The sequence below is a fragment of the Coloeus monedula genome, assembly GCF_965178545.1.
Source record: "Coloeus monedula genome assembly, chromosome: 3".
Lineage (NCBI taxonomy): Eukaryota > Metazoa > Chordata > Aves > Passeriformes > Corvidae > Coloeus > Coloeus monedula.
The window spans coordinates 41597962-41670050 of NC_138783.1; the positions used below are offsets into that span (position 1 = coordinate 41597962).

A 72089-nucleotide genomic window follows, 5' to 3' on the forward strand; every position below is an offset into this window, starting at 1 on the left:
GCACTGAAAAGAGAACCGACACACAGTCCTGAGGGGATAGACTAGAAACAACTGAATCATCTTTACAGTATTAGTAAACTCAGTTAAGGAAGGGCTAAATGACCATAGCACCAGCTCCCTTTATACATGAGTAACAGAGCTGGGGTTTCACTTACTGCTGGAAAGATAAAAATAAAATTTATCAACTGCACTGCCCTTTCCTTTATCTAGATTCCAAACACCTGAAAGGAGGTCAGGTTTTATGTTTGCACTGACATGTCTGAAGTCTTAAACACATACTTTTGCTTTACTGTAGTAATGAGATTACAAAATAAATTAGAAAATATTAGAAATTAAACTGAGCAAAAATGACCTAGGTCTGGTATTCTAGCATTTGAAAGTATACATAGTGAACACTTCTTATCCAATGCTTATGACTGTAGGAATTACAGTCACAGCTAATATATTAAAAATTCAACTGAAATTGATGTAGTAACTCCAAAGATTTATTTGTCTGTACAGTAGAGGTAAGGCAATCCCAGTAACTGAGTTGCATTTAATTATCTTAATTTCTACAAAGTAAGGAATTACAGTTCTATGAAAGAATTGTCTCCATAACTCTTCAAGTCAAATCCAGTAATATTCCACCAAACAATACAATTAAAAAAAAAAAAAAACAAAGTTACTTCAAATCACTCTCTCCCCCCCGACCCTCAAATGCACTAAAAAAATGAAACAGCCCCATTACCCCCTTCTCAGGTGAGCAGCTGGTCCTAGCAAGATGACTCATTAGCTATGGTTTGCTCAAGTTGGCTGTGCATTGCAAACAACGGTTTTACTACTCCATGTGAAAAAGGAAAAAACCCCATATGGCAACTTCTAACATTGCATGTCAGAATAAACTATTGCTTAACAAAATAGTCTGTTCCAGAGTAGTTACATTTTCCCTGATGAGTTGTTCCCCAGCCCCCAACAGACCTATGTGCAGTTCCCACTGTGACCTTCCTCACTGGTCACCATTTCCTCTGTGCCCACCATGAGGGCCTGGTGCCAGCAGTAACCAGGACAGTCAAACCCCACCACACCAACCCTCTTGGGGGATGGGTCTACAGGTGAAGCCTGAGCAAGACTGAACAATCATTCAGTGACTTACAGAGATGCAGGCCTGTGTTTCCTGATCCTTGTTCTAGTTTTCCTTACAGCAGTGTAAGTCAGGAACCCATCTACTGAAGTCAGCAGATTTACCTGAGTGTGCCTGCAGCAGTGACATGGGAGCAGCACCAGCCATCCTGCACAGGACCCCCAGGGCGTTTGGGCCTTCAGCTGAAGGTCTGCTCAGAGTGCCTTCAGCTGGGTTTTTGACCAGACCTCTGTACATCTGTGCAGCAGGACCAAGTTCTGAAAACAGCTGTAAAAATGCAGTTTATAGTCTTCTAAAATGCTGTCTTATATGTTTACCCTTCTCTATATAGCTTTGAATGATTATCAAATGCTGCTAAAACACTGCAGACAGCTTTGTAATAATAAAAACCAAGAGCCAAGTGATTGCTACCTTCAACTTAAAAGCCAATTTTAGAATTTTCTTGTATTTATGATGGCAAAATTCCTTTTTTCCATTTTTATTAAAGCTTGAATTGCACAAGCTTCATTAGGACGTGCTAGAAAAAAAGAAGCTTTTAGAGAAAAGGGATAGATATTTCCATTCTGTCCATGTTTCCTGCAGCTGCCCTCCTTATACAGCCTATTAAGGAAAGTATCTGCAGGTCACTGGTGAGCTAATGACTGACATTTAAAGTACTCATTATCACCTTCTATACAGTTACCTAACCACACCTCCTTCATAGCCTATCAAAAATTAACTGAGTTGTTCAAAATCCGAAATTTCTAAACTAAAGTTCACATCAAACTTCAAAATAAATACAATTTAATACAAAACTTTAGAAAAAACCGCACAAACTTACTTAGAATTGCACTGCTGCAATTGTCTGTGCTAGTAATTAGCTATTTCAGAGAGCTTTGTGCTTGTGTGCACCTTAAAATGACTCAATATGTGATTTTCTTTAAATCTGGTTACTAGTACTGGAAAAAGAAAATACTGTCTCTACAAAGTGCTGAGCTCCTCTTATGAAAGCAAATATAAAAAATTAGGATGTTTAAAAAGCTTCTCAACATTTTGCAGGATAACACTCAAGACAGGTTCAGAGACTGTGATCATCTTTATGAAAGAAACTCTCTCAGAAGTTACAACAGCTGTGACAGGGTGGGTCTCCAACACTGTCTTCACTGAAGTCTCTTTAAATGATGGCATCGTGTTCATCACTGTAAAAGAAACACAGTAATTAACGTTCTGCACTACAAGCAACAGTCAACGTGAGAAAGAGCCACCCAACTGCTGCTGAGAAGGTTATTTTGTAAGCAGAGGCCACCTTGCTAGGAAGGGGTAAGGGCATATTGATCTGGGAGTTACACTCCTCTCTGAGCCAAGCCTGAAGCTAGCTCAACAGCTCCGTTTTGTCAACTCCTCCAGCTTTTCACTGGCCTCATTCACATCTTGTCTTTCACACTCCATTCATGTGTTCTTACATCAGCTGTTGCTCAGGCCTGTTCATCCTACCTGTCTTACCTACAACCAGCAGTAACAGTTCATCAAAGCCACTGCACAAGCTCAGCAGCAGGTTCCCTTTTTTGAAGCTACTGTTGATGTGAATTTTACAATACCCATTTACAGATGCCACTGTGGGTAAATGTGCAGTAGGGACTGGTTTAATTCCATGACCAGTAAGCAGGAATCAAGATGGAGAGAAAACAAGGCCTGAACACCAGTATCCCAAGAGGTCTCATGATATCACCTCACTTAAAACAAGCTTCTTGACTGAGACGGATGATACTGAAGAGGAAAAGAAAAGCAACCTGGTTCCTAAACTAAATGTGGGTGAGCTCTGAAGCCTGGTAGAAAACTGAGTAGAGCTGAGTATGAACAGCAAGTGAGATAGTACAATTTTGATTAGAATTCACTATAAATTAATGGCAAGGGGGAAGAAAACACCAAAGAATGAACAAACAGAATCTAGGAGAAAGCAGAAATCTTGCAAAAAAAAGGAGAAATCGGCAGAAAAAGTTTCAGTGCAATGTTAACTATTCATGGACTAGCTAAAAGATGAGGATCCTTTTAAAAAAAACCAGAGTTATTTTATATAATAGATCAGAGAAAAAAAAACACACAGAAGAAAGGCACAATACTAATGAGGAATGGCAGAAGTGGTGAAAGACAAAACATCAAGATTAAATCTCTTAATGATATTAATATAACATACATTAAACCAATGTATCAGAGTTCATTCTGACCATTTGTTTCTCCTTGTTCCCCTCAAGAAAGTAATAAATGGATAAGGGACAATCCCTTGGGAACTTACATGGTTCTGTACTGAATGCCTCTTCTAGAGTGGTAAGTTTTGCATCCAATGTAGAGAATTACTAGGACTCCAAGAGTCAGCACAATGCCACCTACAAAACTGCCCACATCAAATCTGGAGGTATTGGCTACAACAGCGTCCGATTTTGATGTAGCTGAAAAGAAAACAAAAGGCACATTTTACAGAACCTGCAAAATTGTGTTTTGAGGGACTACTCTACATCCTGCCCCCTCCCCCCCCACTGATGTATCACCTAAAGACCCAATGAGACAAATTTAACACAGATCAACTGACAAGATACAAGTCAAGCACGCTGAAACCCAGGGCTCTAAGTGCCATATTCTGGTGACATGGGCACAGCTGATCCAATTGCTTGCTGTCTCTGAAAGACTGCTCCTTCTCCTCTCCACCTCCCTTTTTCCCCTGCCTTTTCTCTCCCCTGCTCTCCCCTCCTTCTACACAGGGAGTTCCTGCCCTTCATAGGCCAGTTCTAGTGTTTTTCATACCCTCCATGAGCCAATTTAACCCAAGCATAAAAGGAAGTTGCTTTTAGTCAGATGAGCCTACTGAGTCACCCTGCAAAAGGGGTCCAACAGCCACCAAGTCAGTCAGTGTAGTTACATGGTGGGAGCAGAACACTTGGTGGCAATGAGCTGTTGGGATTGCTTTACCTTGTCTCATGCAATTGTACCATCACTGTCCCAAGTGAGATCAGCTCCACAGCCCAACACAGACACTGACACAGACAACATGACCTCAGATAAGCCAAAGCTGTTCTGCTGCTAGAACTGGTAATATCTGCTACAAACTCCCACCTAAAGACCCAGTCTGTGCCCAGTTCTATATGTACTTGCTACATACAGAGTGTTAGATGGTCAACAACAAGTTCTGCTGGTGACAGCTTCACCTACCCAATTATGCTTCACTGACACATGAGCACTCCTGATGTGTTTAGAAGTACAAGCATGAAGTGATGGGAACACAGCCAGGTGCAAGGAAATACTGAATTCTGCACTCACTGTTTCTGTATTAACGGGCACGGTTAAACTGTATTTGACAACTTTCATATAAGGGGGGACTCATGCACACTCATGCTCAATTCTCCATTAGGGTAACATTCATTACATTGGTAACAGAACTCAAGTCTTTTTACCAAGCCAGTGACATATTTTGAGATACAGGTCAGTTGTAAAAAAGAAAGTATTAGGCATGAGTTCAAATAAACTACAAAAAGGAGAGCTGAACAAACACAGAAGTTGTATTCAAAATAGTCAAAATCAAGCCCTTCTCCTTTATCTTGCTGATCTCCTTGCTGGTAGCTGCTGGACCAGACCACTTGCACTTTTTTTTCTCTCCCTAAATCTGTAGGTGTCACAGGTTAAGTACATCCTTATTTAAGTAAGCAGAGTGCTCAGATCAACATTCTTGTAGCCAGCTTAGTAATGACACCCCACTTTAGTCTGTTTTTTCAGCATGCAAATACCTTCTTTCTTCTTTTTGTTACACTGCTGCAAAATTCACTGTTCTACAATCCATGTGAATGTGCATCCAAGCCTTTATGAGCTTCCTGAACTGTGAACTCACCTGTTACAGAAGTGGAAGAAGTCTTAGAAGTGGTCACCACTGTAATACTGGCTTGTGGCGATGTGACTGGTGAAGCTGTGGTGGCTGTTACTGTCTGGTTGCTTTTGGTGGGCTGAGTCGTCCAGATCACAGATGTGGTGGTGGTGTTGGGCTGACTGGTACTGGTCAGATGAGTAGTGGTGGTGGACATACCTGGGAAATTTTTATTGGTGATACCACACAGAAAAATACATAATCAACTGCACACTCATTGAGTAAGACAGCATTTATCATGACCAAATAAAACAAGAGAGTGCCACTGAAAATGCCACTGCACGGTATCCAGGCTTGCATACAGACTTTCCTTTGGGAAGACCTAACTTCTGATTTCTGGGCCTCAAGGTCAAGAATTTTTTAAAGGAAAGACTGTAAAGAAAACCTGGATAATATATCATAACTTTTAGAAGAGTCAGCTTTTTATTTTTTGGCTAACACTACCCAATTCCATAGAATCATCCCTAACTTACAGTATGTTAAAATGCAATAAAGTTCTGGATCAAGAGTTACTTTCTATGTGAAGCACCTGCTTTTTCCAACAACAAAGCTCTTCTGATAAGAACAGATTTTGCATGAAAATGCCCCTGCCTGCCCCCCCTGCCAATTTTAGTAATGATTTAATCTTTCATTTGCTTTTGAATGAAACACTAGCATTACTAGGGTTCCATATACATTAAAACTTGCAACAGAGAATTCTGTATTTATATGAAGCTTAAGGATAGAACATAATAGAAGTTTGACTGAAGTAAATGTACTGGCTTAAGTAATTTATTTAGCAGTGAGCCATCTTACCAAGATTGAAACAAATACTGGAACGCTGTTTCACAAGTTTCATTGACATGCAGTGTTTTTTACTTTACTCTTACCTAACACTTCCCCTTCCCTCCTCAGAAAACATTAATGAACTGTTCAGAACAAAAATACCACAATACAAAACTCAAGAATAATAGAGATTGATATATACAGCAAAATCCTCAGAACCTTCAGGGAAGGTAGCCAGATAGAAAAATAAGTAATTGTTTTAAAATTGTTCTAAGAAGGAACTAACAAGAAACATGAGTCTGTTATGCAACTAACATTTCTCTAAGCAGATAGTAGGATGCAAATAGCTTTTATGTATGAAAGAATTCTGGAAATAAACAGCTCCTTTGCAGCAGTCTACTTCTGTATTATTTCTATAGTCTCATACAAGCTGGGCTCATTTTAAATACCTCAAAAGCTTTTCAATACGGAAATTAAAATATCTAATTATATCCATGTTTACTTGAAACTGTCTAAAATAAGAATATTTGAAGAACAGATAGTTTCATCTCAACTACAGAGTAACCTTGATATTCAATCTCTGCCTTTTATACAGCATCTAAAATACTTCTGTAGAATAATATTTTTGTATTGTATAAAACATGAGAAACTACATACAAAACTGTGTCTATGATTTATCATAGCTGCCAGTACTGATATAAGCATCAAAAACTTCAAGAAATGCAACAATATACCAATGTAAACATGCAGAAAGGAACTAGCCTACACAACACTTCTGAGACATGCAGTATTAAAACTATTGAAACAGCAAAATACAGTCTCCTTTGAAAATGCTATCTGTTTTCCTGTTCTTTAATGTTATAATTGTACTGTGTCATAAACCCAGGAAACCCTTTGAAATGAGCATTCATTGAGGTGGAACAATTGGAACACTACATTCGTTTGCTTACCTTGTTACAATTACGAAAATTCAGTTCCTCTACGAAGCATGCGTAAAATACATCAGATAAAATTCAGGGCACATTTTAATACTGACAGGTAAAACTCCCTAAAGGCACAATGATCCATAAATATCAAATTTTATTTGACTGTAGGAAGTAAGCAAGGAAATGTCTACATGGAAACCACTTACAGTTACATGATGTGAAATCACACCTCATAGCCACATTCCTAATGTAAGTGATACCAAAGAAAGACAAATCTGGATGCAAGTGTCAAGCAGTTTTCTGTGGGCTGTTTTTGAGCCGGGATTTCTGAGTGTCAAAGAGCCTTCTGTTTCTGAGCAATACAATGGCTAATTGTTAGATGTGTAACATTATAAAATGATGTCACACAAAGCTGGTACTTACTCCATGGGTATTAAATTGCCCTACAGAAAACCTGAGTCATGATGGAAAAAAACCCAAACATCTATGAGGAATTTCAGCACATTTGCACATGACTTTTCTCCCATCTCTTTTCTAATAGCAATCCTTCTTTTTTTACTTAATCAAGATTATAGCCCTTGGTGATGTAACTCTAACAGTAAAATCTGTCTAATCTCTAGACCTATCTCTCATGATGTATTTAGCATCAGTCATTTCAAAGCATCAGCAGGAGGCTATCTGAAGCAGCTGGACATTTTGGGAAGCTGACATGAAAAAGGCACAAATCTGTTCTTCTCCATCTTTGAAAAATCTGACCCATACTATTTTACAAACAGAGTGAAGATGAAAGAATATTTGCTAGCAACATCTGTCCTTTTATCTTTTATTTCCCTAATTACTTTGCCCTCAAAAGACCAGCTGGGCTTCATCGAACACACTTAACAAACCCTGACTGCCTGAGTTAATTTTCATTACTTAAAAAGGATGCATGCCAGTAATAGAGTTCAGGTTTATGATGCTTTGTTTTTAAAAGACACAAGTATTTTACATGGTTTGCTACCTGTGTTTGAGCACTAAATATCTATGCTGTATCCATCAATTAAAAAAAAAAATATATATACAGCATACAGATAAGAATTCTTAGCAGCATGTGCTACTACTCCCTTCATGTTCTAACTCAACAAGAATGAGCACAAAACTCAAATTGCATAAGCACTGTGCTAACATGCAAAATTATTATGGAATGCTTTTCCTAAAATAAATACTTTCCTCTGCATGGAAAATGATTGAATGAAACAGCCTTTTGCTTTCTTCACCAAGAGCTTCCTTCCTCTCCCCCCAAAAAATAATGGCAGAGACTTTAGGCACAATTAAGTACATATACCCAATAGTCTTTATTCTGAAGAAGTTGAGACAGATAATCAAAATCCATGAACACTGTATTAAAATCTATGTTTCTAAGGGGAACAAAAAAGACAGAAGGATGGGAATCGCCAAACCTTATGAAGCAAGGCACAGCTATCTGTTAGGTTTATACTGTGCCTAACAGTAAAGGGCTCAGGCTTCTTTTTACTGTTAATATCCAAAACTAGTAAAATTCAGACCTTTCCAAGAAACCTGCAAGGGCTGGAGCAGAAGACAGAAGGAGCACAGGGTGGGTGAAACACTGTGGTTAACAATGGCTTTACAGGCTTAGGGGAACAAGGCAACAAGGAGATTACAGAAACCTCTGGACTTTCCAAGTTAGACATGCTTGAACTGCTACACTGTAGGCAATAGAATGAGACACTGCATCACTTGCTTGCTATCAAAAGGAAGGTTTTTGCAAAGGTGAGGGTTTTTTTTTCCTCCTAGTGAGCATTTTACACTTAAATGAAAATAACAAGCAACTTCTGAATGTGGTAGCTCAGAGCTTATCTGGAAATTAGAGAGACAGAATATAGGAGTTGTACTGGAAATGAAATGACGTAGCTGGAACTTTACGATCAGCAAAAAACTCCACAAATACACAAGGCATCTTAAGTAGACACAACATTCCTGCCCTGCTTTCCCATGGCTCTTAGCACAAAGGCATCCCAGTTTCTAGAACTAGCTTCTCTCAGATGCAATACTCTATCTGTGCATCACAGCCTGATCAACTGCATGACATTAGCTCTTATCCAGTCCCTAGTAATGCAGTGAAATCTGCCTGTACAAGTTCTTCTAGAAGATGAAATTTTTAACTCCCTTATTTAATAATCTCATATTGACATAGCCAACAGCTGGAACACTGCAAGTATAAGTGGATGAACTGTTTGTGTCCCAGGTTAAATAACTGTTTTCAAACTCTAGTAGTTGATCCAATACAGCTATTTATTCTTTCTACAAAGATGTGTTTTATTAACATGCTACTTATGATGGAGCATCATGAATGCAACACTGCTGCCTTGGGAAATAATTCTCACTTACAGTTCTTCTGCCAGGTTGTGAAGGAAATACAGTAGTGCTAGAACAATGCAAATGTACCCGTGACAAACTGTTCCACTTGATTGACACTGGCTTAAATGGCACTATTTTGTGCTATGAGCTCTCAAAGGATTATTTTCTATGGTATTAAGTGCCATGAGGTTCATGTGAAGTGGGGGCCAGTCTCTTCTGCCATGGGTCAAATGAAAGGACAATAGGAAATGGCCTCAAGTTGTGCCAGGGGATATTAGAAAAAAAAGTTCACTGAAAGAGTGGCCAGGCATTGGAATAAGTTGCCCAGGGAGGTGGTGGAGTCACCATCTCTGGCAGTGTCCAAGAGAAGCCTGGATGTGGCACATGGGGATATGGTTTAGGGGTGATTATGGTGGTTGACAATTGGAGAGATAATCTTGAAGGTCTCCTCCAACCTTCAGGATCCTGTGATTCTATGAGTCTTATGTAAAAGGAAATGGAGTCCTATTCTTGAAACTCAAGCTCCCAGGATTTTGTTATACCCTAAATCTGTTTTTTGTGAAGTAACAATAAACAGATACACACTGTTTGCACAACAACCTATTCATCTTTACTTCATGAAAATGGAAGAAGTTTGCTTAAAGACAAAGAGTGAACATTAAAAAAACTTCTTGCAATTCTTCCTTGAAGTTTTATTTTGATTCCTGTGTTTAAATGGCATCACAAATATAATTACTGATGAAATATGATACCTAAATTTGAAAAACAATATAGCTTCTTTACAGAGTTGTTTTACATGTTGCTTCCCAGCCCTACAATGATAACACCTGTCTCAAATACCCACTTTTGATGGCCTGTTCTTTAAAATTTGGTATTATCAGGGTTAGGTTTGGAGCTAACTTCTAGGTTCATAGTAATGAACAGACACATACCTCCTGTAGATGTTGCTGTAGATTGTGTGGATGATGCAGTGACAATGGATGAACTGCTATTGTCTTCAAGGAAAAAAAAAAACAAAACAAGAAAATCAATATTATTCATTTTAACTTTATCATACTATAATGAAAGTATACCCACAACACAATACTTTCCTCAGGGTATGTGTGTCTGGAGAATACAGTTGGGAATACAGCAGAGAGTAGCCCACACCAAGGCAGATGGTTTTTATCCCTCTGCAAAATGTTTCCAGATCTCAGTGCAGCAAGAACATGGTTAACACTGTATGCACAGCAGTGCCCAAGTGGTCTGCATGTGATTCCTTCAATGTCCTCTGTTTGTTCTCTTCCCCGTCTATGTCATGTTTCATTCCATTTGCTGTAAATAGCCATACTGTCACTAACTTTCTTAACCTACTTATGCACGATGGGGGGGTGGTTTTGTAGTATTTATTCTTCTACTCCAGTTACATTTTCTGTCCCTCGATCTCTTCTTTCATTTTGTTGCCTCTCTGTTGCAAACTGGGATGATGCTAGAAATATACTGTAGTCAAGCAGGGGAGACAGATACTCTGTGAAACATTTTACTGCATACTGTTCTCTACACAAAAAGGGTCCTAAGAATGTACCTGTTTCCAGACATAAAATGTAAACCAGTCTTAGTGGTTTTGTCTTTCTCTCCTTTGTTTCACTTCTACTTTTCCAGATCTCTTTTTCTTGGCCCTCCTTCCTCCTCATGTTACTCCTAGGTTTCTCAGGTACTCTCCCACTCTCACTTCTGTCCTCATTGCTGCATCCCTCTTCTATATTTCTCCATATAGATTAAGTGTCTCTTCCTCCTGGCAAAGATCTACTGGGCTGTTCCTGGGAGTGTCACTGCCCATGTTTTTCTCCCTTCATTCTGCACTGTTGCGAATGCCCATTCTATGATCATTCTTTTCTCTAAGTAAGTGATCTTTTACAGCACACTCCCACGCTGGCAGGGTTACGTGCCTTGCAGAAGCTCTGCTGCTTTTCAGCATGGCTGAAAAACAAAGCACATAACCTCAGAGATTTAAGAGGAGAGCAACACAGCTACTGCAGTCAAGAAACAGACCTACACCTACTTCCTTTGAATGGATCTGCTGTTCTTACCACTGGAAGAGTTTAGTCTGTAACTCTTTGCAATTGCATACACGTTATGAGCAAGCTCAGGTTAAGAACAAATGCACCAAATTTACATCTTCATACCACCTACCAAAAAATGGGAGGGCGGGGGGGAAATCAGAGAGGGAATTACTTTGCTCTTTCTTTGGTATAATCACAGCCAAGCAGCCCCCCACACTGTGTACTGCACTCTCAGCCCTTATACTGACATAACTGGGACATTAAGTTGCAGATTTAAGTGCCTTTGAGAAAGGGTCTCTGATTGTACAATTACAAACACATTCTTTCTTGGATATGCTGACTTTTATCCCAGCATAAGCCATGGATATGCCTGGGGTTAAATCTTTTCCACACAGGCCCAATACTGTAACCAGAACGTATCTTTGTGCTTTCCCCAGGTTCTAAGTGCTTACTTCTACAACCCTGGGACAGCTCTGGATGTGGACTGCATGTTCATACAGGTAAAAAGAAGCCATATCTACTGCCTGGAATTTGGGTGAGTCAGTATTGCAATTAACACAAGACAGAGTGAGTCAAAGAGCAGAGTATTGTCAGCCAACAGCCAATGAGATGACTGAAGTAGTACAGGGCAAAAATGACTCAAACGAAAAAATGCCTTGCCTTTATCTGAAGATCACTGAATTCTAATCCAGCAGACTTCTTGGTTCTCCTTTTAACTGTTAATTGATTTTGCCAGGTGTTTCTATTTCTATACACAATATTTTCCCATTTTATTTCTCCTCTCAGTGTTGCTCTGGGGTACCCAAGGACATGAGAACTGATTTGTGTTCTACTGTTCCCCTTAAAAATCTTTAGTTGTCCCAGAATAGATGGGACAATCAGAGTACCTCCCTCCTGCCCTACAGCTGCTCACAATTCAATAAAATAAAATAGAGCGCAAATTATTACAGGATGGTTTAAGACATACAATAATACGTGCTTTTCTCAATGCTACTGAGAACAGCAACAGAAATGCCAAAAAGTATTACCTGGCAACCTACTGCCTGGAATCGTAGTAAAGGGCGCAGTGCTGTTTGTGCCTTCATTTCCTAAATTAAAAGAAAAAAACCAAGAATAATAAGATAGTTTTAGGTGGAAGAAGGAAAAAAGAAAGTACGGCATCTGCCACTCGCTTTGGGCATATAAATGACTAATTTATCATGGACAGGGGATAGTTATGATGATGATATAAAAGCATGTTAGCACAACAGCCCGCTCTGAGCGCATTAAAACTGACACCTATTTATACTATCCAACCACCAAATGAACCAAAACTCCTCCCATCCTCTGTTTTATCTTCCCTATCATCCCCATCCCAAGTTTTCACCTTCTTTGAGATGAAAACTAAAAGAGGCAAATGAGATGAGGGGAAAAAAAAAAGATGAGTCTTAAAGAGGCAAAAAATCAGGCACTTTCCTTCAGTAGAAACACCTGACCTGTGTCACCTGCAACAGAAGAGCAAGAATTTCTCACTTAAGTCTTTAGCTTTGTTTGCCAAGCCTTTGCAGGCAGATAGGTGCTTGCTCTGGCACTACATGGACAACATGAAAACACAATTAGCTCCACTAAGAAGTTGCATTATTCAGTTTGCGACTAAGGGCATGTTAATGCATCCACTGAGCATTTGGCAGATGGGGAATGGGACCGAAAAGTATCACACTTTGAACAAAGTGGTAAAATTTAAAGATAAACCACAGAGAATCAACAGCCTGGCATTCACATGAATAGAAGAGGATCAGTTGCGGATTCTGCCTTTGCCAAGCACAATTTAGTTTTGATCACCTAATATTGTGCGAAAGACAAGCAAATAACTGGAACTGAGTATCACAGAAATAGGGCATTTTCTTAGTGGTTACAAAACCTTAGCCAAGGCCTCAAAATGATAAAGTTTGCAAATACGAATGGCAAAATAACTCATTGTACCTCACCCCTGCAATATCAAGACTGAGGGCAGCACTGCAAGGTATATTATGCTGTTTAATTAGGAAACTTAGGGAAAACACAAACAAAGGATGGGACACTGCTAAACTAAGCTTCCCCAGAGAGGACCCAATCCTGCAAAAACTGTTCTACATCACAGCAAGTTCCCCCACATTATATAATGATCTGATTGGAAAAGCTAGGCCAACACAAAACTGACATTACCTCCCTCTTCAACAACACACAATGGTTTTTTCTGCACAGAAATCTTTTAACTAGCAGGAAGGGCTCCCTATATAACTAGATGAAAGGGGCAGGAAACAGAGGTGGAAGTGAAAGCAGGACTGTATTAGTTTAGTTCAGATCAGCTTGGACTGCACACCTTGAAACATGCTGAGGACCTTATCCAGCTTAAAAGATACAACCTTTAATTCTTCCTTCTTAAAAATGCCCAAACGTTGGTAAGTTTCTTAATCTGAATAACACACATTGGCTTCAGAATACAAATACTCCTTAAGTGGGGTTTTGCAGAAGCATGTGCCACATGGGAACATGTGGCAGTGAATGGGACAGGGAGATAGATATAAGGAAATCTTAAAATATTCCCAGTGTTCTCTATCCTGAGACTGTTCCTTTAAATTCGAAGCTGCATGTACCACTGCAGAGACAAGCAGGAGACTTCGAACAGAGAGGCAGAAAGGACTCCTGGGTTAAGCAAAGGGAAAAGCACCACAGGTTTTATGCAGTGATGGCTCTGACAAGTAGAAGAACCTCTTATTCCAGACCACAGGCTTCACAGTTCAATTGTCCCAAAGCAAAATAGGGAGGGGTCCTGGCCTTCTCCAGGAAGCAGAAGTGCAAAGGTTAGAAAGTGGCACTGAGGCAGGTGTAGACACGCATGTGTTGGTACAGGAAGGAAGGGGGGAGAGAGGCGGCAGCCAGCTGCAGCATCCTGTGCACAAGCAGAAGCACAGCTCTTGGAGCCACAGCATCAGCTGCAACACTGGGCCTATGAATCTTGAGCAGAGAAACTGTGCTGAGGCTTACTCTCCCTGTGACCCAGAAGAGAGGGGAAGGAAAGAAAGGATCTCTTGTTTTCATTTTTCACAATGAAACGGAACCAGCACAAGGATATACCCAACTTAAAACTGGATCAGAGCACCACACACTGGAAAAGGACAGGGAAGGGGGATCAACATGGTTTTTGTCTGACAGCCCTGTTTTGCTCTGTTTGAGGTCAGGCATAGATGCAGCTAAAAAACCACAGAACTGTGGCTGGCTGGATGTATCTGAAGGCAAGCATGCTTCCTGTGAAAGCCCCTGTCAGAGTCTGGCATGTCAAGTGCTTTCAGGGCCTCTTGCGTTTTTGTTGCTCTAGTGATCAAACTTCATGAGTTGGAGACAATTTGGATAAGCAAACTTTCGAAAGGGCAGTATCAGTCCAGTGTTCTTCCAGCTTTATAGCTGGAATTGGGCTTTCCCAAGTGGCAGAGACTGAAGATTTGTGCTTGTGTTATATACAAATACATCCAGGGTGAGTGATAGGGATAGCTCTGATACTTTCTAAAAATCAACAGGACAGGACGTTAACTGGACGTGATTTTGCCAAATCCTGCAAAAATCAACACAGTAGATAACATTCATGTTTGGAATCTGTAGTCTCCAGCTCAGACACATACCTAATTACTAGTCTCCACAGCTGAACCCTGGAAGAAGAACCCTACACAAACGAATGGCAATACTCATTCAACTACCTGCATGCAACAAAGGTCAATTTGCTCACTCCAACCTTCACATAAAAGATAAACACATTTTGAAGGACTCACACACTTTATGTCTAGTGTAGCTAAACCTTACACTACAGGAAGATGTTGGTATATAAACCTTCATTTTTACTAAGCACAGCTTTACACATTCATTTTGGGGACAGGACAAAAGTCATATATAAAATTTTCTCAGGGCATTTTCTCTTTTCAAGCTTGATGCATAGCAGGCACAGAGGGGAATTTTATGCCCAAATCATTCTGCTTTTGTTGGTTTAAAAGCACAAAAGTACAGAAGCACTGACAATGTGCAGTCCATCAGAAAGATCACCCACTTGCTCAGTAATCTCTAAGCAATCCAGATGAGTTGCTGGAGGTGCATGGTTAAAGCAGAGATGTTAGAGCAGCAACATGAATATAACCATCCCCTAGGTAGTCTCCACCATCAGCATACTCACTCCTTTCAGTTGAAATGGATAAAATTAGAATTCTAGAGATTGAAATAAAAGCAAGCCCCTGACCTCAAATCTATTGTAACACCTGCCAGGCAATTTTGACAAACTATAATTTCAAGTCCTTGCTTTCTGGAAACTTTATTTTTCTTTTGATTCAACAAGGTCTTTAGGTGCCTGTTTTTGAACTGATGTTCTTGACCCACCAAGAAGTTAGGTCATCCTGAGAGAGAGGTCAGGCAGGATTATTTCAACAACATTTCAGAGGAGTCCTCATGCCTTAACACTGTGAAACTACACCACAGTCTTGCAAAGGAAAGCATAAGCACCACTGCATGGATGGAAACAACACACACCATGTAACCAATTCTCAATCCCCAACAATTTAAGACTGAAGAACTACACCACCTTTTGCTGCCTCCCAGGAATCTAAGAGAAGATGATACACAAATCAAAATATTATGCCTGTTTTCAGGCCTGGAGGCTGCTGCTGCTCCTGATTTTTTTAGTGTGAGTAAGTTTTGTATACAAGTAAGCTCTTGAAGATGTTGCTAGCTATCTTTTCTCAACACAGCAGGAAGGGGGTGGAAGCCACTTCCTGACAGGGAGAGGGATTCCCATTACTCAGGTACAAGGAAGCCAGATGGATTTTACATAATAGTGAGAAGGATTTTTTTCTAAACCATATTATTTTGGTGATGCTTCTTCCACTGAGTTGACTGACACATAGAAATAAACTGACCAGCAGAGTAAAAGAGCAGCATTATAATGAAATAACCAGTCTCCACAAAAATCTTAACCACACTGAGACACATGTACTGACACTTTCACTTTCTGCATATCAGAGATGGGCTTCACACTTCCTCCTGTAGTGTTGATTAGACAATGACAAACTTCTGCTGAAATCAACACAAATCCCAGCAGTACTTTCTGGAAGTTTCTAAGTGGACAGAGGGGGGAAAAAAAAAGCTATTTCAACAGATACATTAAACTGAGCCTTAAAAGGGCACAACTTCTTTCAACATATCATAACTGAGCTCTAGACAACCAATTCACATACAGAGGAAGGACTACATTTGTGTGTCAGGAGCTACACGAAATCACCCCTGCCCCAGGAGACAGCACTGACTGTACTCTGAGTTAAATCCGCACATGCACTCAGGAAGCAGCATGACAGAAGACAGATCAGTGCAATCTTTTATCACATTAAATGACAGGCCATTGTTGCTAAACAGAGGCCATAAGATCTTAGCAAAGCAAGATTTGGTTACCTGTTAACTCCTTTAAAAAAAAAACTTGCCCTTCTGTTTGGAAGGGCAATTACAAAGCTGTTTGCATTCCTCATTCTATTTTTTTTTGGTATGAATTTATATTACAACTTCACCAGATTAAACAACCGCATATAAACACTGCTGGACTGAGATTCCTCAACAGTATTTACAGCAGGTTAGTTCTGGTACCCGTGATCTTTTGGCTTCTTTACTTTGGAAAATTGTGTGGCACTGAATAGGGCACTTCAGTCTTTTGAAAATGCAACTCCCGCAGCTCAGACCTGTATGCTTCTCGCTTTATTTCAGTGCCTGTCAACGCTGATCCCCTGACTGTGGTGTTCTGAGCCCGGGCACGAGGCTGTGCATTTGCTAGAACCGGCAGCTACAAAGGGGCACCGCTGCGAGGGCCTGACAGAAGCGCGACAAAGCACAGCGTGTCCCATCCGCACCGCCACCAGGAGCCCGAAGCCCCCATTAGAAGCCCCTCAGCCCACGGAGAGCCCCAGAGCGCAGCACCCAGCAGGGGCAGGGAGCGGCCCTTCCCAGCCCGGCCCTGCCGGGGGCAGCGGGCGCCCCGGGCTCCCCCGCGCCGCTCGGGCCGGACGCCTGCCGGGGGCGGGGCCGCGCATCCCTCCGGGCGTGCGCACCCCCAACCCAAACGCTCCTCGGGGGTCCTTCTGTAATTGTTGTTTCTACTTAAAAAACATCCCGAATATTAACCCCTCCTCCCCGTTTCTGTCACAGCACTCCAGACATGCCGGTCGTGCGACCGCGGCTCCCGCTCCGGAGCGGAGCGTCAGCGACCGCCGTCCCGTCCCGTCCCATCCCGGTGCCGCTTCCCGGGGCGCTCGGGGGCAGTCAGGGCGCAGCCCCGGCCCCGCTCCGGCCACCAGCGGCGGGACGAGGCCTGGCTCGGCCCGGCGGAGTTGTGGCGGCAGCCGCCAGGCAGGGCGGCTGCGAGGGGCGCAGGGCCAGCGCCTCCGCCCGGCCCGGCCCCCGGCGGGCGCTACTCACGGGAGCCGCGGGCCAGCAGCAGCAGCAGCAGCGCCCACGGAGCGCCGGACGCAGCGCCGAGGAACCGCATGGCCGCGGAGGGGCCGCCGGAGCTCGCCGCGCGGTCTGCGCGCTGCCGAGCGAGGGGCGGGCCGGGGCGGGCCCGCGGGGCGGGGGCCGGGCCGGGGGTGGGCGCGGAGAGGTGGGCTCCTCTTTCTCTCTCCCTTGTCCCGCCGTTTTTGGTCAGGCTGGGCCGCAAAGGGTTGCGGTACCCGTAAGGGGAGACTAGTAAACAGAGAGCTGTCCGTGCTTCACCAGGTGCCACAGACGTGACACCCGAGTGGCGCTCCGTCTGTCTGTGAGCGCCTGTGGAAACGGGGCCGAGCTCCAGGAGTGCCGCCTGCGAGCAGCGCTCATGGCTGGTGATGTCTGGCGATCTGTTTTCCAAATACCGTTCAACATCTGCCAGCAGAGCCTCAACTGCGTGGATTTATCCTCCTTGTTAATAACATCCACCTAACCAACACTGGGGTTCACTGCGCGCGTCTTCCCGAGGTGCCACTGCCCAGTCCGTGTGCGTGCTGCTGATTGTCACACAGCCTGTGGTTGTTGTAGGCTCTTAGGTCACCAGCGCTAATGCCGTGGAGGCATCCTGAAGTTTCCCGATGAACTTAGAAAATTGTGAAACTGACTACGAAGGTGATAGGGAAAAGTGAAAGGGAACAAACATACTCAGTTCTTTGAGATTTCCCATGGGTACTTCGAACATTAAACTGGTGTTGGTTATTTATTTTTCAAGTGAAAAATAAATGTTAATAACGTAAGTGTTAATATGTTCTTAAGAGTGAAGACAACTTGATAAATATGAAAGGGAAGAAAACTACACATTGATGCAAATTACTTTCCAATAAGTTAGAGAAAACTCTTTTAGTGTGGATAATTAAGGATCAGCAGCAAAGCTGCAGTAGAATATTTCACATGTACTACTACATTTATATTCACTGCAGCACAATGGTGTTCCCATGTTAAGCCACGTATCCGAGCCAGAGAGGGTGAAGTGCCTCACCTGAGAGCTCACAGGCAGGTTGTGAAACTGTGCTCGGGTACTGTGTGAAACCTAGCTCACTTCCATACTGGCAGACTCACATTTATTCTGTAAGTCTCAGCAAGCGAGTGGTGAACTAAAATGGTGAATAAATATTTTATTCTTTTTAAATTCTAATTAGGTCCCACAGTCTGCAATCAGTGAAAATAGATGCATGCATTATATTTCCAGCATTTTCTTATGCCTTTGTTCTGCACAGCTTCCTGTGTGGTTTCCATGACTAAGGTACCCGGGGATCAGTATGCACCTTTTTACTGTGAATTTTCTGAGATGATGCTCCAAAGCTTTTCTTTATGCTGTAGGAGTAATATCTTCAGCTAGCCTAATTCCAGAAAAGCTTAGAAATACTAGTAATCTGTATTTTACTGAGTATAAGGGCCTCTGTTTGATTACAGAGGCAAAGCTTACAGTGAGAAAAAAAAGGTATTTTTAAAACTTTATATTTATTTAGAGGATCTCTCTCTATATATATCTGTATCTTTAACACATCTAAGTCGTTCAGCTCTTGCACAACTCCAGTGAACATCAGGCTTAACCAGGCGGGAAACAACTTATTTGGGAACATCCTAATTAACATTGCTCAACTTGCATATCTGCAGGAAAAGAGTAATTAAGATACATGGAACAAAGAGCAGTCATGGGGCTGTGGGAGATAGGTATGTAGCTAACCTAGAAGTGATGAGTTAGCAGGCACTGAGGCACGTTGCACAATTGCACAGGCTCTTCGCTGTGTAAAGGCAAAGGTGTTGGAAGTTCTTGTGTTGATTACTTTGGTGTGGTCTTGTTTCATTTGGTGTTTGTTATTCTCTGGGAGGCAAATTTCTGGCAAAATATTGGGGTGGCTGGAAGTTGTTCCTACACTGAGAAGGAAACATTCTGGGAAAATTTAGTAGGACTAATCATGCACTTTTGGTACATGGTGTAAATTATGATTTCCCATATAGATTCCCACATAAAGATTGGTGAGAGGATTTTTTCCCCCCCAATTTTGTATGACATCCAGTGTCAGGGAGCAGCAAGAATGGGTGCTGAGGGTAACCACAGGAGCTCACCTGGTGCAGTTCCACAGGACCTGAGCAGGGCAGGGTGGTGCTAGAGACTGGGTCCACCAGCAGCCTCGGACAAGGTGATGAGCCTGATCCAGGGAGTCCAGTTGGGAAAGAACAGCAGGAGAGGGCTTAGAAACAAGGCTGTTGTAAGTCTAATATCATTCCAGGGGACTTGCTACCACCTTTGTCAGTCTGGAGTCCCTTTAGCAAAACCAGTCTCTAAATCAGGGCAGCTGGGGACAGGCACAGCTATGCTGCAGCTCAGGTGGGGACTGAAGGCTCAGGCAAGAGCTGAAATTGAGCTGCTGGATGAATGGGCATAGACATATGGATGGAGGTCACAGGTGAAGTTGGTCAAAGCTTGTTATTGCCAGTTAAGGCTTGCCAGAGCACTCTGACAGGAATTGCCTGAAGGCAGTTCTTTCAAAGGTACAATCTGACCTCCTAGAGGAATGTCCTTGAGCTGCAAGAGTTGTTCTTATGTTGTTGAGGTAGATGTGTAACTGCTAGAACATTCACACAAGGACTGCAAATTAAAGCCTCACAACAGAATTGTCAAAATTCATGGATCCTAAGCATAAACATCTCAGATCCTTTTTATCCATGAGAAGTTAAAATGGCTTTGGGGAGATGGTGAAGGTGAAACAAAACAGGTCCAGCATAGGGTTAACACACAAGAACGATCAATGAAAAACCAGAAACATTGAGTTGGAAGAAGGAAAGATGTTTTTATTCATGTGAAACCTGATCCTCAGGAAAGACCTACAAAGGCAAACCTGGGAACCCGAAGTACCAATTCCAGTCAGTGTTCAAAACTGTGGACTCGGTATTTGCTCATTAAAAGTTTTATGAGCCCTGTCATTTTCTATACATCTTGTCAGTTAGTAACCCATTGTTGTGCCATGGAAGTTCACTTCTGTAATCCATCATCTCTCCTAACTGACATACTTGATGAGCTGTCTTACTCTCTTAAGGAACATTAATTTAGGTTACAACCAGAGCAGTCGCTCCCAGCCTTACAGATCCCACTTTTAAATTAGTTTTTATTCTCCACCCCAAAATGCCTTATTCCAAACATAATAGATGACACCTTGCTTCACATCTCATGTAATTTTTATAATCTTACTCATCAGAGTTAGAGCAACAGTGCTATCTTACAGCAAAGTGTTTCAGTCAGGGAAAGACAGGAACATGCAACACGTTTTGCTGAAATACTAGCAAGGGCAGCTTTAATCCTTGCTTCTTCGAAATGCAAAGTTAACACTTGAGCTTTGTAAAAGGAGAGATAAGAACACAGGTTGACCAAAGTGTTAATCTCCTTAATCCAGGCCATTAGCAAACCTGGGTTTCTTCATGCAATTTGTTTTTTTTAAAGTAAGGAATTAAGTTCTCAATTGTATTGACACAACCGGGATGAGCCATATTTTGTTAAGAATCAGTGCCCACATGAAGCCTCAGCACCTTACGGTGTCCATTGCTACAACTATCCTGACTTTCTTACCAATCTGTTGGTTTGGCCTTGCATTATTTGAGTTTCATCAGCTCAAAGAAGCCTGAGCCCTAATTCTGGCCTTTGCAGGTCATGCATGACTGCTGCTGTTGCAAGGAGTATTTAGCTCTCTTGTATTGTACTGGGGCTGGGGCTGGCTTGTGCTCACTGACTTTTAAAAATTTTTTGGTTTCTTCTTCTCTTGTGTTTGGGAAGGAGGAGGATCCTAGTGCCCTCCTTGTTTCCATTACGCATTCATCCGTGCCTGTTACGAAGATATTGCTGTGTTAATTTTTGTGAAAAAAAAAGTTCCAGAGTTCAGTAAGATTCCAAATAAAACTTCCATTTGAAGAGATGCTGGTTCCAGAGAAACTAATCTGGCCTCACTGTAAACCTACTAGAGAATTAATGACATCAAGGCCATTTACTGAGTTAAAAAAAAAGAAAAAAAAGCTTTCAAATAGGGACTAGAAGAGTCTGCAGAAGACAATTCGACAATTCAATAAAAAATATTCTTTCTTTATATTTCTGTTTCTAGTATATTCTGGAAAACAATAATTGTCCTTTTTCCCCCAGCTGACTATTGTGTTGATATTGGGTTGGGGAGGATTTCTACTTTTCATTTCTTGAGCAAACACATAGGTTGAGGAAACAGTAGATATACTAAGAATACTTATTACTATAATAACTACTAAAAAAGTAATATTAAATGATGATGTTATTTAAAAAGAAGTGGGGCAAGCAGCTTTGGCTGATGTTGTCAGAGTCCAGAGGAACTGGATAATGCAAATGGGTGCACTGCACTGACAGAGTGGCCAGATAAACTCTTTGCTTTGGGATAGATGCTCTTAGTTGAATATGACAAAGTCTCCCTGCTACTGCTTCTGGCCTCTATTTGCATTGATCCTAATAACAAAAATCCCGAAGCCAGTCTGATTAGGTGTGGTGCATTTGTTAGCTTAAGCTTACTAGGAGCTGTAGTATGTGTCATCTCACAAGTTGGCATGGCCTTGCAACTAAACAAGTAAAAAACTATTTCAGAGTGTGGTTTGGAAACATGACTAATATTTATCTGACAGATCTTTTTACAACAGTCCGTGTTTCATCTCTTTTCTCAACACTTTGAGTAACATGAAGATGTCACACTAGGCTTTGAGAAACATGACTTTTATGCACTTCTTTTCTATGCATTGACATTTCTGGGAGAAGTGTGCCTTCAAAAATCATAGCAGAGGGCAAGGAAAGAATACCATAGATGTTTAAATTCCCAGTGTAAGTCTATGAGTCTCCTCTAGACAGTATTCTCTTCCTGTGCATTAGTTGCATTGTATTATCTGATTAGCAGCCTCTCTTATTCAAATATTGATGTTATTCTTTTTATTCAAATAAAAATTAAAATAATCAAAGAAAGATGCCAAATAAGATTCAACTAAGAAGGAATTAAAAGAGTGCTTTGCCAGCTCTCAGGACATAATCTACTGCAGAGACACCTGAATCATAAAAAATTATCTTACATGCTTTGTCAAAATTTAGGTTGTACGATGACTTTGGGAAGTTACCAAGATATTTTTATAAGGCACCAGTATTGTCTTGTTGTCATTGACTTAGATTTATGAGTTTCTGAGAATTGGAGGAGGATTAAAATCTATATAATGAAATATTGGAGGAAAGCTATTTAACTATTTAATAAAGTCTGCCCTGGATTTCATGCACTATGTGGTAATACTGCTATTAATAAATCCAGAATAGCAGCCATATTCATCTTCAGATGAATCTATAGGGAATTCCATGCCCAGTGAGTGTTTTCTAGGAGAAAAAAATGTAAGATGGTGAAATGTTTTCCTTTAACAGCCTTCGGTGAAAATTTACAGAAACAGAGAAGAGAGCATCCCAGCTGTGGACTTGAAATGAAATGACCCCATCCTGAGGTCTGCATGGAGTCCATGTGCCACAGGCTGAACTCGGTCTCCTGCCTCATCCCACTGACTCAAGGATGTTGGCCCTTGTCACAGCCACTACCAACATTCTGCCCACTGTGACATGGCCACCTCAGCACTGGGGGAGCCAGGGCTGATGGAAGGCCCAGAAACATACAAAATTTCTTTTAAAAAACAGCTACATTAAAACTCCACAGTTAAAGCACTCAAAAATTCCCAAGATGAGGTTTTGTCTGCCAAGCCTGGCTTTTTCTGATCTTCATTACCATCCCTGTCTCTACTGTTCAAACTTCTCTTTTTCTGTTTGAAAACAATCCCTATATAATTTTTTTGTACGACCAATACATTGTTCAGAGTCCTATCTAATAAGCTTGCTTTGCAATCTTTTTGCTTCTTTTAAAAGTGTTTGTTGATTAGTATAAGATGTAATTGTTTTTATTTTTAAATAGCCAAGCTTTCTAGATCAGCTGCAAAGAATTCTTAACATTAGACTGTGTTCATTCAGAACTTAGTACTCTGTGACAGTGCATTGCAAGGAAGGCAGCATTGAGCAGTCTACTTCAGTGACAGGGCTGCCAAGTTTTATTCCTTTTTTTCCTAATTTTTAAAATTTTAATGTTATTGAGTATCCTGAAATAAGATGGATTTTCTAGTAGGTTGCATATATGTTGTTTTTTGTTCTTATTTCTGTTGAGGAAAAACAGTTGAGACAGGTGAATCAGTCCTGATGTATAAAACACAAACCAAACTCTTTCTGAAGGCCGGAAATACTGTTTGCGGCTTAGCAGCTGAAAAATCGGTAAATTATGTCTGTCATAGAGTTCCATGCTCTCACTATTGATGGTCTTAAAACGCTTTCATCCACTTTAACTGATCCTATTTCCAGATAGTAATTATGACTGATGACTTTTAAGCAAAGACTGCAGATATGTCTGTTGCTGCTATGAAAAGGCATGCAAACTAGGTCACTGCTGCAGTATGCTGGAATGTGAGTCTTCGTTTTGTGAATGTTTTAGATTCCAGAGGATTCTGCTTCTGTTTCTGCTCAAATCTGCCCTAATAGTAAGATGAAATATTTATACTGGAATTAGTTTGGCCATGCCATCATTTTGTTTGGTGCACTGGGTCACCTTTAGGGGAATTAACAGTTTGTGAGCTGCAAACTCATTTGGGGTTTTGATGCACTGCTTGTTGTGAGCACAACAATATTGGCACACATGGACCAATACTGGAACAATGACACAAAGTAGCTGGACAACACATTCTCCTGAACCAACGAAGGTGAAATATCAGACTTTGGTCCTGAACTGAAAAAATGTGCTGCAGAACTCAAGAAGGCAAAAACCAGTATCACAAGAGACTGTTTTCCATCAGTAATTCTTGGTACTTTGAGATAGCTTTTCCCAATATCTGAACTTCTCACTGTGATTGCCTGTACATCCATCTTCTCTTAATCTCATTTTTTAATTTAAGTCATTTGCTGACACAAATTCCTGGGAATCCTGAGGTTAAATGACAACAATCCTTTTTGGCACCTATTGGGGAGTTTGAAGGGTTTGAGATAATGACAGATTTCATTGGAAATGAAATGAAATTCAGTGGCTTGAATTCATAGCTCTTCTTGCTATTTAGCTGTTGATTGACAGGCCCCTGTGCTTGCTTGCCTGACTGTGTATTGGAGCCCAGTGCTCATTAATGGCTACTTTTTACTTTTGCTGCTTGCTGTAATGTTGTGCTGCTTATCATCTGACTCTGCTGAGCCTGGGAACAGTTTGATAACAGCAAGGGAAATGTGTCTGGGCTGGCAGATGGCTGGGGCATCGCTGCTGTCTGTATTGCAGTGCTGGACAGGCTGGAACTCTGGTGGGAACTCGAATTGAAGGGGCTGTGACCTGTGGATGAATTCATTCAAGAGCAGGACACCCTGAAGCACCTGTGGCCATGGCCAAGTCCCCACCACAACATATCTCAAAGCGTCTATGGCTGTGATTATGGAAGAGATTGTGGCCCATGCTAAAGAAGGTACACTTTGAAGCATCTGTGACTGTGAATGATGCACATCAGCTTTTGAATGCACAATTTACATCATCTGATACCTGAAATTAAATTTGAAGTAATTACAAAAATGGTACTTTTTTCTGTGCTTTATAGACATAGCCTAGAAATAAAGTGCCAACAGGGAACAAGGTAACTTTCACTGTTTGTACCTCTCTCTTAGCACAAATTACCAGATGATGTGTCTGCTTCAACTCTTTAAATTACTGCTTGAAATAAAAAATGCATTGAGGCTTTTAAGCCTTGATTTATAGAACTTCTGTTTACTTTTATGCAGGTTCTTTGCATCGTTTGCTGGGTAAAAGAAAACTTTGATCTCCTGAGTGATAAATGGGATTGAAGATGTGAAAAAACTGATATTCTCAGAATGGATAAGTAGATTGCACTGTAATATATTTTATTCAAATAGAAATAGTGGCAACATTTTACATGTGAAGTTCAGAAGCTGCAGGTGTCTGGAGGAATGTCAGTCAGGTTGACAAAAATACTCTAGACACAGGATCCTTTTAAAAACAGTGGGTTTGGTCTGGTCAAGTTCTTCCAGGGTATTCACAGTAAAGTTCTTTCTAGGTGATTTTTTAGGTTGCTAAATAAACTAGTGCCAAGATACTACTTCTAGCGTGTAATTAATTTGTGGGAGATGGGTGAATATTATTTTTTACTGCTTCCTCTTCCGTAATAACAAGGAGGCCAAACGAACAGAACTGAGGGCCAATAATTTTAGATACCATGTAAACATAATGAAAACACAGCTAACAACTGAAAGGTTTACAACAGAAATTAGAGCTAAGAGATAACAGGGCAATAAAAATTTCAGGATGGCAGTGTGCAAAGGTTAGGATTAGTGCTTTAAGTGATAGATATGCTGGATTCCTAAGCACATTTTTGTTGAAACCCAGTGTTAAACCAGAATATGAAGACGGGCAATATAATGGGGGGGTGGAATTTGCATGGGCTTTTCTAAAGGTTGTATGAGAGAACATGGAAAAATGATTGAACTGACCTGGCAAGCAGCTTAGATCTGCATAGTTGGCAGACACTTCCAAACAGGTGGTCCCATTCCTCACTTTACATATATGGAGTGTGTACAAAGAGTCCCATACCCACATTTCTGTGCTGTACACATCATATAGTGGGAGCAAATAGCTCATTGGAAAGCACTGACTGTTATTTGTCCATCATCTTGATGGTGATTTGCAATGTGTATGAACCCTGAGATGTTGGAACTATGGAAGCAGCCTGATAAAGATATGATACAAACATTCTGCTTCATAGCCACAGCGAATGTGAGCAAGAGAAGTGATTTCTTCTTTGATCATATTTCTCATTATCATAAAGTATTCTACTCACTGCTAAATTAAAATTGTGTCTTTTTGCATCAGGACTGGATAATCACCTAATGGTTTGGAAAATTATCTCAAGGAGAACTCTAAGTGGTTGAGTTTTATTTGCAAAGCTAAGGCACACTTAAAAGAATATTGTGCCAATATTAGAGTAGTGCCAGCATTTTGACTTCTGTTCAAGTTATTACCTGACTTTTCATTCCCAGGAGGTAAAAGCTTAAATCTTTTTATGCAAAGAATCAATCCTCATTCCTATTTCTTGCACTGGAGGTAGGAATGAAGAAAATAATATAAGCAGAGAGAAAAAGTTAAAACAATTCTTCAGCACATTATTATTATTTCCCACCTCTTTTACTGCTCCTTCCATCCATATTTGGAACCCCTAGAAAATATTAAAAGAATTTTGAGGCAAAAATGTTTCTGATAAGCCCAATCAGCAGCAAAAGCACCATTACTATATATTTCTCTACTTTGAAGCAATGTCAGTTCTTACTGCATATTCCCCCAAATATTTAAAAATAGAGCATCATTGGGAGCATTGAAGTAACACTAGGCAGTCTCTTAATGTATTTTGCAATATTTTTCAATTTCATCCTTAACTGCTAGGAGTTGTTGTTGTTGTTGTAATCATCACGAGAGAGAAAGGCTCTGCTAGTCATAAATACTATGATTATAATGAGAATGACTGCCTTCAAGTAAAGATGAGACAGTACAGGTTCAGGCTGTTCCTGATCCTATGTCCAATCACAAATGACAAAAACATTGGTTTTCATCTTTTCCAAATCTCATTTTTGTAATGAACAAATTGCTTTTATGTTGGGGGACCATTGATCTCAGAGTACTGGTTGAACTCAGAGTGAATCACTTGTCAAAAGTTGTCTGCAGTCAGGAACACTACCATGGCACTCTCCTGTAATTGAAAAGAAAAGATATTTAACATTAGAGATTTAATTTTATCTTCTGAATTTTTGCACAAACAGCAGTTAAGGGAATGGAAAAATGCTTTTGGCATTCCCATGCTTTTGGCGTTCCTGTGGGTATTCCTACTCACACTGTATTCTGTAGCTCATGCCTGAACTTTGTAGATTGGTGTTGAATGCAAACTGGTTTTCTGGCACCACCTTACATTGCTCCTAGATATCTCTGCTTTGAGGCAAGACTTCATCTAGAGAAAGTCTGCAGTAGTACCACAGATCCCTTTCAGCCTCATTATGGCCTTTAGAATAGGGCGGTGTGCCTTGGTGGTGGGACAGTGATTCTGACAAGACCTTAAATTCTTGGTAGATAAGTAGATCCACGTGATCTTCTAGTTGAGGCAGTCACTAAAATGTTAGATGCAATCCTTATCCTGACTTTGTAGACAACGTGCTTCCTTTTCCCTACAGCAAGTCCTGCAATGTTAGCACAACTGGATAAATTTAGATGGATTCTTCCTTTGGTGTTCAGCATTTGCCACCATGCCCTCATGTTTAGTAGCTGTTAGGCTACATAAATGTATCTAAACTCCAAACTCCATTTATGAATTTAGGTCACCACTGTCATTGAATACCCTGTGTTAATGAATTCCACAACTGAATTGTTTGCTATGTAAAAATGTACATCCTTCTTCATTTAAAACCTTCCACAACATTTAATTGGGAGCGTGTTGCTTTTTGTGATGCCAGAAATATTGACTCTCTCACTACACTCAGTATAGCAGCTCTGTCAGCTCTACGTGGCCAAGTAGAAGACCACTAATGTTTTCTGTTTTCCTGATGTGGATAGACTTCCATACTTTTCTATATACCTGAGCAGCCTGCTGCTTTTCTCTATGATTCTTGTTTTATTGTCTGCAAACTTTATTTTTAGGGCTGACAGAAAATGAACAATTTTCACCCCCTAATACTTTTCCTCAACAAACAGTGATTATCTGTAGTTCTCTGTCTTGTGGTGATTCCTGCTGTAAAAATAGTTAAAACAGAGAATATTTTCTCTAGCCCTTTGCTAACATTTTTACTCTAATAGATAAACCCAAAATAATTCCATTGACGTCAATGGAACTACTTCATATTGGCGTTGCTGAAACTGAAAACACCGTACTCATGCCATTAAGAGCATCCTGTTTGAGGCAGGTTTTGTTGAAGATATAATTTTATAAAAACAAGAAAGAAAAAGGCATCTTTAAATGCTTTAAATTTGAAGATTAAAGATTTGGAACTAAATTTGCAGTTAACACTGTGAAGAAAAAGTCAAGAGGACATTACTGGGACAGGGCATACTTACACTTTTGCAGCTCATCAGGTCTTTCCCATATCTGTGAACTTTTTATGTGTGACAGCTTTAATATGCATTGCTAAGGCTGCTGATATAATTAATTTTATTCTTCTGGAATCTTATTCCCCTGTTAATACCAGATATTGCAGGTATTGACTTTGCCCTCTCAGAATATCACTCTGTGTTGATGCAGTGGGCTCAGGGTACCTAAATGACTGGGTAAGTTCCCATAATAGCTTTTCTAGATAGTAACTCTGACTTTCTTAAAACAGGAGTAGAGCTTATCCTTTATATGTGCATGGTTAAAAGAAATGTTAACACATTGGAGAATTCATTTTCTGCTCGTTGTACTATCTGGAACAGCAAAGATGCATTTAAGTATACCTTTATTTAAAAAAACAGTAGTAAAAGCAAATAAAAATTCAAATCCCCAACAAAACAATGTTGTTATTACCCATTTCTTCTTGTGTATGGAAAAGGAGGGACAAGATGCTATGTGAGTAACGTAAGGTGCTTAGAGGCACTATGTAAAAACTGACACAGGATGCAGTGAGATAAAGTGGAGAAGGAAGAGGTAGCAGCACCCTTGCTGAATCTTGTCCCTAATTTCCCCTAACGATGGCGTGCTTGCAGTACCTCCTCAGCTGCGTGCTTGCCGACGAGGAAGACGCGCTTTACAGCAGGGTGCGGCTTGCCGAGCTGTGCCGCTAGATGGAGACAGATACTGCACAGCTCCCGCCTCTAAGAGGGGTTACGTGTGCCAGCGGCAGAAGTTTTTCCCAGAGGGGAGATCCTGTATAGGAATGGAAATGCAGTAGAAGCTCAACAAGAAGTAAAATGCTGCTGGCAGCCTCATCAGTGGTACCTTTGCTGTCTCTGAGGACAAAATTCCTGGCTTTTATTTTGTTTCACTTGCTATGGAGATGCTAACTTGGCACTTCTGCCTCTCTTGAGAGGTACCCTTCGAGACACAAGGGCCTCACTGACACCTGTGCTGGCCCTACTGCAGGCCAGTCACCTCATGTGGTCACAGGAAGCTGCCTCCCAGATGTGTCCCATTTTCAGGACAGTATTCCTAGGAATACACATCTGGGTTTTATCCCATTCATCTCACTTCATATGGATATTAATTGTACACTAGATAACAAATCTGCTACTTTCAGTCAAGCATTTGTTCTCCTGGCTTCATTTGTCACCTCCTTCATTTGTGCCTCCTCCAGCATTGTGCATGGATTGTTCCACGTGTCCTTAGGAGTGGCTCTTTCTGCACAGCCTTTCCTCTCATGAAGCCTGTCTTCTATGTCTGTTTTCTCTTTATGCAGCATTAGCAAGTGACTTGAGCTTGATAAAGAGCATGGCTTGTCTGTTTTGTGCTTTGTTCCCTGTGAGGACTTTGGCCAAGGGAGCAGGGTACTTTCTGTCAACATTGCATCTTTCCAGGACCCCTCAGGTCAACCCAGGTTGATCGAGTATCCTCACAGTCCATAGACCCCTTCTTCATATTCTTCATAGCCTTTAATACAGATTGGATCTGACCCTCCATTCTGGGGCTTCAAGTTTTTCTCATACCTCAAGAATGTGCCCTCAGAATAATATCCACTTAGCACCAGCTACTTCATCTTTGAGCTTTGTGTGGAGGAAATGGCTGGTAACAGATGGGAGTGTTTTCAAAATAACGTTGATAATGACACTGATGCTTTAGTTGTTGCTCAGCAGCCTTTACATTAAGTAGACTTTTCAGCTTCTCACCCCACCCCACCAGTGAGAAGGCTGAGGGGCATAAGAAGCTGGAAAAAGACCCAGCTGGGATCCAAACTAGCCAGAGGGATATTCCATACCGCAGGATGTCATGCTTAATATATAAACTAAGGGGAAAGCTGTCCAGGGGCTTCTACTTGGGCACTGTCTGAGCATTGGTCAGCGGGTTGTGAGCAATTACATTGTGCATCATTTGTTTTGTATATTCTAACTATTATTATTGTTGTTGTTTGTTATTTCCCCTTCCTTTTCTGTCTTATTAAACCAGCTTTGTCTCCACCCACGAATTTTACTTTTTTACCCCCATTTCTCTCCCCCATCCCACTGAGGAGGGCAGAGGGAGTGAGCAGCAGTGTGGTGTTTAGTTACCTGCCGGGTTAAACAGTGTCAGTCCTTTTTGGCACCCAATGCGAGGCATGAAGGGTTAAGACAACAGATCTGACCAGAGCGTGTTAAACCAAATTTGTTATAAGTATTCATTGTATCAGTTTAATAGTCACTGGTCACAATGTTGATTTATTTGCTTTCAGAGTTGTTGTGCTTGTTCTCCGAGTTGCACTGTGTGAGCACCACGTTCCCTGCTGTGCTGTCTCTCCTCTGGGGGCTGAGTTAAGGTCGTTCCTTGTACCGGGTAACACTGGTTTAGGAGACGATAAAGATGCTGGCTGTGACACTGAGCTGGTGTTGGTGCTCCGCATCTCTGTGCGCAGGGAGCCATCTGTCGGAAACTATTAATAAATACACCTTCTACCTTGCTAATTTTGACCATTTTGAATATCCTTGGGAGAATCCGGGGGGGGGAGGGCAGTTTGGTTTTTACTGGTTTTTTGGTTGGTTGGTTTTTGTTTTTGTTTTTATGGTTTTTTTTTAAATATTTTAAAATACCCAAGAGTGTTTGAGTATCACAGAGGACAATGGGAATCCCAGTCCACTACTTCTCCAACTTGCTTCTGTGGGAAGCCAGGGAGGACGTGATGATGAAAAGCTTTTGCCTTTGGGAAAACATCCCAGCTCATACTGATGGAAGCACTGTGGAGACCTCCTCTATGTGTGAGCCGTACGGGAATCACACTGATTCTGAGGAGTCAGTACTGCAAAGTGCCAGGACATGCATAGGAACTGGAAGCAAGCCAGGAGCAGGGTTCGTTCTTACACCAGTAAATGCACACAGGCTTTTTAGGTGCCTATAAATCTATTCACAAAGATACTTGTCTGACTGTTTATCATGCATGCAGGAGTAATTTAATCCCCCAGTGAAATGCCAGAAGAAAAAAAGAAAACATTAGAAAACAGAGTATACTTTTTTTTATTATTATTGTTTGGTGAAACTGTGTAAAGTGCAAATAAATCAGTATAAAAATTCAGGGAGAGAAGGTGCAGCCCAGGAGTTTATCATCTTGTTTAGCGAGAGGATTAAAAGTGTTTTGGAACAACAAAACAATGAGATGTGAATTCTTTGGTCTTCATTAACTACTTCCTTCAAAAGTTGGATGGTTTTTTCCCTGTGGAAAAGAAGCAAAAAGAGAGACTCTACTGAAAATTGACAATGCAGACAACTATGCTTTATTCCTAGTGTTCCTCTAGCATGCCCTGAGGAAGGCGGTGCCTAAAGAAAAGCAATCTGACAAATTTTGTTCTGTGGGGTCAATTTTAGTTATGCTCCCCTGCTTCTGAGGAGTTCCTGCCTTTACTGAACTTGGTGAGTGGCACAGTAGCTCTCCTTTCCTGCCAGTAGCCCCACTCACTGAAAGAGCTCATTTACAGAGCAAGGGCCACAGGATTTGCTTGGCAGCATGCAGATGTATGTAAGGACAGTGCACTGCTGGTTTGTCACCTCTTGGTTGCAGTGGGTACAGGCTGCAGGAAACATAGTGAGGGGACAGAGTATGCAGGAGTGTGCTTTTCCCAAGTTTCTTCCCTCTCTTTCTCGTAATACGATGAGGCCCTTGCAATCAGGGAGAGTGAAACCTGTACCCCAGTAGGTTTTGTCTTGAAAAATCAAATTTCCTCGAGAGTTTACCATATAACTTCTGAATTCCTCGCCTGTCATCTTCCGGAAGTCTGAAGGTTTGTGGGTTCTGATATGAATAGAGAGGATACATCAGAGCTCCACGGACATTTGAATGAGCAAGTCCCAAAGAATGGCCAAATTCATGAGCAGCAACAAGGAACAAATTGACATCTGCAACACAGAAGCACAGAAATGTATGTTAAAGGTATGGCATTTATTTTAAAAATACAATGAATTGAAACAGCAGGAAAATTTGTATATTTCAATTCATCTTGGAATGAAACCCTAGGCTTTTGATCCATTATTGTAGAACTTTCTTCTATAACTATAATATTTTATTAAAAACCTGCTGATTCCTTGCATATGCATCTAGAGACCCAGAGTCTCTTCCTGACTCTGCTTTTAGTCAACCTTATACCTGGAAGCAAGACAATTTACCTTTTCAAAATTTATATAGAAACCAGGGGCTCATAGTCCTTGTTTAGCCTGCAAAATGTGCTTTAAATATGGACAGAACAGGCATTATGTAGCTGTTCATGGCAATGAAGGACAAATACTTAAAAAGGTAGTTGAAAAGAACAGAAATATTAATACTGAAATGGTACTGAAGCATGAAGAATTATTGAAAGCACTTCTGTAGATGTGTTCTTCTAGTATGTACAGTACTGGCCTTTCTCTTTCATATACACATGTGAGCTTTACCTTGATTGATATCTGACCATTTTTCATCATCATCAAAATGAGCATCTCCACCAAGCCCTTCTCCGGGTGCAAACGCATGGGCCAGCGTGTTACCTCTTCCATCAAAAGGATATGCATCACCATGCTCTGCATTTGAAATAAATCAATGTCATCAGATGATATTAGTTGTCATATTTAAATTCAGCAAATTGAAGCATGTTGCTGGTTTGTGCTAGTTTTGCTGGTTGCCAATCCTTAAAAAAAATCTTACAATGGCAGCAAGGTTGTGAAAATGAGAAGTGAGGCTTAGGGAACACTCTCCAAATTCATGTCTTAAGTTCAAATCTTGTATTTGATAGTTTGTGCTGCTGCATGTTTCGGAAAGAGCTGAATACTTTTTTCCTGAGTTTTTGTCAGAAGCGTGGTTCTGAGGCAGCAATCAGGGATTATTTCAGAATAAATACTTAAGGCTTGGCAACGTTGTTAACATCTGAATGCTTTCCATTTTGAAAAGTGCTGGGCAATATTACTTGTCAACATTCTCACATTGATTTTAGTGTGAGACAGTGATTTGAAATAGATAAGCATGTTTCTGAAGAGGTAAGTTCATTTATCCCCAGCCTTGAGGTATGGTCTATTACCTACTTCCATCACAGTGCAGGTGAAATATTACTGTTTCCTACCTCGAGTGCAAGAGCTGGATCAGAGTTGTACCAACTTTGAAAATTTCCCCCTCCCTCATAGTGAGTCTCTGACTTGATTGACGAGTAGTTGGGAACCCAGATGCTGTCCTGTGTCCTTTCCCCCAGACCATGTGGATGGTCCTTAGGGCACGACTAACACAGGCAGAAGAGACCTAAATCCGGTGTGTGACATGGGGTTAAAACCCATTCCAGCTTTCAGGATCATTTCTCACTTTGACTGGGACATGAAATCACCTCTTTATGGCAACATAATGTTCTTCCTATCAGTGACATATAGGCTTTGGATATTTTGGTGTTCACTTGTAGTCATCTGCTTGCAAGCCAAGTGTCTGATCTTCACCTATAGTCAATGGAGCTCTAGTTGATGCCATGATGATTTTTTGCCTTTTCTTTTATACCCCTGTTATACCTGTTTACAGCTTCTGTATTCTTAGTGCTTTTTGCCTGCATTCTTGGACTTGTTTGTTCAGCTAGAAAACGAAACATTTTAGAAGCTTTGTAGGTAGAGAGTAATGTGCCCCAGACCCCAAGGTCCTCTCCAGAACACATTCTGTAAACTAAGATAAAACCTTCCAGTAGAAGGTTCCTTGGGGAAGGAGACTCATTCAGGCCTCTCATTGGGGAATCTTTGATAGATATGCTAATTAGTAAGACCTGTAATGTTATACCAGATCTTTTGTGGGTGTGCATTGTGGTGTGCATTTCAGTGCATGTGACCTCGACGTGTGCACCTAAGAATCCTTAAAAGAAATACCATTATTTTCTCATGTAAAATCCCTCTTTTTCCCTTCTAACTGTGTTTGACTCTTAATTTTAAGACCAGGAAAAGGCATCATGGTAAACATGGCCAATGGATCTAGAGAACAAGTCAGATAACCTTAAAGGCATTTAGTTTGTCTAAGCTAAGTCAGTGTAGATGCCAGGCACAAGTTGAAGTCCATAGACTACTCCTACTAGTCCATAGACTACTCCTGATCACAGACAGACTTCTGAAATGACTCTTCTGGTCATGCCCACTTACCATGCTTTGGCCTGCACCTTGGTGCAATCTTGGGCTGAAGCATGCAATTCCTTCTAGAAGCAAATCAACCAAAAGACAATCTCTGTGGCCAAACATAATGCAACCCAGCTGCCAAAGGCTGTTTAGTGTGGGAACCAGACTAGATCTAGGCCTAAGTAAACCTGCCTTAACCTGCCTGAATCCAGCCTGTGGAGGCTGGATCTTCAGAACCTGCTGATTTGCTCTACAGAGTTCTTACCAGTAGTTTGCACTATTTATCAAGGCAAAAAGAGCCTTGAACATCTAAATTTAAGTGTCTCATTCTGGAGCTGAGTTCTCCCTTCATTTCATAGCTGTGACTCTGAAAGGATTTTTCTAATGGTTTTATACAAGTAAAACTGAATCATAACGTACAAATTTGGTGACACGATATAAAGAAGATAAAATATATGTAGACTTTGATTTAATTCGAAACTTTTTTCTTTCTTAAAGCTATGGCTATAAAAATACATGCTTTGAGTAAAATATGGACCATTGTATTCTAAAAATGACATGTATTCTCACCACGACGTGCAAATCCAATCACAATGTCTGCCTGCCCTCTGTAGACTCTTTGGAAGCGCAGTGGAGTCACATCACTCCATACCATCAAGGCCCTTTTAATTGCATCATCCACTTTCTTTCTGGGTAGATCAGATGTATAAGTGACAATCCTGTCATCAAAGAAAAACACGTTAATATTATTTAGGGTGTGAAGGAAACCCACCTAGTTAAATACAAAGCAATTCCCTTCTCCATAAAACCTGAAACATCACTTACTTGTAAGTTAAATGTGTCTTTTTCCATCTTGGAGTTCCAGGAAATGTTTGGTATTCTGCTACATCAGGCAAACCACATCTGGGAAGTGTCATTATTTTTTCTGTTTCTGTGTCTAATTTTCCAGTTATGGTCAGGTGGAAAAACCTCTGCATTTCTTTGATCCTTTCTTCTATGCTTAGGTTTTGTGTTTTTGTAAAAATCGGAAAGAATTTATCAAGATATGCCTAGAAGAAGAGAGGAAAAATAAAAATTAATACATGTATCTGTGGTGTTTTGGCAATTGCATTTAAGCTTAGTTGAATTGTTTCAACACCCTGCAGTCATGTCTAGTTTTAGTTGTATCTTTCCATTTCAATTTACCAAATTCTGCTCTCTCAGTAGTATAGACCAGCATATATAAAAAGAATTGTGATGGCAATGAAACATTGGAAGTAAGAAATCCTTTAAAGTTACCACAATTTATTGAACATTCAAATCTACAGCCTTCAAACACAGTACACGTAAAATTTTTGAGATATTTTAAAAATTACATGTTCCCCTTTATTTACCAGTTGGAACATGGTCTCTTTTTAAAGTTAGTCTTAGGATGTCTAAGCTACTTAACAAGTTTAAACTGTTTTATATCACCTCTGCCAAAACTGTTGTGGTAATGTAAGACAAGGATAATATACACAGATAGGAAAGGAATGTAGAAACTGAATCAAAAATCAGATTATTCATAATGTAGTTGTGTTTCCTCCATGTAACATACCTTTACTTTCTGAAGGTCTCTGCTGGTCCATGGTTCTGGTCTCAGTTGTACTGGAAAAGCAGGAGCCTCAGGTAGGAAGATGGCAGCACAAAGCAGGAGGTAGTACATGGTACCCATCTTGCTGAGGAGCCTTGCTGCAGCAGAAAGGGTTTGAGCTTCTGTCTCCCAAGACCAGAGCTAAAAACCCTTATATAGATCCTGATAGCTCCTAACAGCAATTACATGTGTGACTCACTTTTTGGTGTTAGTGTAATGTCATCACTGCTCTAAGAAGTAAATAAAAGCATGTTAAACAAATCTTTCCTGTAACTTCCCTGTTGATGTCACATCACAGCTAGCAGCCAGCTTTTCTGGCTCTTTTCATATTATTCCAGTAGTGAAACCACAGGGTCATAGGGAAGTTCACTTTCTGTAACTTTATCGGTACAGTTACTGTGTAATCACTTCACACTGCGCTTTTCCCATGTTCCTTATACACAAAAGCATTTTGCAACAGCCCTTTGGCTGCCTGCCTGTACCAGTCGATGTAGAGGCAGGGAGGAGATGGATGCAAGCACTGTCTCACTGAAACCACTGCCATTACCTAGGGAGCGTGAGCAGCACTGCCCGGTTCAGTAAACTTTAAGAGGCTTCTGCAGTTTTTACAGAGATCAGCAAACAGCTCTTTAAAAGTGCCCTCTAGAATTCGGCATTGCTTACAAGAACAGGTGAAAGCTCTCAGGGAAAAGAGAGGAGCGTTCCCTATCAAGTATGGATCTATCTTAGACCTCCGGCTGTACCAGTGCAATGTGATAGAGGTGCATTGAAGCACTGACAGAGCAGGGCAGCCATAACCTCCCTGGCTCCCTGATACCAACACTGGTCTCAGCTTCACCCCACTAAGTTTCACTGGATAGTTTTTGAGGCCTGGAAACACCAGTCCACAGGCTGGTTTATGATTTTTACTTCAGGGTGCACAGTTTTGTGACCATATTACCTCTAATCTGAAAGGAAAGGTGCATAACTAAGGAAAGAACATAGATACTTCTCACACTAGGACAGATTTTATGGGTATAGCTGAACATGTATTGAAGCATTTGTGGGTAATTAGCTTATTTCTGATGCACTTCTGACTGATGTGATGAGAATTGAATTTCAGAGAGATGATCTCTACCTGACATTGCTGAATTATGCAGGAGAGTACTACACAGCAATGTCTGAAACAGTTTCTAAAGGAATGATGCTGTTGCTTAGTATTGAAAACAGCCCAGTTACCAACTTGTGATCATTTCTGTATGTTTTTGTACCTTACAGAAAATCTATCCATGTCCAAATGTTAAGGCTTGATGAAAAAAATCTGAATATTTTATTGCTAGGAGCAGGTTCATCTTTTTCTTCCTCAGCAGCTAGCTTTATGTCTGACTGTGGTAGTAGAGTTGGATCTGGACCAGGTTGCAGGAGATGGGGATATGTTTCAAACACTTTGAACTCCATGACTCCAGTGTGTGGGACTGGTTATTTCCTCACAGACACAAGAGGAATCTGGAGGGCTTCAGAACTGATATACTCTTGAGCAACTTGCATATATCTTTTACTGTGCCATGAGTAAAACTAAAAAAGGAGACTTTAAACATACGAGCGTGATGAAAAAAGACAAGCTATATGTTGCATTTAATTTTCTGCTGGAAGTTTGCCAACTCTGGTCTCTTTTTTTTCTTTTTTTCTTCCCAAAAAAGAGAGAAGATTTTGAAGAACATTAGGCTTGAATTGAAATAAAAAAAAAAAAATTCAGTGAAAAGCATTTTAATTTATTTGGTCTCAAAATCAGCACGAATCAATCTAATTCTAATAAGATCAATATCAAAAAGGAACAGATTGTGTTTCTTTAGATTTAGCTGTGTGAATTTTGCAGACTTTATTGTTTTTTTCTTCATCTTGAATGGTAAAAAATATTACGGGTTAGGAAAAAAATTTCCTGCACAAAAATCATAGTCATATATCTCATATTCAGCAGAGAACCTGTGCCTATTGTGGAGAATATGGCCTGTGTAGACAAAGATCAAGGAGATCAGAAGTAACACTGCAGAGACATTTAACAATAAAAGTTGCTGTAGCCACATGGTGAAGATGAAAGTATTCCATGTTGTAAATTCTGTTAAGAAAACTCACAACATTGCCATGAAAAAGTTTACACTGTGACATTTTTGAGGAGAGTAACCCTGCTGTGATCAAGGATGCTTCATGAAACTGTCTTATGTGGAACTCATTAACAGAAACCAGACCTTTCGAGTTCTAGAGAAAAATACTTCTGTAAGAAGTAATACCAGAGCTTCCTTTGGGCAAGATGAGGATGAAAAAGTGAAGTAGAACTGAATGATTCAGTAGTTAATGATCATTCTGTCTTGGTCATTTGACTTGGGCAGAAGGCTCAGCTGAATTCTGTCCAATCTGAATGCAGACAACAGAGTTCATACAAGTCGAGAGCTGATCAAATATCTTTGTGAGTGTTATAGATCTATCTGGGATGGACTAGATTTATTCATAGCAGTCTGTATGGTGCTGCATTTGGATTTGTGGCTTAACCAGTTGTTGATAACACCTCCATGCTTTGGGTATTGGTGAACAGTGTTCCCACAGTGTGAAGACTTTCTCTGCTCACACTTTGCTCTCATAGTATATGGAAGAGGCTGGGTGGGAAAGCAGCTGGGAAGGGACACATCCAGCACAATTCACCTGAATTCTCCAAAGGAATATTCCATATGATATAATGTCATGCTCAGCAATAAAACTGGGCTAGCAGAAGAAGAAGGAGGTGGGGTGAGGGTTGTCTTCCAAGGCAGTTATTGCCTAGAATTTGGTTGGACATCATTCTGTTTGCAGCAGGTGGTGAGCCTGTGCAACACTTCCCTCCAACTCCACCCAGTCCTTTCATTTATTAAACTGCCTGCTCTTCCTAATCTCTCCCACTGTGCATGGGGACTGAGTAAGTGGCTGTATGGGTGATTAGCTGTTGGCTGTTGTTTACCCACAACAGTGAATATCAAGCAAAAAAGAATTGCCAAAAATTTCTGAGGAATGTCTTGTTTGGGTCATTTGTGAATTATGCAATATTGTATTTAAAGTCCTACCAAACAGGATAAACCTGTTTTCTTAGGATCTGCAGAACACATGATTGGTTTTGTTCTGTTATCTGGGTATTCAATTTGACTAACTAAAAATAAAATTCAAACACGGCAAATAGTTTTGCAGAGTAAAATGGTGTTTTTTGCATTGCAATTTCCGAGGCTAAGTCCCACGAGGAGCAGTCTGATTCAGAACCTTCCTGGCTTCTGTGGTCCATTTCCACAGATTTTACCCCTGAGGGGCTCTCTTCAAAGAAGTACCTTGGCACCTGTGATACAGGGCTACATATCGTTTTTGCAGGCTGTGTGACGGTAAAACCCTCCAGTCATTCCTGCCTGGGCACCGGGGTCGTGCCAGGGCCCCTCGGCAGTGCGTCAGCTTGTCTCGGGAGAAAGACAAGCCAGTTCTTCTCTCCTGTTTGGCTGGATCAAGCTGCACTGAGCTATTTCTCAGCAAGATCCCACTGCTTTAGGGAAGGAAAGGCCCGAGGAAGGGATTAGATGTTCAGATTCAGCACAAACAATGTGATGACAACTAGCACATCTATGTCACTAATAATTAAGCAATCAAACTTAACACATCTCAACTTGTGGATTTATCATCTTCTCAGTGTCTAGAATTGCTTTGCATTGTTTCTCTAATTTGTATTTACAGCAGGTAAATTGGGACATCGGGTGGGAAAAAGATGCAAATATAGATATAATACAGAGATTATTTTACAATAATGATCTTGAGCAACAAACCACAAGGGAAATGGCTTTCCTGTGAATGTTATCTACCTGCGTGACCTTCAGATACCCTCAATTCTTTAATTTTTCTGGTCCTTTGGTCAGTGATAAAGTCTGTTTCCTCTAGCTAATAGATGTGGATCTCTTAGAAATGGGAACATAATAATTGAATTTATTCAATTTAAATAGAAGCAATAACGTTTAGTTGTATGCAGTCTTTCTGTCTTCCATAAGCAATGCATGGGACATGGGGAAGGGAAGAGGGCCAGAGGTCAGTCAGCTGCATCTCACTGCAGCGTCATTCAAAACCCTACTGGGTAGGAAAACTTACATAACCTCCCACAGTCAGCTTTCATTTGTGAACTTGTTTTTTGTAGCTGGCTGTCCACATCCATTTGTACGTCTGTCTCAACACTGTCTTTAAATGACTGAAACAAAATGTAAACTAGAACACTGCATACATCTTGTCTTGGCAAAACCACATTATTTCTTGCAGGAAACCCCTAACAGCATTTGGACTAAGACAAACTCAGACTGCCTGTAATCCTGCAGCAAAACCCTGTGAATGAGCAGCAGAGTCCCACGTAAAACAGACTGACCATGTAGTGGTGCTGCAAGGACAGGCAGAGAAGCTGTGACAGCATGGGAGGCATGCTGGACTCGGTCTGTCTGCACTGACTGTAACCCAAACTGAGAAGTCAAAGTCTGAAGCTCTTTCTGACTCATCCTGATGATCTGCAAGGGTCTATACATGCTGGGTCAGCATGGTAAGTTTGAGCTTTGGTGATTATGGAGACCAGGGTTTGAAAGACAGGATAGACACAGCTGGACTTGACCTGCACTGAGCCTCATGGGCTTGTACAGGTCTTTGGAAAAAGTGCTGGGAGTATAAATGACACATCAACCAAAAGTTTGCATTTAGGCTGATTTGCAAAATCCTACATTTATACAAAAATTCAGTGGCGCTGAAATACCAAAAGTTGATAGAAGATTTCGTTGTAAATTGACATGCAGTAAAGCAATTCCAGGGGAATTGCAGGCTTACCTCCACGGTGTTCTGCTCTAGTATAGAAGGTGTGAGACTGAATTTGGATGTAGTCAATATAAGACCAGTGCAGAAGCTTGATTTATCTCATGTGTATTAGAGCTGAGATTCAGCCATGAGGACTGCAAACGACTAAAACCAGATGTATGCGAACAGAGGTAAGAAAATTTGTACACCATTTCCTTGGAAGTTGTCAGGTGTGATTATGTTATTGTGTCTATTCAAATGATTCCTGATTCCCAGCACTGATTCATGTCTGGAAGCTGTTTGCTGCTCAGGCAGGTGCTCCAGGTGTGGGACGGGTCCTTTTCTATTACCCTGTCTGGTTTCCAGTAACTGAGTGAAAAGCCAATACCATCACTTTGTTGGTAAACCTGTTTATACCACTGAGGTTTTCTTTCACCAAAATTTCCTTCCTTGAGCAGAGTTGCAGTCCCACAAACAAGTTACAATGAGTTTTCCAACATGGTGGGTTTTGACTTTGGCATCACTGAAAAGCAACCCAACCATTAAAAAGTGCACAACCAAATAAGGACTGTTAGCACTGGGATGGTGAGGAGTGAGTCACAAAGAAGCCTTGCTGACTTTAGAAAAGTTTTTCATGCAGCTGCTCACAAGCCTGAGTGGTTGCTTAACCAAACCCTATTTCAGTAAACCAAAGTCTATCTCTGTACTACGGAGTTAAGTGGCTGTAGAGGGTGAAACAGCGAGTGCTGAGGCCTTGGTGCCCATGTGGGAGGGGGATGTCCCAGACCAGTTCAGGTGTGTTCCAGCAGGCTGAGCATCCACTGTGGAATGCTCAGCACCATCTGAAAGGGACACAGTTGGCTCACGCCCAGCTAATCCTGGTGTGAACTCAAGTGCAACAAGTGCAGATGGTTACGAGGCTGGAAACACGCACCTGGTCTGGAGTGGAACACTCCTGGAGGCACACCCAGCACCCTGGCCCTTTAAAATCTAATTGACATCATTACATTTTCTCCAGAGGCGATTTTCACTGCCAGGTGACTATGGCTGATCACAGGTCAGGAACAATAGGCTTTTGTATATATTAATCTTTCATTATCCATTCTATTAATGTGTGACAACAGGAGATTGCGCGTTGAAGGAAGAATCGCTCTAGTCCTCATCCTGTGTCCCAGAAGTTTACTGTAAATCAAGTTTGCATTTTTACATAATGCAAGTTTAAACTTTTATGGAAGGAGGAAACTACCCTACTTGCCTATGTTTTTGGAAGATGTGTGTGTTTGTTTATTTTTGTTTTATCTTCTTTTTTTCTTTCTTACAAATGAGCAGCACCTTTGAAGGCAGAATTAATTTGCCCCAGACTGCTGTTACTCTGCCTTTCTCTGGAGGTAGTTGTCAGTTATTGTTCTGCAGAGGATGAAGGAGTTTGACTCCATCACACTAGTAACAGATTCATGGCTGTACCATGACAAGGAGGAAAAGAAAAGCAAACCCAGTATGCTTTACACAGTTGAAATACAGGTGTTTTTCTGTAGTTTACAGTTAGCTGAAGTTCATCTCTTGTGTACAGGAAAAGCAGCAGTGTTTCCCTAGGGATGTGCTCTCTGTCCAGGTCAGAGCAGGACATTAGCCTGTACTGGCTTTTGTGCCTGTTGTACTGTGGATTATGACAGCTTCCCAAATCCTGGGGAAAAAATGTAATAACTTCAATAATGTGAATGTTTTTAGCAAGCAAGGGTGGCTTTTTCTCCACTTAATATAGGCAACAGTGCCAGATCTTTAAAGAGCAATTACATCATGCCCTTGAGGACACCAGTTATTTGTAGAATTAATACAATTAATTCCTTGCCTCATTATCATAGTTCCTCAGAAGAAATAAACATTTCTTACTATTCTAGTTTCACTTAGGATATCTGACCTAAAACTCTGAGGGCATGTACATTAATTGCAAGGTCAGGATTGGGCTTTTGGAAAGTTCTGCCACGGTTTGCCATACCTGCCCCCAGGCTTCAAAAAGCCCCTGAACCATGTGTGCCCAATCAAAAACTGCAGCTGATCATAAAACAATTCTGTAGATGCCCGCCAAGCCAAATCTTTGGGCATTGTTACACGAAAGCAAAGTTCACATGTTAGTACTAGAGGTCTTAAGGATGCAAATTTGGTTTAATGTTTGATCAACTGTTTTTATGGTGATTGATGGTTCTTCCTGTTGGACCTGTGTATAGCTGGCCTATTCTATGGCTTATAATGTCTTTTTTACCCCTACAGAATTTGACTCTATTGCAGTAAGACATTTCCCATGATTCTTTTGTTTCTACATAATATTTTTATGAATTTATATGTGCCTTGTTTCTTTTCAACTTTGTCTTGTAATATGAGATTAAACTGAGGAGAAACATATGAAATTAGAAGATATGATTATTTACTTATTTTTTATAGAGTACATACATGCCAGCAGGCTGTTCACACCATGTAATTTTATAGTGGCACAACCCTAACTTGCAAGCCAAGTGTAATGGCAGACTGTAGAAAGATGTTCTATCATTAAGGGCTCTGTACATAAGGGTCAGTGAAATGGGTAGATTTTAATGCTGTGAGTGAAAGAAAGTGTGACAGGAGCATACCTCAGGATGGCAGTACACTTTTCATATGGTGAACAAGCAGCAAATGAATACACTAAGCAGCTAAGGGTATATTATGCTACTTGAACAGTGAGATTCTGTGGTTGGAGATACACAGGAGGAGAAATTGTTGAGAGAAAAGAGCAGAATGTGCCTACACCTAATGAGAAAAATTTCGTTGTTAATTGTGAAAAGGAAAATTTCTCTAACGGTGCTTGAAACCAGTTTCTGCCAGCTTCCACTTTAGGGATGCAACCTCATGCAGCTTTACTGACTTCCCAATTGAACTGTGTGAAGGCTTCGCTTGGCTGAGCTATCATGGGATGTAAAGCATCCTTACAGAGACTAGGAAGTTATCCCCACTTCCTCAGTGAACTGGGCAGGCAAACCACTTGAACATGAGTGTGTATCTTTTTCAGCAGTTTTCCAGCCACCATCAGACAATGACACTACAGTGTAATTTCCTGGTGGGAGGAGGAGTGAATTGCTTACTTCATCTGTACTAGGCAAGTGTACACTGCTGCCACTTTTGAACATTATCAAAGAAAATAAAATACAGCTTTCATTTCACTGTCATGGATGGGAGAACTTTCAGACGAAGGTCAGTGACTACCTATCAGATGCACGTTTCAGACAGCTGAAGGGGCTCTCAAATGTATGAATGAGATGACTTAGTAATTAGAAAAAGTCTGTGGATTTGTAGAAGCAGAATCCAAGAGACCTCAAAACCACGTATCTGACAGGGAGCATAGCTGTGGCCTGGTGGTAAAGCAGGAGTAAAACTGGTGCATTTTTCTAGCATTCTTAGTTGTTTGGTTGGTTTGTTTTTTTTTTTTTTTTTTACAACAGTCTGAATATTTATAACTATTTATTCTCAATTTATGTTTACCTTACACACAGAGCATGGTTACAGCACAATTACTATGCTGCAGAGTAGGTGAGGATGGACAAGCAATTCACACAGCTCAGCTGGGCTAGGTCAGTGACAGCTGCAGTGATGTACTTAGAGGTGGCCTGGTGTGAACTAGCACTTTAATCAGCTGCTTCACAGCTTCCAGTATCTTCCCAACAGCTGGATTTCTTTCCTATAGCATGGAAAAACCAACAGAAGTTACATTATCTTTTAATGATTATAGAATATATATATATATATATATCTGTGGAACTGAAAGAAGAGAATCCCACAATAGTGGACAGCTGTTATGAAATCACTGTAACAGAAAATAAGACAATAATAAATTGTCAAGTTCTGAATCAAAATCAAGAAGAGAATTTTTTATTGAATAATTAGTTTTTTAATGAATAATTTTGTATGAAGTACAAGTATTGCAGATAGAAACAGTGAAGCCTTGAAGAATCTGCTGTTGCACTTTAAATCAGAAAGTGATACACATTTTGGTTGGAAACCTATTGTTTGACCTCCAAGATCCAGCCAAACAGTGCAGTTTAAAAAGGAATTAAAATCATGTGCTGTGATTGTGGTTAAACATTGCACATCATCAGGCATAATGAGTAACTGGTTAATAGTTGATCACAAGTTGAATGGGAGTAAAAAGAGTGTTTTTCTCTTTTGAAAAAGGCAAACATTATCCCGGAAGTGAAACAAATGAAGTCGTTGTTCTGCCCCAAGAGGTCCTGGTGCATCTCTGAAGAGAGTTTCACACACAGTTTTGTACAGTATACATCTAGAAAGGTGGGAACCAACAGAAAGGGGCAGAGACCTGAGCCACAGGAATGTTATATTAAACATTACTTCTGTGGAAATGATCAAGACAATGGGCTTGCTAGATCTAGAGCAGAAAGGGTTGAACAAAGATGCGATATCATCCCACAGCTATATGGGTCATACTGACAAAGGGGAAGGAAGTGTCTGCTGGGAATAGGTTCAGCTTTGCTGGTAGGGCAAATGCTCTAACACCAAGATAGTTGAGTTTGCAGCAGATTCCTTGATGATGCTTCAGAATCTCCACAGTACTTTTAAGAAAAGCAGGTTAAAAGACACCATTCTCTCTGGTCTGCCACTCTCTCTGGAGACCTGAAGCTTCATTCCTAAGGGCCAGTTGGATTTAAGGCCAACAGAAGCAAGATAACCAGAATTACAGTGTCTGAACTTTAGACCTGTGGTGCGAAAGAAAATGAGTGATTTTTCAGGTACTATCTTGCGTGACCAAATGTACTTTGCATGCTTCATTTTCTTGCAGTACGACAGGTGATAGTAGCCTGAAAGAGCCTGTGCAAAGCACACAGGCGCTCCAAGTCGCGTGTGTGCACGTAAAGGAATGCTCTGTATTCAGATCAACAGCTGCAGGCAGACAGCATCCTTGTGGTGCCTCTGGACACTAACATCCAGGCAGGACTTCTTCCTATTTGTAATTGTATATATGTTCCTAAGAGTCAGGAAAACAGGTAAATGAAATCTAGAAAAAACCCAACCAAACCTTAATTAGTTTTTACTTGCTCATAGTTCCTATGAATTATGTAAGACTATGAATATTGATGAGGTTAAGAAAATAACACGTGTGCTGGACCATGGCCAGCATTGTTTTTCTGGACCACAAACCAACATGATATCAGTATAAATTGCTGAGGAACATCTGCTTTTCCTTCCCTGAGTTCTGTAGAAGCAATTGCAGCATGTTAGAGGCCTCAGCAGAATCTGCTTTTAATTTTAAGTCTCTACAACCATGGTTTTGTTCCAAGCACAATGGAAGTAATTTACAGGGGCTATTGACAGCTGACTGATGGAGCCAGTTAATGTATTCCGCAAAGTGAAGTGTACGTGTAAAAAACCCAACACAACTTTTCTTTTCTCTCAATATTACATTTGCCAACCAACTCCTCTTTCAAAGCCTGCATTTTCTGCTAATCCCAGAGAAAAATTTCTGTGCTTCTTTGAAGTATTTTGTGAGTTTCCTCAGAACAATGAAAGTGTCTATTTTTGATTGAGAGAACTGGATCAAAATTTCATGGAAAAAGCTGATTCAAATAAGCAGTCTCTAAATATTCTCATGCTATTACTTACTAGCAAATCATCAAAGGGATCTTAATATCGTTTGTATCCTTCATTCACGTATTACTGGGAACATTCCTGCAGTGTTAGAGAGAGCCCTGAAGTACTGGGGGCTCACTGTGCTCACTGATGCACAGATGACGTGAAGAGTGAGATCCCAGAGGTGTGAAAAACTTTGAAACAGGAATGAAAATCCACTGACAAAACACTGATTTGCCTTAAAAATAAAATATAAAAAAATAGGCCAGAGCTCACACATCTTTTTGAGAGCCTAAGACAATTCGACCAAATGCAGAATGACAATTTCTAATTTTAGATCTAACTTGTAGAGATGGCACATTGCTTATGAACAGTTTATTGAACTGTCCCTTCCCAACAATATGTAGTAAATATTCTCACTTAAGGAGAGGTAGAAGAAACAGAAGAAATTAATACTGTCAAGAGGAGCCTGAACTTTATCTAAAGGTTTTCAGTAAGGTCACTGTGCAAGTAGCCATAACAGCAGGATTTATCTTTTCTTGATGGAGCAAAAACAACTGTATATAAATTATTCCTTATTCTGCATTCTGGATACAGAATTCTGCTACATATGTACCAAAATACTTAGATTTGTTCCAGAATGTTATGCAGTGAAAGGTTCTCTTCTTGAGCTAATTTTCCAGAGGACATGTAAGTTCTTCTCACTAGACAAGTGGACTCTTACTAGGTTTTTTTCTTAAATGAGAGCTAATATTCTTAAAGGACATTCACATATTCCATTTACCTATAATTATTATATTCCCTCCAGGCCTTGGCAAAATATTCATCCAACTGTAGATTAGAATAAATGCTATGATGCATTTCAGAGGAAGAGAGAACTTTAGCCCTACACATGGGGAGCATTTCAGTTCAACTTGCCATACAAGATCTGTATTCTGGCCCAAGAACACAACAGAAAGGGTAGAATTCCTCTGAGCTGAAAAATTTCTATATTGTGAACATGCCCAAGGAAATGGTCAAATTCATGAGTTATCTTAACCCACTGAACAGATCATGTCCTAACAAAAGTAAAAAATACATTAGGATTAACAGCAGGTTTGAAAGCATGGTTTAGGTTTCATAAGAAACTTACATTGTTTTGACATGAGAACAATTTTTGCAATTTGGTGATATACTGTAGTAAACCAAACACATGGAACTTAGGATTTTTAGACCAGAAGGTACAGTTTTGATAATCTATTTTGAATTTCTTCGTAACACAAAGAAAATATATTATTTAACTTTCGTCCTTAGGTTCTGTTATGTTTTTGACTGCAGTGTCCCAGGGTACTGGCACTTCAGTTACTTCATTGGGGAAAGTCAAATTTGGCCTGAAATAAGGGACACACATGGAAAAAGGTTTGACAGAGGAATATGTTTCAATGGTAGGTGCTACAAAGGAAATGTATAGTTGTTTTCAGGTGCAGCAGCACTCTGGATGGAGAACTGAGAGGGGCTAATGAATGACAGCTGCTGAGAATTATGTGCAGCAATCCTAAACCTTCTAGGCAAATAAATTTGCTCACCATCTGGGCATGGAAAGAGAAGGAAGCAGTAAAAATTCTTCCTAAAAGGATTATTTTGATCTTATCGCTCTTCAACACTTTGGCACGTATCGCAGTATGAGATCCTTGGTGGAAAACCCCCAGTTTTGACTGAAGGTCAATGTGGACCTGCCTGGTTTGTTGGCTGCTGCACGCAAGTGGTTTTGGATTTTCACACTTCCTGGTTTGCCACGTCATCGTTCTGGATAGGATCCAGAGCTCATGGAAACCATCAGAAAGGTTTTACTGGTAGGAGGTATGACTGAGCTTGTGGGACATAGCCAGTTCTCCAAAGTTCATCTCGGCAAGTATAATCTCCTGTTTCCTCTCCTTCGCATCCTTATACATATGCCAGCACAACAGGACATCCATAAAATGGAAAGAAGAAGTCCTCTTGTTGTTTTAGCAAAATGCATGTTGGATTTTAGATGGCAATTCTTGTACTCAGTTCAAGTAAAAACAAGTGTAACTTGAACCTAGAGGATAATAATCCTTGTATTTTTCTTCCCTGTTAACTTTACTCACTTTCAAATCCCCTGTACGTGCTAAGACCAAAACAAGTTGTCCTTCTCCAGCAGTGCTTGCATGAGAAGGTGACATAGCAGGAAGATTCTCATCACTTCTCTAAGAAGAAAACCTTCTTTTTGACAGCTGATATACGAAAGAAAAAGCCCCAAAAAACAAAACCAAAACCAAAATACCAAACAACCAAACAACAGAAACAAACCACCAAACAGAGAAATCAAACACCTTTAGAAACTGTTATTTTAATGTTGTTGTCCTCACTTCACAGTTACAAGGAGTTCAGAGGTGTCACATCCTTTGAATTCCTTAGAGTTCCTTTTGACTCTTTGTCACCTCTTTCTGATGCATCTGTATCATTGCATATAAGGAAAGTTTAAAAAATCCACATTGATATACAAGTATTTTATTCTTCAGTCTAGGAAGTTCTTCTTTGTTTATAGCCTCATAAAAATAGTACTAAGTACATCCAAAGCAGCTGACACTGGAATTTCCCATTGTGTATGGGATATCGTCTGCAGGCTTAAGGAAGCTACGAGTGTTCATCACTTCCTGAAGAGTTACTGTAATCTACCTTTTGATATTGTTTAAACAGAATGGCACAAAATGTTTTCTTTACCTTTTCTTTTAATATGAATTTAGTGGTCGGAAGGTAATGGTACATTACAATCTAAAATGGAGGTGGCGAAGTTGTAGACCACTGCTCAAAGTCTACCCATACCATAAAGAAAAGGTTACAATCTGCTAATAGGCAAAAAAATTTGGTGTTTGGCCACATGCTTTGAAATCCTATGCCTGTTCTGTAGTGATCATAAAACGTGTTCTAAAATAGCATTGCCTAATGATCTAATTTCTCTGAGCAATGAAGGTTGACCCAGGATGGATTTTGACTGACTATGTGGCTTCAGAAAGTAGTTTTTAAAAAAAAAAAAAAGTCAAAAGCTTGTCTTCCCAAAAAATGGTCAGCATCTGTATCTTTTACTATTCTTTCTATAGAAGCAAAATTCTCAGATTTATTTAAAATGTTTATTTTGGATGATAATAATGACACTACACTAGCTAGCAGAATGAAAGGATTCTTGCTTTTGAATTACATGCAGTGGTATTTTATTGTTCAGACAATTCTGGAAAAATGTGTCACTTTATGGATGTTTGGAATAATTTCATCATATTATGCTTTTGGAACGACAAAGTAAACAGAGATACTGTTAGAGCATCACCATCTCTCTTCTGACCAGCACTTTTGAGAGTCACAACATATATTCAAGTACTTGGGCTGATATGCTAAACGGAATATGTGCTTCTGCAATGCAGGACAAGGAAGTGATGCTCAGGTTGATTCCCAAGAAAATAGTTATTGGGGAATGAGAGAGGCCCAGGAAGAGGGCTATCCTGCGTATAGCAGCACAGCGATGTCATCACAGCATGAAACTGCTGACAGACACACTGGATAGTGCTCACCTGGACACCATGGCTATTCTTTTCTTTCTCACTTCTATTATTTAATGTGCAAGTATGTTTTGGCCATGTATTAGTTGATGTTTCTTTGAAATTTTGAAAGAGGTGAGGTTATGTGAATATGACTATGGCAATCACACTGACAGTGCAGTGGTCAGAGACCATATTCAATTTGTTGAATAGATTTTTTGTTTCTAAAAGTTTTGCTTACTAAATTAAATTTTCATTAGAGTGAAGCATTCCAGGTATTACCAAAAGAGGACACCTTCCCACAGTGTTACCATTGTACAGCTCTAAAGCAATGGTATTAGTTCTGCAGCTGGTGTGTAAGGATGACAAAGAGCAAGCTGCCACATTCATATGAAACCAAGAGGAGGGAGAGAATGGCTATGTCTCCACATCAGGAATTCCACATTGAGACTGTTCATCTTTGTGACTTTCTGACCATCCAACTTTCCAGGGATATGAAACTGAAAGAAAGTTTGCATTTGATCATATATCTGACGCATTGAACATAGCTCTTAGCTCTCCCTGAAGAACTATCTATAAACCTGTGGCAGACATTGCTGTTTGAAAACAACAGGTTCAGAGGTTGTTCATGACAAGAACTAGATAGTCAAAACAAGAGGCAATATGTCTAGCCTCTGGAAAAAAACCTAAGAATGATGACATTTCAGGCAAAAAATTCAAATGCAAATTCAGAAGCAAATATATAGGTTTTGTCATTTCTATTTTCCATTAGCACTGACTGAGTAGGGATGAGTAAGGAAGGCAGCATGAATGAAACTGCTATTAACACAGGTTGGGAGACAGAGGAAACCTCATGCCCAGACCACACATTTGTCACTCCAACCACATCTCAGACTATCCTGTTGAAAGACACAACGCCATTTCTGGGTGTGAGTTATTGTTCAGAATGAGCATTGGAGGGAGCTGAAGGACACTGCAAGTACAGGAGGGAACTGCCAGGGCCCAGTCTGCCTCAAAGTAGGCATGGGTTGGGGTCAGAAGACGCAGAAGCCAGTCATTAAAATGAAGTCTTACCTCCCAAGTACTTACAGAATCATAGAGTGGTTTGGGTTGGAAGGGACCGTGAAGATCATTTAGTTCCAGCCCACCTGCCATGGGCAGGGACACCTTCCATCCAACCAGGATGCTCAGAGATCCATCCAACCTGCTCTTGAATACTTCCAGGGATAGGGCAGCTGCTACTTCTTTGAGTAACCTGTTCCACTGTTTCACTTCCCTCACAGTAAAGAATTTCTTCCTTCTATCTAGTCTAAATCTCCTCCCTTTCAGTTTAAAGCAATTCCCAAATGTCCTATCACTATGTGGCACTGTAAGAAGTCCCCCTCCATCTCTCTTGTAGCCCCCTGTAGGTACTGGAAGGTATCTCTAAGGTCTCCCCAGAGCCTTCCCTTCCCCAGGTTGAACAGCCCCAACTCTCTCAGCCTTTCTTCATAGAAGAGGTGCTCCAGCCCTCTGATCACTTTCATGGCTGTCTTCTGGACTCACTCCACCAGGTCCATGTCCATCTTATGTTGGAGGGCCCCAGACCTGGAATGAGGTCTCCAGGTGGGTTTTTATGAGAGCAGAGTGGAATGGGAGAACCACATCCCTTGTCCTGCTGGCCATTCAGCTTTTGATGCAGCCAAGGATCCCATAGTATTGAAGGTTATTCTTGAAAATAAAATTAAACAAAATCATATAGTGTTTATCAGTGGTTATTCCAAAATCAAATCATCCAAAAGGATGACCAGAAATACTGTGATAGTGCAGTCTGAAGGTGATGCACATGTTGTTCTTCTTTTTCATTTCTGTAACTCAGCCACAGACTTTGACTTATGTGGGCCTCAGCTGTCTTTTGAATCGACCTAAAATAACCCTTTGGAATCAAATCAGTTCCTGGGAGCCAATTCAGGCCCCTCTATCTACTGAAGGCATATTCACTTTCCATCTGGAAGGAGAGGGTCTGTCTGAGTAAGGACTACAGGCACTACTTCATAGGTATCATCAGCTCTCGCTGATAACAAACAACTTCTTTCTCCACCCTTTCCCACCAGCTTGGCTAGGGCTGTTTGCAGTCCCGCAGCTTAGCCAGGGCAATGAGATCAGGATCTGGCCCACAAAGTCTGCAGCAGTCCTTGGAGCCTCACAAAGCCCTTGTGCGACCCAAAGATCCTGCCTTCTTTATTTTGGGGCTTTCCAGGCTGTGAAAGGGTTTCACCTCCTTTACTGAGGAAAAACCATGTTAAGTTATTCCTTCAGGCTTATGTTGCAAGGTTAATCAAAACTACAGTCCAGAGTTTAAAAAAATGAGGAAAAGTGAACTACTAGCTTTGTATCTTCTGACAGAACCTCCTTCTCACAACCAGTTCCCCTCATTGTCTTTCTCTGGATCTGTGGATGTGATTCAACCTTCAGTCTACCTGTAGGTGATTTATGCCTAATTATATTTTGAATAAGATGGAGTCCACTCCTGAGCCCAAGATTGTTATGGATATGGCAATATGGTAATAGATGGATCAAATATTTTAGGGAGAAAGTTGTTAGTGTACTCAAAGACTGATGAAAAGACACTTGTACATAGCTGGTGATAACTAACTCCAAATGATGATTCTGTCCAGTGCAATTTCCTCTTTTTCTCTTGTCACTAACAACTGAAGATGTGTGGATACACCTTGTGCAATTGTACCTGCAGTGCAGAAACAGAGGAGGATGCATTTTGCTAATACATTGCAAAAGGTGGCAGAAATAGAATGGACCGAACTTTTCCAGGGAAATGAGTCATCTGTTAAAACAATGCATTTTCATGTTACATAGAACAGCTTGCAAGCTCAGCCCCAATTCATTACATAATTTCAGCCCTTACCAAATATTTAGTTATTTTGTAAAATTGAGATAAAATAGTTTTATGCTACTAGTGATATTTCAAAGCTACAGTACCTAAAATTTTAAAAGAAGCAAATAAAGTATTTAAGGTAAAACAAAATATTTCATTTGACTAAAACACCAGGAGACTTACAAAAGTGGTCTTATGAGTATTGAAGCAAGCCAGTTTATTTGTAATCTGATGTCCAAATGCAAATTTCTATTACTGAGCGATTTTAGGTGAGATGTATTGCTCCAAACACTTAGTGCTGATCACCCTATCTGGTAATGTTACTACTAATACAGCTACCCTGATTGTAAATATTTGTGGGATTTGATTCTTGGGCATTTGGATATTTTTCTTGGAATAAAGATGTACGTTCAAATATGTTCTTTATGTTTTGAAAAGGAAGGTACACAATTTTTCTAAAGGGATCTGATTGGGACAATGGGTATTTTGACTGGAAAATTGAGGTTTGTATAACCAGTTCCTTGTCTTTGAAATGTGATAAGGTGAATGTCAAAACTTTAAAAGGCTACATCAAAACATGGCTTGAATGCTTAACTCCTTGTGGTCTTACAAGGTCAACCCTGTGCATTTACAGGATGTACCTCTGGCTTTGTCTTAAACCAATAGGAAGGATAGTAAATGCAAGACTAGCACCACACAAAAGCACAATTTTAAGTGGTACATGGGCAGTCAGCCCTAAATTTACTCTGCAGTTCAGTGTATCAGATATACTGACACCCTTTCTCTTCTAGAGCAATTAATTTTTGCAATATTTGCTTTTACCATTTGTACTGGATGTACTTACTGTGGCTGAACGTGTTTCATGGCAAAGAAGTGTTTTTGTTTGAATGCTCCTGTACTCAGTAGACCCAGACCAATCTTATTCCCTACTTTCTGGATTGTTGCCAGGAGAATGTAATCTACAGAAATTAGGACACATCAATTTAGTGGGTTTAAATAGAAATTCAGTGGAAGAAGAATAAAAATCCTTTCATCTTCTGCTCTTGCTAAAAGCCTAGCTATGAGGAAACAGAAAAGAAATTATATGTCAAAGAGTTGTTCATTAAAATCCAGTCCAGAAAATTCAATAGCTGTGCAGCTGTGTTATATGAAACAGTGAAGCAAGCACTTCCTCCAATTAGGACCTAATCTTGCAAAACCCTGTTCCCTCCTGAGAAGTCCCAGGATTTCTTAAGTTAACCAGCATTTAGTGAGGATGCCAGCCTTCTGTAGTTGAAAGAATAGATTTCTGGGTTGCATTTCCCACTGTGAATCTCTTCACATTCTCAAATCAAATTTTCCAGCCCAGTTCCTCAACTCTAGATTTGACAAGAGTTACACAAACATGAGACTAGGGAGTTCTAAATGACCTTGTTATGGAAATGATCTCTATACAGACCTGCAGTGTACTTAAGCTTGACCATTAGATTGCTAATGAATACATTCATTCTTCACAGCTTGTTGAAGACAAGTTTTCAAACTATGTTTGCTTCAAAACAGTTTACTTTGACTAATCTGAGTTTGTCAAGTGTGATTTGTCACACCGCTCACAGTGCATGAGCTATGCTTCCTGGCTTGGCAGCAAAAGTTTTGCATAACACAGGGACCCAATTATGCTGAGTTTTGTGTTCAAAGATGTGGAAGTGTAATTATATGCAGTGTCTGATAAGGACCTTGCTGAACTCAAAGGCAATGAAGAGAGATACTTTTGTGTTCTCTGATTCACAGGGTAGATCATTAAAAATCACATTATTTTACTCTTCAAGTGTGCATCCCTGTTTGTGTGGGGTGAACTTTTGCATGACGGACAGCAATTAGTCCTTGAGCAATAACTGATTTACATTAAGCAAAAGGAAGGATCAAGTAACTACTTAGAAATGCTAAATGTAATGAAATGCTATATATAGCAATGAACCAGAGATTACCATTTTCTCTCTAAATCTGTAGTTTCTCATTTATGGCAAATTACCGTGACCTCATCTCAGATCTATAAGGTCACTTATCTTCACAGTCTTTGTTTTGTTGAACCTACTTATGAAACAATATGGAAATGTCTTTCTTCCCGCTCTTTATACTATTCAGTGAAATGAGCTACTGAGTGTTGCCCCTCTGTCCTGTTGCCCTCAGTCGCATGGTTTATGTCACACCTCTATTCCTAGCACCTTGTCTTTACTCTCTTCTCCTAGAACCTTTATTCAGTTGTTCATGGGCAGTGTCTGAGGTCCCTACAAGATACAAACTCAGAAATTTCTAGAATGTTAACGTTTTTCTAGTGGTCCCTCTTGGTTATTGTAGTATTCCTCCATATTTATTCTTCAAAATACATTTTTATTCTTCTCTGCATTCTCCACCAGGCATTCAGCTTTATGCCAGTTAAATTTGTATACCTCCATGGTTTTTTTCTTTGTTTTCTTTTGTGGATACATTGGAGGATGAGTGGGCAGATGAGTATGAATCAGTTGGATGGGGAACTTCTCCTTGTCTGATTGCTACATCAGTGTCCACAAGCTCATGAGCAAGGTAGCCCTCTAATATTAGCTGGTCACGTGTGCTTTTCCTATTGAAAAGAAGGTCAAACAAGCAACACTAGGAAATGATTTATTCTGTCCTAAAATAGGCAATAGAAAATGCTTCAGTCAGCTGAAACACTGTAGAAAATATTAAGTCACAGGTCCTGCCTTCCTCCATAATGGGGATTATATTGTCTATTTCTGATCCTTAGTTCAGAACTTTTTCCAAGATTGTGACACCTTTCAGCTTCTACTACTGAAGCCAAACTTTGAGAAAGCAAAGTGTTTAATAACTACATTATTTTTTTGTAAAAGAAAAGAGTTGCTTATTTTCTAGGGACTTCTTTGCCTATTTAGGATCATTTTGGTTGGAAAAGATCGTAAAGTTCAACCATTAACGTAGCACTGCTGTGTTCACCACTAAACCGTGTCCCTAAGGACCACATCTATATGTCTTTTAACTACCTTCAGGCCTGGTGACTCCACCACTATCCCTGGGCAGCCTGTTCCAATGATCCACAATCCTTTCTGTGAAAAAAATCTTCCTAATATCCAGACCTACCTTGGTGTAACTTGAGGCCATTTCCTCACGTCCTATTGCTTTTTATTTGAGAGAAGAGAGAGACCCCCACCTGCCCACGAGTTGTAGAGAGTGATAAGCCCCCCGAGCCTCCTTTTCTCCAGGCTAAACACCCCCAGCTCCCTCAGCTGCTCCTCACAGGACTTGTGCTCCAGACCCTTCCCCAGCTCCGGTGCCCTTCTCTGGACACGCTCCAGCCCCTCAATGTCTTTCTGGCAGTGAGGGGCCCAGAACTGAACACAGGATTGGAGGTGTGGCCTCAGCAGTGCCGAGTACAGGGGGACGGTCACTGCCCTGGTCCTGCTGGCCACACCACTGCTGATCCAGGCCAGGATGCCATTGGCCTTCTTGGCCACCTGGGCACAGTTGGATCATGTTCAGCTGCTGTTGACCAGCACCCCCAGGGCCTTTTCTAATGGGCAGCTTTCCAGCCACTCTGCCCCAGTCTCTAGGTTGGGGAAGTTTGAGACTTACTCATCAGGTGGTTTTGATTCCATTCCCCTTCACTAGAATCTCATTTCACTAGAATGAAATCACATTTCTCAATTCACTAGAATGTCATTTCACCAACCTTATTCCATCTCACATCACCCTTTTCCATTTTAAAGCTTACCATGCATTCCTTCTCACTTTTTCTTCCTACAAGTTCTTTAGAAATTGCCACAGGCTCCTTAAACAGATATCTCTTAAACAGTTCTCATGTTTCCCATCTTCTTTATCTGCCTGTTCTGGTGGCCTAAATATTGACATTATTAATGGGCAATGAAGTAAATGAGAAGGTGTGTCTTCAGGTGCAACATTATGCTGTGGTTAAAACTTTTCTCCATGGAAATGAAAATTAACATTAGTAGTCAAAATGTGAAATTGACCCAGCACTTGAATTTTTACACTTTTGATTCTTTGCTAGTAGTGGAAGAAAGCACACATTAAATACTTAAATGATGTATTTTACCTCAATCACTTTTTTTTTTTTCTCTAACAGGGCATTTTGGAAACTTTTGCATTGCTTGATAGTTTCTATTCTACAGGGCTTATAAAAGGCATGGCAGAATCCTTGTATTGAAAAAAAAAGTACCTTAAATGTTTCATGTTCTGTAAGTTTCTCAACACAGCATGCTGAAGGTCACTCTCAGCAGTTGTTTATGATTTAAACAATAGACAGATTATATCTGTTTATTTAAAGTCTCAGATAAGAAGAAATAAACTACATCCTTTTCCTTCTGTGTGTTTTAGACACAGACGAATTTGGAAACCTTCAGTGGCTGATGAAAGTCATAGAACTTTATGAAGATCAGAGAAACTTCTGAAAAACCTTCATCAGATACAAATGCATGTAACTTAGTATTGAAGAGGCATCCTGTAGCCTACTCCTGGGTGTAGGATTCTGTGTTCATGGGAAAGTTCAAAGCAGGAGAAGGAAATTACTACTCCTATAAAGCATGCTTAGCTAGAGATTGCCTTTTCTTCCTCATTACTGGTAAAAATGAATCAGAATGCTGGAATTAAAGTATTTGTTCTTCTCTCTGCTTTCCAGAATGAATGGTGTAGCATTTACTGCATTCATTTCTGAAGAATACAACAATTTTGTCCCAGACTACTAACAAGATCAAGGTTAGTTTTACCTGAGGACTTGGACTGATCATTTCTAAGTGATGCAAAATAAATGAAATCTTGAATATATTTGTCCAAACACTGAAGTTATTTGCCAGGGCAGGGCCTATTGTTTACGTGCTCTGCCTTGTACTTTCCAGTGGCTGTTGCTGGCTGTCATGGAGACCTTGAATCACATCAATGAAGGTATTGTCATTTGTATCTTAAAGTCAGTGTCAGTTTTGCTGGAGATTTTCATTGGGGCCAGGATTTCAAGGCAAGATAGATTTGATTTCTTATGAGATCTATTAAGGAAGGGGAAAAAGATTTCATGATGACACATTTCCTGTTGACTTTGCACAGCAGCCAAAAAGGGTAGGGGGTGTCTGTCATGCTAATGTTAAATAAATTGTGTTATGTTTTCAGCCTGAGGTATTATGCTGAGAATTTGTGTGGTTGGGATCTTGAGAAGAAACTGTATCTATTGAATTTGACATTTGTGTCCATCTTGGTCTTGTTCTTAAGGTGGATTTTATTCTTTTGGTCACTTTCACCTGTTTTATTTTGACTCCAGAGGACATGCATGAGATTTACAGTGTCACAAACAAAGGGAGAATTAAGACAGTGTTTAAATGAAGGTATGTGTTCTTCACATTTCTTTGTGCTTGCTTAGCTTTGCACACTAAAGTACTTTCAGAGACAACAGCAAGACTTCTCTGAGGAAACATATTTTGTCTGTGTATGAGCATTTGCAGAACAGAAGTCTAAGAAAGAACACTCCCCTACTTGAGAATGCAGATATAAAGAGGTGTGTGTGAGGAGGGATTTACTGGTATTGGCACCCTTTACGGCTTCTTCAAATTTCACCTTTGCTTTCAGAATGAAACCCTTGGGTTCACAAACATTAGCTTTGTATTAGTGTTCCATCCACCCCTTAATGCATCTTCGCATTTCCATATTAAACCAGGTGATGTTGTTGGCAGCAGGCCCTGTTGGGTAACGTGAAACATGCTTTAGTGCACGGAGTGCAGAACTGTAAAATGGAACTTGTTTATTCATGCACATAGAATCAGAGAATCAGAGAATGATTTGGGCTGGAAGGAACCTTAAAGAACGTCGGATTCTGACTCCCTGCCATGGAGAGTGACACCTCTCATTAGACCAGCTTTCATCCAACCTGGCCTAGAGCACTCCCAGGGATGGGGCATCCACAACTTCTCTGGGCAACCTCTTCCAGTGTCTCATCACCCTCACAGTAAAGAATTTCTTCCTAATATATAATTAAAATTTCTTCCTTTCAGTTAAAGAAGAAATTGCCCCTTTTTCTATTACTACATGCCCCTGTGAAAAGACCCTCTCCAGCTTACTTGCACGTCCCCTTTAGGTACTGGAAGGCAGCTATAGTGCAATCCTGAAGCCTTCTCCAGGCTGTACAACCCCAAGTCTCACAGCCTGTCTTCGCATCCTCAAGGGAAAGTGGCCCAGGAATGCTATGATTTTGGTATGTGGGCATGTGTTGGTTTAACACAACCTGTTTCTTGGTGGGGGTGGGAGAAGGAAGGACCCCCCAGCACAACAGAAAAAAAGAACTCCTTTCCCTGAATTAACTGAAGAAAGATTTTTCATGAAAGACTGACCAAAACCCCATGTTTTGTCTCCTGCATTTTCCATGGGAAAGATGGAGGGACTGGGAATAAAAAGGTGTTCTAAAGGCTTCTTTTAGTTCTCATTACCCACTTTTAACTCTGTTAATAATAAATTTTCTTTATACTGTTTAAGTTTTAAACCTGTTTAAGTTTTAAACCTGTTATGCCTTAGAGTGTTTTTCCCTTAATCCTTATCGCAACTTAGGAAACCTTGGTTTTGTTTTCCCCTCCCCTGCTCAGCTATAGCCGAAGAAAATGAGTGAATGATTTCTCGTGGGTACCTGGTGTTTAGCTAGCATCAAACCACAACAGGGCACTTCAGAGGTACTTGTTTTTGAATGGGAATTCAGAGTTGTACAACTCATGAGCAACAACAAAGTGCGGTTCTGTCTTGGTTTGAAAGACAGGTGTCTGCTAAGGAAGGCAGGAGCCTCCCTTGGAATGGAAGATGCAACCCCCTCCCCTCTGAATTAATATAATTTTGAAATTAAGGGGCTTTCAGGCAAAGATATGGGGAATAGGAATAACAGTTCTTTACTAATATATATATAATCAGTCAAACAAACAGCAATAACTATGGCAGTACCAGCAAACAATCCCAACCCCAGTGCCAGCCTTCTCGGCTGTCGGGCCCTTTCCCCTGGGGTGCAGTTCCGCTCGCAGCCGGCAGGGGCGCTGGCGGCTCCCGGTGAGCAGGGCAGGTGCGATGGTTCCCCCGCGGCTGCAGGGGGCGCTCCGGAGCGAGCTCGGGGAGCACGCGGCACTGGCGAACAAAAAGCTTCCTTCACAAACACCGTGGGCAGCCGATCCTGGTGCCTCAGTAGGACCCTTGGGGACAGCAGGGACGAGCACAAATCCCGGGTGGCAGACGAGATGTATCAAACTCCGGAGCTGCAGCAGGAGCCCTGGGACATCTCGGCAGGCAGGGGGTGTGGTGCTGCAGTGTAGTGGAGGCTCGGAGCAGTGGCAAAGGAATGGCAGGGGCAGGACAGAGGTGGTCCAGCTCCAAGCGGGGCAGGGAAAGGCAGGCTTTGGATCCCAGGGTCCCCTGAGGCACCCGAGCAGGTGGTGGAAAGGTCTCTCTTTTAGTGAGGTACGGTGTTGAATAGGGTCCCGGTGCAACAGCCGCTCCAGCGAGCAATCTCCACTCTTGGTAGAAGGAAGGTAGCAGAATTCAGAACCCCACAGCGGCGACTAATTCTCCCTACAGGGACCGCAGCTTCTCTCTCCCCTCCGAACACCAGGAGAACAAGAGAGCTGGGGGCTCTACCCAACCTCCTTTTCCCAGTTCAAATCTCATGGCATCTCTGCCCTACACAAGAAAACTCCAGATGAAAGAGGGTAGCCAGCTGGACTCGTCCCCCTGTGGCCAGGTCTTTTTGTCTCTCTCAAGTACCCAGTAACTTGTCTCCTAGCAACATGTATGGGGAAAAGTCTTTAAGAGAAAAAGAAAAACAAAAGGAGAACTCCTAAAACCCCCAAAAATTCACACTTGGATTTATCAGTTTTGAAAGCTGAAGTAAGAGTACATCACAGGGATGTAGAACATGGCTATGATCAGGAAGAAATACAAAGCAGTATATATCTGCAGTGTGTGTTTAGGAAGTAATGAATGTAAAATTCAATAAGTTTACAGAGTGAGGACAAAACTATGCCATCCCTTTAAACACCTTTGAATCACACATCATTCTGTAGCAGCTTGCATGGTATGGCAGAAATATCTGTGGGGTAAAATCACTCAAACCTCTTAAAGCTGAAGAAATAAAGTCTTATACAGTATATTTACATATTTATATCATTTAGAAAATAAGACAAATTCATAGAAGACAAAGAAGTCTAGAAGTTTAGATGAAAAAGTAAAAAGCCAGCAAAAAGTTGAAGTTTTGACTAAAGGAAGATATGGCACTGATACTAGTGATATCTCCATGCCCATTAGTGATAACTAAAATACACATTGCTGTAATCAAAAGCTGTAGCCTACAGGTATTTCTATGCCCAGATTTGTTGGTAGCTAAAGATGATTGATGTACAATGTATTGCAAAGTAACTGATAACTGCATTGCTTTAATGCGCCTATGGCTTAATTCCACAGTTGTTCATCATATATTAAGCTGGACTTCTAGTTTCCTTCACTGCCATCTTTACTGGTGTCAGAAGAGCTACATCTGCTGAATTTTGATAGAATGGGTGTTTTGCTTTCTGCTCTGGAACAATTTTGTGTCTATGTAATGGGAGGGCAGCTGTTAATCTCACAACTAAAGTCCAAACTGCTGACAGTTGACAGCAGTGATTTACGTCTTTTCAATGAAGAGGAGACATGATTATTTTATTCAAGTGCATCTCAGATTAAACTGGAGAGAACTGAATTTACAGGATATAGAAATTTTTGTGGAAAAAAACCCCAGAGAAATGCCAGGCAGGTTTCTAATCACGAGAGGAATGAAGCTCTTGTACGAAGAGCAGTAACTGGAGAGTCTTCAAAAGGGAACTTGGTAAATTTTTGTGGGGACCACTCAATGTGTTTTCCAGACAGCTCTGAACTCAGTGAGCCAGAATGTTGTTCACATGGGCCTCGTCCTTTAAGTTCTTCCTTGCTGGGTGTGCTCACATTACATTAGAAATTCTTTATTTTCAGCATTTATCTTTCTCATTTGTGATAAGGTACAACAGCAATAGAAAAATGAGGGTGACAGCAGTGACAGATTCATCTGTCCCAAAATAGATCTTTCACTGGAATATGGCAACATGAACTTGGTGCCTTGTCTTTCTAGATCGGACTGTGCTGTGTTGCAGCTCGACTAGAGAGAGAGGAAACATTGAAGGGAGGGCCAACGCCAAGTGCCAGTGCTCACCTGGGACAGCGCAGAGACTTTTTGTGGTACCTGGGTAGTACCTGTGTGGTATTGCATATATAATTGCACATATAATCCTGTGTGGATTGCACAGGGCTTTCTTAATTTTCCCTGAGTTATGCAACTTTGTACTATGCACGAATAACAGAGGAGCCATTATTGTAAACCACACGTAATGAGAAACTTCAAAACAAGGAAAAATACATACATAATAGATTTATTGTGCAGTATTTTGGTTACATAAGCATGGTACAGCACATTTCAAATTACTATAACTTACGTGTGGGAGCAAGGTTTTTGGGATCCTGAATTCCTTAAGTCTTAAGTCTTGGAGGAAACCTCTGACCCCTTGAGGCCAATGATAAAAATCACTGATTAAAGTAAGGCCTGCATTTCCCTTCAGATCTCTTTACCCCATTCTCACGAGCTGTCACTGTGTCACAACCCATAGAGAAAGAAGGTAAAGAACTGTTTCATTGTAACCTTTCTGTACATCACCTTTCATTATGGAAAAAGCTTAACTCAAGTAGCCTGCCACAGTTTCTTTTTTCAACTCTACAGAAATCAGGACAACTTAAGAAGAACACACTATGTTTCTTCAAAGAGACACGATCATCACAATTTTTTTTCAATAAGCAAGACTCCATTATCTTGCTGAAAACAATGATGGTAGATGGGACCCCTTTTCAGACTGAAACTATAAAAAAATTTGCCATTCTATACAGCTTAGCTTCAAAAGATTTCCACTGACGACATAAATAAACTTCTTACTATTTTCACAAATCATGCATATTAAAAACCAGAACCTTTTCCATGCTGCTCCCAAAACAAAGTACCATGGAAAGATATATTCCTATTGTGCAAGTCTGAATATTTAGCAAAGTTTTCCTTGATTCAAAATTTTTAATGTGAAAATAAATGGAAAATCATTGTATCTGGATGGTTCAGATGCAATATATTAAAATTCACAAAGTTGCACTGAAAATCCCAGCAAGAAACATTACATAACAAAAATTAGACAACTTCTACTATCCAATTTAAGTTTTAATTTGAAAATTGCAATTTTTGATAGAACATTAAAATTCAGTTAGCTCCCAAGTTTCTTGGCATATTCACAAGTCCATGCAAAAATATTTAAATACTATGATTTAAATGCTATGATTCTATGAAATACAATTATAGATGTGTACTTAATGTTTATTTATAAGTCCACAAATAAATGTTTTCTACTGTGATAGTAATGTCACTTACAATTATATATTAGCATTTTGATAATTTGTAATTATGATACAGACTTTAATATTTATTTTTTAATTTATTTTAGTGCTTTAAAATGTTTTTATTCAATAACCTAGAATGTGTACAAAACCCAAATCAATTATTTTGTGCATATGATCCCAGAAGTAGTTTCATTTTCATCCACAAAGTAATCACTCCTCTCCTTTCTCTATCCACAAGGCCAAAATCTGATTAAACGTCCTGTTTTCTTTGTCTGAGGGCATTCCATTCTGGTGGAGAGATGGTGGAATGGCTTCTCCAAATTTTCATCTAAGACATGTATTACTGAAAATAATCAAACTCTCAATCAAAGATTTTGATGTCATCGAAAATTCATCGGTTAAAATGACACCTGCTTTTCTTGTCTTGGGAAAATTAGTCTGCCTTTGCCTTAGCCAGTCTTTTATGGATGGCAATGCACAGAATTACTGTACTTTCTCATAGCTTTGTGGCTTTGAACAACTCGCTTAAATTCTTGACAGCTGCTTCCTTGCGTGTTTTTCCCAATTTTCAGGATTGCTCACTGGTGTCTGCTAAATTCAATAACAGCAATAGATGTCTCCTTTTATTAGCGTGTTTGACAAATCTTGTTTTCAGTTATTTGCTCAAAGTGCAAGAGATGAAAAAGATTTTGCTTTTCACTGGTGGAAGGAGAAAATAAAGGGATATATATGCAGGACACTTATTTGGATGTGCAAAACTGGAGGCTATGTTAAGTAGGGACAAAATTGACCCAGTCTTGGATCACAGCTTTTTTTGTCTTGGCTTTGTTCTGGAAGTAGATAGAAAAGGAAGATCCACCCACAAGAAGCAGGGCAAAAGACTAAAAATCATTCAAGGAATTGCAGATACCAGACATGAAATATGTTTGTCTTCTGCATAGGTTCCACAGTTCTGAGGGGAGGCATAACAGCTTTGTATCCACTTATACCTAGATCTCAGGCTCTCCTGGGGGTTAAAATGGCTTATTCCATCTATTAAGTAAAAGGAATAGAGGCAGCAGAGGTGTTACTTAAATTGCTTTGTGTGCAAGTGTTTTAAACATTTGCAATTCCTCTGCAACATGGATCCATGTCTTCTGGCAGTCATCAGAAGTGTCCTGAATGAAACAGTTTCTGGTAGAGAAAATTTGTGATTGACATAAAAAAGACAAATGAAGGAATACAAAAGATACATATATTTAAATATCAAATTTTTTTTGTACAATGTAAACAACTGTGACAACAGAACAGAACAACTACAAAAGGCATCAGACTTCATTCATATCCCTACTTTATACTATGCTTCCTCAGTGTTTTAAGGAGTGATATGCAAATCCTTTACCACTGTTTTCAGCTAAATAATTGTGTAGTTACTGTGTTAGGTCCCATTCATAAGATCATACAGTAAGTTCTTTCAAAATAAAAATGGAGAAATGGTGAGTGGTTTCTGCTCTGTCATCACCTCTCCTTGATCAAACCAGATTATGTTGATGAAAGCACAGATTGAAGAGGCTGTAGGCTGAACTCCAAAATTAGATACTGGATGGGTGTGAATATTTGGTTCTTTGCTCATTGGTATTGCGTAGGACCACTTAAACCACAAGATAGTTCATCCAGAGAGCTGTTACTCGAGAATATTTTTCTGGTTCTTTTGGGAAAGGAGATGGTTAGTCACAGCTTCTTCAGTGGCTTCCCGTTATGTCACCCTCTTCTCTGGAAATGCAGGTCTTAGGGAAGAGGCCAGTAGGGGTTTCTCATTAATTTCCATTAGAAAAGATTCTACATTAAAGAAAAGTAAAAATATTCAATGTCCAGGAGTTTCTGAGGTGAGACTGAAACTCTTCAAAATACCACTCTGATTAAATAAAGATGTATTTATTGGAATAGTGTTATATTGCTAGGCTGAGTCGTGGCATTCCTCATTGTACTCTGTGTTTACATAAAAGGAAATCTTAGAAAAGAATCAACCCTGTTTCTGGACCTCATGGTCCAGTTTTTACTTTCTTCTACCTCCATCTGATATTCTGCTGAGTACTGCTATAGCAACCACTCTAGGAACTAGAGTTTCACAACTAGGTTTTCATAATATTAATCACATTTCCCTTCTCTCAAAGGGAAGCCTATTTATAGGTCTCAATAGCCTATTTATAAATAGCCTATTTATAGGCTTTTGGACCAAGAAAGTAGTAAGCAAATCCTTAAAAATAAGGATTATATAAATTGTTCATTAGAGGAGCTGCAAATCTGGACTCTTCTTGGGGACCTTTATCTAATCTTAGCCTGTATGTCAATGATATGTTTCAAACAGAACAGACAAATTCACTCTCATGCATCTTCAACTTACTGTCACAAAGGAAAACCTTGGTGAAGAATTTCTGGAACTGAACCTCATACTTGCCACATCCTGTCTGCATTCATGAAATGCCCCCACTGCTCTCTGTAGATTACTGTTGAGTCACTGAGAAGAATTTCATAATCACCTCTAGACAGAGCTCCGAGAAGCAGTTCTGCTGTTGAAGGGTGTGAGATGTGAGTCCCAGCGAGCACCATCAGACTGACACCTCTGAACATCTGCAGAACTTGTATTCTGCTGAATCCATGTCAGTAGCTGTTGCTGCCTGTCACAGGAAAAACTGTTTGCCTGACTGTTACTGTCTCTTTTCAGCTTTCTTATCCTCTAGAGAAGTTATTTATATTTTGAATAAAAGATGATTAACTGTTAGATAATTAACTATTTAATCACCAAATTATTTGTTAAAAAAAAAAAGTTTTCTGTATTTTATAGGGTTTTTTTTACCTATTTGGAAGCATTTGAGTTGGAAAACACCTTTAAGATCATGAAGTCCAACTGTTAACCCAGCACTGCTTTGTTCACCACTAAACCGTGTCCTTACACTCCTCACCTAAACATCTTTTTAAACACCTTCAGGGATGGTGATTGCATCACTTCCCTGGACAGCCTGCTCCAGTGCTTAGTTACCTTTTCCATGAACAAATTTTTCCTACTATCGAATAAAAGCCTCCCCTGGCATAACCTGGGGCTATTTCCTCGTGTCCTATCACTTGTCACTTGGGAAAAGAGACCAAGCCTCACCTCACTAAGACCTCCCTTTTTCATTGTTATTCCCTTGCAAGAGTGCCTCAGAGACTAAGCGTACACCATGAGCCAACATTGAAATCTGTGCTACCCCAGCTCCAGCTCAGCAACATCTGAGCTATTGACACAGAGTGCCCAAAGGCAGCACAGGCTTGGCTATCTGGGCTGCACTACCTGTAGCACATCCATACATTCATTTTCAAACAACCCAAATTAACTGTCAAGTCAATTCTAAACTACTGATGTCAGTACAAAACTAACGTCACTACTTGCTCTTGACATTCATGGGGTCAGCATAAACCACTCGCCTCTTTGTTGTGGTAGGTCTTATGTCAAAATAAACATGGAATAAAATAGAATAGAATAGAATAGAATAGAATAGAATAGAATAGAATAGAATAGTTGGAAGGGACTTATAGGGATCATCCAGCCTAAGTGCCTGACCACTTCATGGCTGACCAATAGTTAAAACATGTTACTAATGGCATTGTCCAACTGCCTTGGAAACACTGACAGTCTTGGGACATCAACCACCTCTCTAGAAAGCCTGTTCTAGTGTCTGACCACACTCTCATAAAGAAATGCTTCGTAATGTCCAGTCTGAACATCTTCTGGTGCAGCTTTGAACCGTTCCCCTGTGTCTTGTCAGCAAATCTCAGAGAGAAGAACAGAATTATATCTTGGGATTTGAAATCATCTGATGATTACATGGCTTCGATATGAAAATGATATATTTCAGAGTCTTTGTTATAGCAGCTGGTAGAGAAATCTCATTCAGCTTAATCACAGAAATAAATCAATAAATGTACTGTTTTTGGAAACAGACAATATGCTTATATCAACTTCCTTACCTCCACAGAGACTGACAGGATCAGGCCTGTTTGCTGCAAGGATAAATACTCACCCTTCATTTTCAGTGCTGCATCTACTTTGCTACTGATTTCTCTGAACTCTTTATGAATGCTTTTTAGATGGTCCTTTCCCATATTTCTTTACCTTTTTTGTTTTTTATCATAGATTTGGAAGAAAAAACACAAGGATTAAAAACAGCTAATGCTGTATTTTTCATACTTTTGAAAATGTATTTGAAATGGCAAGATTTTTTCACCACAGTCATAGGATCATGGAGTCATAGAATGGTTTGGGTTGGAAAGGACCTTAAGGCCATCTAGTTGCAAGCCCCCTGCCATGGGCTGGGACAAGTGAGATCTAAATAGTGCCTTTGACAGAGAACTTTGAATATGTGATATCAGGAAGTGGGCAGAGGCTGTTCTATTCAGCCTACTGGTGGTGTATGAGGAGCAATAAGGCAGTAAACAATCCCCTTCTTCCTCTTCCTGCTGTGTCTCCCTCAGCAAAGCATGCAACCCTTACGCTTGCACACTCCCAGCAGCCCTGCTATGGCTGCCTAACCTTGCGTCCTCAGCTACACAACTGGGTTCAGATAATTTCACCTTGCTGATACAATTTATATAATATAGTCTGCATGGATGCAGCTAGACATTCTAATGCCTTAAAAAAATATAATGAATAAGCCAGAAAACAAAATATTTCAAGATTTTTGTGTAATGTGCTAAGAAGAAAATTTATAGGGAGCCATAGGAAACTGTTTGGTCTAAAAAGAAAGCTACAGAAACTGCAAGTGAGAAACATCATTAGGAAATGATGGAAATTCCTAGGTAGAAAAGGCTCATGAGCACCAAACCATGTCTGGTTTTCTCTAAGGTTAATATCCACCAACAAGCTCTGGAAAATCAGATTTAAAGCTTTGATGATACTTTTAATGTTAGTCTTCAAGGAAAATCAGATGTTCTCCACAGCAACTTTGCTGCGTACTAACTGCAGTAGCACAGACCTTTGGTTTAGCTCTGTACATGTTTATTTTATTACCCACACCTATGCCAGAAAATACACAAGCTCTCTATTCATCAAATCAAATCAAATGAATTCAATACCTCCTGTGAAGATTTTACAGCTTTTTTGAGCGAGGCTTCTTTAGAATGAATCAATGTGTTTGCTCAGTGGTTGGAGCAGCTGTAATAATACTGTGTTCACTGTGCAACCTTATTTCATTGGCTTAGTAAATGTGAGCTGATTTTAAGATAGGTGGGTCAGAATTTTCCAGAAAAGTTTTCTTGTAAAAGTCATGGAGATTTTTTTTTTAAGTAACTGTCTCTTTCTTCAATTTTCAGTTAAAATTTATTTTTCCCATTTCATTAGAAGAAAAAAAAGACATCAAATTAAATTTATTTAGATGAGTCAGAAAAAAACCAGTATAATAGATAAGACAGGTAAATAATCAAAAGGGATTAGGAGGGAAAATATGTGAAAACAACTCACTGCTTTTCCACTGTTTCTTTTATAATTTTACCAATTTTAAGGTATTTTTATTATTTACTACCTTATGTAAATATTTCAATTTTCACTTCTATGTAGATGAAGCTAGAGCATTTTGATGATGATTAATTCTGTTTTAAACACAGCTTTGATTAGACTGGCTTCTGGGCATATTTTCCCCCAGCATCTTCCTGGAGAGGGAATGAGCAGTAGTAATGGTGGAAAGTATGCTTGAGGTAAGAAGGGGTCTGCTACATGTATTTAATACATTGTCTGCTGATTTAGGTCCTCTGTGACAGCTGTTATTTTCTTCTGGTGTGGTTTGGGGGATAGCTCTGTGTTGTCTTTTTCTCTCTTCTTCTGTGTTCATAGAAGATCTTTATCTGAACAGTTTATTTCAGTACTGTTTTATGCCTTGTACCATGTGAAAGAATATGGGGTAAATATTTTGTGGATCTTCTAGACATTGTTACCTCTAAAGCAGCAGGAGCCATGATTTGATGAACCATGCCTGTGCTTTATGTTTAACCTTGTCTTGAGTGTGTATCTCACCCTATGCCTATGAAATTGGCAGCCTTGGGTAGGCTGGAGAGATGGCAGAGCAATCTTTTTCTGCCTTTAGCTCTGTTCAGTGGAGGCATCCTATAAATTACTGTCCAGAGATTGGAGTAAATCACAGGTTCAGAGTATAATGATACTTTGATGAATGGCACATGGCAGTGACTTCCTTGACAAAGCTTCAACTTTGTGTTCCCTTTAGACAAGGAGATTAAAAACACCTGTCAGAACTGTACCACTGGGCTAGCAACACAAGGAACACTAATGAAGGTCATGTATAAAGAATCTGTCAAAAAGAGGTCATAGAAAACTGCGCTGAATTTTCTGCAGCAACTGCTGCCTTGGTCATAGTGAGCACAGAGTTACCTTGTTATCAGGTTGTGTGGGGTGGAAGGAGGAGCAGAAGAGAGTCAAAGGGCTACAGATCTGCCAAGCTCAGGTTGCCCACATGCAGCTACCACTCACACAGAATCTCTGCAGTATGTTGCCTGAATTGTCCTCGAAGTTACACAAATGCACGCACCCATGTATATACATACATGCTTTTGTGTGTGCATCTAAAAAGATTCTGTGCTATTTTACTGGGCCAGCTCTCCTGCATAGTCTTCTCTCTGCTCATCCTACCACTAGACCAATGTGTTTCACATATGTTTTAAATGAGCAATAGTGGTCTCCAAAGAGTATCCTACTTTATAATTTCTTCCAGTTTTTTAATTGTGGTGTGGTGGCTGCCTACAAGTCATTCCTATGTTGCCTCTTGTGAAATGGTTGCAGCAGCTGCAAGTCTGATTCAAGTTCTTGTGAAAGTCATCTGAATTCTCTTGTCAGACATAAATTGTCTTGTCAGGCCTAAAATTAAATGGAAACAAACTAAATTTGCATAAAATTCAAATGAATTAGTCCACAAAATATTTTGTCAGTGAGCCTCACTGAAAATTGCAGCACAAGCATTTGTGAACCTGATATTTGATGGACTTTGAGAGAGATGGATAGCTCAGGCTATGGCTGGTGGTAGTAGATTTTGCTGTACTGAAAAACATTCCCAGGAACTAGATCTCAATCCTCTGTCCTGCTAAATTGCTGAAACGGCGCTTGCGTGTCTTCATTTCAGACCAATGTTCTGGATGGTTCCCAGGCACTGTTCAGGACACGTCATGTGTCGGGGGCAATTCCCAAATAACCTGTTTGGAAGTAGACAAACTACCTGAGCAATTAAGAAAGTTTAGTAGCCTGAGTGTGAGCTGTTTCACGTCTCTTGGGCACCATGCCAGTGAATGGTCCCAACTGTATTCCATCTCCTGCTAGAGACATAGCCTTAGGCTTTAGGATCCACCTGAAATGCTATCTTATATGCTTCACTCTAGTAGCCTCAGTGCTATGATTTCTCTTTGTTCTGGTCATATTAATTACATCTACAGCTGGAGACCAGTCCCCAGCACAGATTAAAGCATTAACTGAGCTACAATCATGTTGCCTCTGGTCTGTCAGGCATTTTTGCAGGTGGTATATCCTCTATGAGCCTCAAATGACAGACTGAGTGGTAATAAAATTAGTCTTGTCACAGATCTAGGAGATGACTCACAGGCCACAAAGAATAAGGCAACCAGTTTATGAAATCTGGGGCATTTTTCAGTTCCTGATGAAAAATAAAAATCACATAAATTGCCTATTTTTTCAGGAACTTTTCTTTATTTTCCGAAGGATTTCTCTGACATCAATTATTTTTGGAAAAGTGCCATTAAGGCACAAATCCAGTGAAGTCTTGTGTGACTGTCTTTCAGCTTGTGGGAGGCTGTGGTGAAGGGGGGCTGCAGTATATGGGATTTCACTGGACTGTTGCTCCAAAATTAACAGGTATAAACAGGCTGACTGCTCTAAATCTGGAAAGCACAGTGGGAACAGTGATTGTCATAGCTTTTAGCACAATGCTGATTGATTCTTATCAGAAAGAACTTTGCATTTTTCACAGAAGAGATTGTGGTCCCCTTGGTCCCTGACTTCACAGTAGCTGAAGTGGTAGGCCTGCAAAGCTCAGGGGAAGAGTTAGGGTTTGGGATTTCTGCTGTAAACTTGGGCTGAACTGGTTCCAAACAAACACTGTCTGCCCTCTTCTAAGTGATAATTTGATTGATGCTCTCACAGAAATGGTGTGTGTCCATCTTCACCCTCTCCAGCTGCTGAAGCATCTGCTTAGGGGGCAACAAATCACCTGGATCAGCAACCTATGGCCAGAGTTGGACCTCTCTGGTGAATCAAAGGACTGGAGAAATA

General features: G+C 40.4%; 2 protein-coding genes across 2 annotated transcripts; both read right to left on the reverse strand.

Annotated features, from left to right (window-relative positions):
• Positions 1 to 2229: 2229 nt before the first annotated feature.
• On the reverse strand, positions 2230 to 17629 carry TMEM123 (transmembrane protein 123; the record flags this gene model as incomplete). Its single annotated transcript, XM_082278501.1, has 6 exons — positions 2230 to 2298; positions 3393 to 3546; positions 4977 to 5168; positions 9991 to 10053; positions 12129 to 12188; positions 17560 to 17629. The coding sequence occupies 6 exons, from the start codon at positions 17627 to 17629 to the stop codon at positions 2274 to 2276; spliced, it is 564 nt and encodes a 187-aa protein (XP_082134627.1). The 3' UTR covers positions 2230 to 2273.
• Positions 17630 to 32006: 14377 nt separating this feature from the next.
• MMP7 (matrix metallopeptidase 7) lies at positions 32007 to 36601 on the reverse strand (the record flags this gene model as incomplete). Its single annotated transcript, XM_082277807.1, has 6 exons — positions 32007 to 32029; positions 32548 to 32709; positions 33241 to 33366; positions 35488 to 35636; positions 35743 to 35966; positions 36494 to 36601. The coding sequence occupies 6 exons, from the start codon at positions 36599 to 36601 to the stop codon at positions 32007 to 32009; spliced, it is 792 nt and encodes a 263-aa protein (XP_082133933.1).
• Positions 36602 to 72089: the final 35488 nt, after the last annotated feature.